This window comes from Magnolia sinica, chromosome 19 (assembly GCF_029962835.1).
Source record: "Magnolia sinica isolate HGM2019 chromosome 19, MsV1, whole genome shotgun sequence".
In the NCBI taxonomy this organism is placed as follows: domain Eukaryota; kingdom Viridiplantae; phylum Streptophyta; class Magnoliopsida; order Magnoliales; family Magnoliaceae; genus Magnolia; species Magnolia sinica.
In genome coordinates this window covers 57,193,163-57,265,251 of record NC_080591.1, presented here as the reverse complement: position 1 = coordinate 57,265,251, position 72,089 = coordinate 57,193,163, and the positions used below count along the sequence as shown (strand labels likewise).

General features: G+C 40.3%; 1 pseudogene; it reads left to right on the top strand.

Annotated features, from left to right (window-relative positions):
* Nucleotides 1-22,203: 22,203 nt before the first annotated feature.
* LOC131234971 (5'-3' exoribonuclease 3-like) lies at nt 22,204-49,332 on the top strand (annotated as a pseudogene).
* The last annotated feature ends 22,757 nt before the right edge of the window (nt 49,333-72,089 follow it).

Here is a 72,089-nt window from a genome sequence, read left to right as displayed (position 1 = left end):
CCCATATTTATTTATTTTTGTTATCTTTACTTCGCTTTGGATTTGCTAATTTAAATCGCGCTAATCTTGTTACTCGTGTGTAAAATGAATGTGAATATGAACGAAGTCACATGTGCATTTTTACTTAGTTAACACCCAGAAACTCGGGATCAGAGTTTATGTACTTGGTGCCAATTTTCAGGGCATTACATCTTCAATCATCAAAAGGTTGCTTTTTTTCTCTCTTCTCTCATTTCTGCCTTACATCATAACTCCACCATTGCTTTTCAGGCACACTCCATCCTCCTTTTATGCATTCGTCAAGCTCAGAGAAGTCACACAGAACTTGAACTTCTTTGTAGGAACCACATTGGTGAGCATGTGTGTCAAATTCACGCTACTGTGAATCTTTTCCAAAGTAACACCTCCTTCTTCAAACACTTTCCAGATAAAATGGTGATGAACATTAATGTGTTTAGTACGTGAATGATAAACAGAGTTTTTAGCCAAATCGAAAGCGCTCTCGCTGTCACAATTAACCGGCACAGCCTCCTGCTGAAGCCCCAACTGATTTATCATCTCTCAACCAAACACCTTCTTTGAATGCTTCTGTCATTATCATATACTCTACTAAAGTCATGGAAAAAGCCACCACGAACTGAAGCTTAAACATCCAACTAATTGGTCCACCCAATAATACAAATGTGTAATCCAAAGTCAACTTTTTGGAATCCACACTACTTGTGTAATCTGTATCCACATACCCAACTAACTTGGCCCTTGTCTTTTTAAAAGTCAAGGCGTAGTCCTTAGTACTTTGAATATATCAAAGTAGTCATTTCATTGCTTCCCAATGTTGTTTGCCAGGATTTGACATGTATTTGCTCACAACACCATCTGTGAAATATCCGGTCTCATATAGGCCATGTCATATATAAAATTGGCAACTGCATTTGAGTAAGGCACATGAGACATATTCTATTTTTCCTCATCTATTTTGGGACATTGTCCTGAGAAAATCTTGAAGTGAGCCGCGTGGGGAACGTTCACTACACCAAAATCCCTCTTTAATAATTGTTCCTAAACCATTTAGGAACGATTTTCAACCATGGTTAAGTAGGGCGTCGCAACAAATTAAGGATGGTTGAAAACCGTTCCAAAATTTTAGAACAAAACTACACTTACAAATTTTGAATTTCCAACCCAACTCGTATGGAGCTGTGCTCACAGAGGCTTTGCACAAGCTTTGGTTTTACTTTGAAAGTCGGGTTTGGACAAATCCATGTTGCCAGCCCTAGGCACTAGTGGCTCCCAATAAGAGTGGGCAAAGTCTCATCACCCCAAGCTCAACATCCATTTAATCTTATGCACGAACCACACTGCATTTCCACCTGTACCCATTAAGATCATGCGGATCAAAAATTGGAAGAATTCACTCATTACGTGGGCCACACAAGCACATTTTCAACATGTTCATTGATTTCAAAGGCATAGTCATTCTGATGAATGGTCAATTCTAGTTCTGGGACCATTGATTGCTATGATGCATCCTACCTCTTCAGACCAATGTGTCCCTTGTGCGTGGAGTTAAAGTTCCAGTTGGCGAGCTTTAACTTCAACAACAGGCACCTTAGCTTCTGCAGCTATCACAAGTGCTAGGGAAGCTTTCCCTATTTCCCTCTCACCTACAATAAGAACTCCCTGTAGTTTCAAGTATAAACTGCTTTAGAGATGCGTCAAACAATAAGTGCAGTGCAAATACATCCTTGAACTTCTAGTTTTCTGTAAACTATAAAGGTAAATAAATAATTGTATGACCATAACATAGAAAATCATTTAGAATTCAGTAAAACATGTAACAGGAAATGCTCTCTAGTACTTGTTTCATTGCACAGTTTCCATTTCTAAGGAGGCCATTTCCTAGTTAGGAATAGTTCCCAATTGTGCTAGCGCCTGGTAGTAGTTTTATAAACCTGTCAGGGGTAGGGTTCTGACTTCTGAGTCTTTATAAATACATGTTATGAGGTCTAACATTTGTAGTTTTGATTGATTGTAAGCATTTTGCGTTGGGCTTAGTTTTAATACAGAGAGGCAGATTCCCCCCACCTACTCTGAAAGGCCTCTAAAGGGCACCCCACAAAAGCATTATCAGCTCTAGCCCATTCCAATACAAACCATTTAGCCTTGTGAAATACCTGGTTAGATGATGAGTCCAATATAGGTGAACATTTTCAACAGAAGAAAGAATGAAGCTAAATGTGGCAAAATGAGTTCATATAATTCATAACTTATACAATACAAATATAAAAATAGATTACCCCAAAAAAAAAGGAGAAAATGGATTTTTGTGGGGGTTTTTGCATTTTTTTCTTTTTGAATTTCTAGTAGAGGAAAGTACTGGAATGTATCACCAACATATATCACAATGTATCACATATATTGACAAAAGGGGGGGATTTTATGAAAGATCTTTGGCAAAATATAGCAATGTATCGATATATCGGCAACACATTGCGATATTTTCTGTAATGCAGGGTAATTTAATAACTCCCCATGTATCTCATATTGGCAGCATGCAATTTCGATAGTATCAGCCGATATATTCACCAATACTATCAATATTTAAATCAATGTAGGCATTAAAAACTCCAGATCTCAGTACTTAAATAACAAACCAATTAATTTGGTTGGCCCAAACATGCAAAGGACAGATAGCTGAGAAATAAGGCAACATATATATAAGCAGCTTCTGAAAGCCTGACAAGACAATGCAAACCTGAAAGAGCCATATGCAGAGTACTAAATACCATATGCAACTGTACCTATTGTCATACAATGACTTTTGTTTAAGAAAGCATTTACTGATTTATAACCATGGAATGAAATATATGAAAATTTGTATCACATGAGGTATAATTAAAGAAATGTGTTCTTATTTGTACATCAACAATTATACATAACAAGCAGTAACATGCCAATTGGTATCCTTAATTTTGTACAAGCCACACAAATGCCATATGCAAAGGGTGAATATAGAAGAGACAACTTAAAAAGAAAACAGCAGTGACCACTATCAATCATAAAAGGAAAAGATAAAGAAACAGTGACTGTTAACCAGTATCATAAAATACTCACATTGTGCAATATGTAGAAAATGCATTCAGGAAGAAAATGAACATTAGTAGCTTCACCCCAGAAGAGGAAGTATACAGAAACCAAAATAAGTTTCCTGTCCCGATTGATTGCTTCTATGCTGCGAAAGGTAATCTTATCTACTGACAGTGAAGCAGAGGAATTTCAAATAGCTTTAGTACTTTGAGGATTAATTACCTGTTCCATGCAAGGCGTATGCGCAAGTATTTTCAACATTTGATGTAAGTATCCAATACCTTCAGGAAAACCTCAGTGACAGCTTTCTCATCAATCTTCTGTAGAGAAACACAAGCAGAGAAGGAATTAATAACTTTAATCAGCACAAAATTCTGCCTTGAAGCATTAAAATTCTACCTTGTTGGCCGACGACCGCATATGATCTAGAATGGGCAACAATGCATCCCCATTGAAGATTAAAAATTCAACGACGGCTGCATTAAACATCCTTTCAAGAAGAAGAAGAAGAAGAAGAAGAAGAAGAAAATTGTGATTTTGGTGTAGTGGCATATCAACCAGTAGGATATAGTATTTAAATTGAATGTAGCTTTGGCTTTTATGGCGAAGGTTTGGAAATTAAAATCTTAAATTGCAATAACTAGTATTAGGTAGAATGCAAAACGGGAATAAGTAGTGTGTACATCAAGTCGCAGCTTGACTCGGCTCGGCCACTAAAAGATCTCAGCTCGAACTTGGCTCGGCTCGGTCCTCAAGCCTGACTGGCCAGCTCGGCTCGGTTCAGTCAGTAGCTTGGGCCAGTTCGAGCTGAGTTCAAGCCAAGATCGAGTTGAGTTCACCATTGTAGCATTTTTACAAACACCTGGACTGCACCTCTCACTGTATTTGAGACAGCAGCAATGGTTTTACAGGTATTTTATCAAACACCTTCTGAGCAACATAAAAATCAAGAAAAAAAAAGGGTGTTGGTTTCAAATACATACCTTCCTTGCCATCGGCGACACTTCTTTGAGTCATTTCATCAAACACCTGGTGAGCAACATCAATATCAAAGTAACCAAGTCATCGAACTGGTTCGATCCAAGTTCGATTTGAGCTAGGTTATATCTGAGTCGAGTCGAGCTAGGGCCAGCTAGAACTCATTTTCGAGCTCAAAAAATCAGCTTGACTCAGCTCGAACTCAGCTTCGAACCGAGTCGAATTAAGCTTTTTCGAGTCGAGTCGAGCGAGCTAACCGAGCTAGCTCGGTTCATGTACACCTCTAGGAATAAGCTATCGTCAAATTGCACATGGCATCCAACTATTAGCAAGTAGATGGTTTATGGAAACCATCAAACAGACACTGCAACTCAACAGTCCATTCAACAAAAACATTTCCCTTTCCATATATTCAATAGAAGGGGGCTCTAAATGCCAATGGTGAAGGTGCCCCAAAGAAAAGCTACAAACAATTATTATAGAATAAAAAATAATAGAAATTGGAACAACCGCAATTTTGCGCTACAGAAATTGCCCACATCCCTATTAAATGCATTTAAATGCATATACATGTAATAACTAATTTTGATACAGATAAGAAAATTATAAAGGTCATGTTCTTTATTGAAAGACTTATCCTACTTCTAGACAAAATTCTGGATACATATAATTGAAATGAATAAATCTAATAATAAGCTTTGGACCAAGTCGTTAATTGATTACTTTAATTATTTCAAGATTGAATCTCCAAAATCAAAGAAAAAAAATAATTACTTGAGATCATGTTCTTCAACAGGGAAAACATGAAGGCAATAGTTCTAATAAATAATTACCAATCTTTCTGTTTGGCAAAATGTTTTGGCCAGTTTGTTATATATGAATTCATCATGCTTGGATTCTAATTCTTGTCTCATCATTCATTTTACTAATTATTTACATGTAAGATTTGTTCCTCCTGGGTGAAGGATTCTTATTAATGCTCATGTAGTTGCTGATCATGTATTTGTTTTTGTGAGAAAGTATGGCTCTCCTACCAAGTAGGGAGAAGAAGTTCAAGCTGCCCAACCTTGAATGTTTCTTAGAATGGGCACGTAATTTCATGCCCATTTGCCAATTCTCGTTTTGCAGAGGTTGGATTGTTTGGTTTTTTTCTCATAATTACCTTTTGCAATTAGTGACTTTGATTACTGTTAATATTCCATTCTACAGCATGAGGAGAATTACAACTAGCAGTAAGCATGATCTTAATCAAATTGTGGATTAGATTTTCATCACTCATTGACTCCACAATTGAGCATGTTTGCTACTGCTGTCATGGTTTTGGACATTCCCACAACTATTTTTAGTATAATGTTGTAGGACTGTTTTCAACTTTACTGGTGATTTTGTTATCAATATATTGTCATTATAACAGCCATTAAAACACGAACTTGAAGCTGCTTTCACAAAATTACAAAAAAAAATAAATAAATAAAATAAAATAAAAAATAAAAAAGCAAAACACAACTAGATCTAATATCAGAAATGAAAACTCTTTAACATTTTCGACCAGATCAGAGCTACGAAAGAAGAAAAACATGAGAATCGAACTAACTAGCAGAAGTGCCAATTGAAAACTAGAAAAATGGACTGAATAGAAGAAAAATCACATTAAAAAGTACTTGATAATAAGATCAAATGCTTTTGACACAATCTTCTCACTTTTCTTCTTAGATTGGGAAAAGGAGAAACCAAAGCTTGGAAAAACCCTCAAAAAGCCTGATTTGGGCAAAAACATCCCAAGATCCGAGCCATGATTAGGGAAAAAATATCCCAAGATCATAATACCGAAGGAGAAAACATTGCAGAGATAAAAAGAAATATAGATTTGAGATCCTTACCATCATATCACTCGATTTTCTCGGCAAGCTTCGCCATGCAGACATCGTTCTCACTCCTTCTCTGTCGATATTGTGAGACTCGGAATCCCTTTAAGGGCCTGTTTGGAAGCCTGTAAGTTGAGTAAGTGGGAAGTGACTTACAGGGAAGTCACTTACAGGTAGTGTTTGGGGTAGAAAAATCACCTGTAAGTCACTTACAAGCAAATCTACCAAAAAAGTGCAAGGGGATGGGGGAGCGAAGTCACTTCCCTGTAAGTCACTTACAAGTTCAACGGTCAGATTTTTAAAAAGAGGGGAAGAGGGAGAAACGCACCAACCCACCAACTACCATTATAGCCATGAAGCTCCAGCCAATGAAGAAGAAGCACCAGCCATTGAAAACGGCAATCCCCCTCCCTCTCTGCAATCTCTCTCCGTCTCTGCAATATCTCCCCCTGCCTTTCTGCAATCTCTCTTCGTCTCTGCAATATCTCCCCCTCCCTCTCTGCAATCTCTCTCCGTCTACAATCTCTCGCTGCAGTTACCGCCTTCCGTCTCTTCTCCTCCTAAAATGGTAGGGTTTCTGTAACGCCCTGAAATTCGAGGGTCGAGCATAACTCAGCTCCCGAGTTCCAAAACATCACTTATGCAACATATTTAATGATGGATGTATGTTAACTGTATTAGTGCATAAAACATGGAATAGATTAAGCCAAAACACAGATATAATTCAGGGATAAGTGAATAAAGCAAGCGGAAGACTTATAGAAATATATGTGTACAAGTGTAAATCCCTGAAGTACATATACAAACCAGGTCGTATGAAAGTGTTATGATACAAAATTATTAGTATCAAGTTACATCATTTAAATTCCCAAAAAATAATCCCAGCATCTCGCGCATCAGACCAAGGCTCGTTAAAACCTGTCTGAAAACTGCATATAAGAAAATGCAGCCTCATCATCATCCATCTCCCGCTCTGCCTCAGAAGTCGCATCAACATCTGCAACATCAGAACCTAAGACAGAGTCTGGTGGGTGTTTAACACTGCCCCAGAAACGTGGGAGTGAGTGATCAACTCAGTGGAACAATAAGGCACTGGTTAACATGTTATCAGTTCAATCAAATAGTAATGATAAAGCAAAACAATTAAATAAATCCTAAGTACTCTTGTTAATGCAAGGATGTATGCAATATGATACGTGCCCTCACGCGTACACCCTCAACGTCTTCATCTTACGTTACGCATGACATCGCCTCAAAGTGCGCCACATCTACAAAGCACATGCAAATGCGGTGCATGGATATAATTACCAAGTTGTTATTAGTCCATTTCACACGGCAGGATTGGGAAGTTAAGATACCTTCCTCATATCACCATCCAAACAGTGATCCATTCTAGGGTCGTCAGTCCTAGACATCTCATACGATCATATATTTGAGGTCGTAGCAAAGGGCTCGTCATCAATCAATGCACGCCTTTCATGCCTTTACTACCACAGTTTGGCTTGTCACCTCCTTGCGGTATCCAGGTATGCTCGAGGTCACTACAAAGGGCTCGTCACCAATCAATGTAGGCCGACAGCACGAATATAGTGTCTCATACCACCATAATCGGCTCACGAGTTTAGTTGCTCACTGGTCACTACGGGGAGGCTCGTCACCCCAGTGTAGGCCGACAGCTCGACCGTGGTGTCCCATACCACCATGTCCGGCTCATGAGTCTTAGCGGATCAAGTACCATAGTTAATAGGATTTCACTGGTAAGTTCGGTATCCTAGATTCAAGCAGTAGCGTCCATACATGGTGAACATACATCGGACAATCGGGTTACTTGACGAACTCGACTAGCACGAGCACACGTTGAATTGAGCGACATAGAGTGCGCAAACACTCCGCGTGGCCAAACCACTGCCAACAACTCTAATACGACTCGGGTTCATCTAATACGTCCTACGTGGCGAAAGCAACCTCAACCACGAACATAGGGTCGATTACCGATTTCCTGGACTAATGCATAGTCCCAAACACATTACACTACTACAGATGTTCATATTGAATGTAAAACAGTAAAGGAACAACAACTCAAATCATGGTACATAGACATTTGAAGAATCTCAACTTAACATAAATGTAAGCTTATGAAATGCTTGAATTTAAATAACATGGAATGTAACTTGCATAAAGGAAATCATGCACATCAATAGGAGTGTTGAGAATCACTTCTCAACGCCCGCACTTAGTGTAATAAGTTACACTTTAGATCATTCATGCATTTCTACAAACACTTAGCATACATGGAACAACATACATGACGTATGTTGAAATACATGCATTTTGACAATTCCTTTTACCAAGGAGTTGTCATACATGCATCTGGCATACATACATGACAAATAATCATGGCAAACATAAGTGCATATTTTATACATATACGGTACTTTATAAATACACATAGAATACACAAATCTCAATATAACGCATGCATATCAGGAAAGCAACGTAAACACAACATTTGGCATGTGAAATCTCATCCATAACAAGAATAAATCACTAACCGGCATTGAAAGCCTTGAAAACCATAACCTATACACTTAAAGTCCGCACCTTAAGAAAGGAAAGAAACACCGAACTGATTTAGATGAGTTGTCTTCGTCAACGGCGATAGAATACCCTAAAACAAGGATAGAAATGAGATACAACAACACCAAGACTAGTCTAAGCTCTAACACAGATTAGGGTTAGATTAACTTACCCCAAAATGAACTCAGAACCGTCAGAATAACGATTCAAAGTGAAGGTTCAAAGATGAAGAAGAACAGGAAAGAATCCAAGATGATTCACCAACTTATCTCTCTCACTATCTCTCCCCTTTTCACTCTCTTTCCAAGCTAGGGTTAGAGAAAATTCGTATGGAAAAGAGAGCTAGGGTTTAAGGACTATAAATAGGCCTCAAATTGATGAAAATAACCCCAGGGTCAAGGTATACTTAGGGTATAACCAAAACCCGACTCTCGCGATCCAACGAAGCACTTCTGGTGGGCCTATAACCACGAAAGGTCGGGCTTAAGCTCATTGACCATGGATTTAGGTCAGGCTGAGTTTTTGTACCGACCGGCTCTTCAGATTAGCCATGGCAGACCACACTCAATTCAACGGTCACGGAATCTCGATCAGGTCCACAAGCACTAGGATATGCCTAGGCCACCTTCCCTGATCAGAGGGTGAAATTGGGTCAGAATCCAACGGTCAGATAGCTTAAAATCATCGCGCAAGCGACACGACTCAGATTTCATAAAAAACTTATTAAATTCCAACCGTTCTCACACTCTTCACTCCGAGCTCAAACAAATCGACCCAGAACATCAGATGGACTTGATTTTCGAGGTGATGGTCAAGCCCAACTCAGTGACCGCAACAGCCTAAGATCATCGCTATCGGACTTTCGACGCGCGATCCAGGTCCGATCCAGATCTTCCAAAACTTCCCCAGAACAACTGGATTTAGCGATGGATCCCAGGTTTCAGAGTAACGTAGCGCTAACTAATCTACAAGTTTTGAGCCATGCAGATATAATTTAAAGTGATTGATGTAAATTTCACAAGCAATCGAGTATAGCGCTACTTACCCCAAAAACAACTACTTAAGGAAAGATTAGCACAAAATTTCCAAGGTCGTTACAATCTACCCCCCTTAAAGAAAATTTCGTCCTCGAAATTCATACTCTCATATAATCCTCAAGGATCAAAGGGTAGGTCTTTCTGACCTCAGCTTCAGATTCCCAAGTAGCCTCTTCCACACCATGATGCGTCCATAGCACCTTCACAAGAGGGATAACCTTGCTACGCGGTCGACGCCTCATATCAGCATAACTCTTCTGCCTACTCTGCGCTGTCAGAAGTCGACGTCGAATGATATCAACCTTCTCTAAAGTCACCTACACCAACTCTGTGCCAAGCAAACTACGCTCACCAATTTCTGCCCAACAATGTGGTGCTCTGCACGGGCGACCATACAACGCCTCATAGGGAGCCATGCCGATACTCGCCTGGAAACTATTATTATATGCGAACTCTGCATACTGAAGACAATCATCCCAACTGTCCTTGAAATCCAAAACACAAGCTCGCAACATATCTTCCGGGACTTGATTCACGCGCTCCGTCTGCCCATCTGTTTGCGGATGAAACGCGGTGTTGAACTTCAGTTTCACACCCATCGCTTCCTGGATACGAGTCCAGAAGATAGATGTAAAACGTGTGTCTCTATCAGACAATCTCCAGGGGAATTCTATGCAAACGCACTATCTCCTTGATATACAACCTAGCCAACTCGTCTGCAGAGTAAGTGACTCTGATCGGTAAGAAATGCGCCGACTTCGTTAATCGGTCGACGATCACCCAGATAGAGTCATATCCCTTCCTCATCCTCAGCAACCCAGAAATAAAATTCATAGAGATGAAATCTCATTTCCATTCAGCTATGGGCATAGGCTGCAACAACCCAGGAGGTCGGCGATGCTCTGCCTTGACCTGCTGGCATGTGAGACAATGAGAAACAAATTCAGCAATCTGGACCTTCATATTGTCCCACCAATAAGACCTCTTCATATCCTGATACATCTTCGTGCTACCTGGATGCATCGCAAGTTTAGAACTATGGGCTAACTCGAGAACCTCCCGTCTCAAGTCAAGGATGTCAGGAACACATAACCGGCCACGAAAATGTAGGCCCCCATCAGAACTAACACTCCAGTCGGAGTTCTCATCTGTACCAACCCGCTGCCTCATCTTCACCAAAAGCTCATCATCTGCCTGAGCTACAACAATCCTCTCGTCGATAAGGGGCTGTACACGAATGTGTGCGATAACCTCATACGGCTCAACCACCGTAAGCTTCTGTTCAAAATCGCGCACGAACTCCAACATATCCCACTTTGCTATCATCAGCGGAGCCGCAAACTCAATAGCCTTCTTGCGACTCAACGCATCTGCCACAAGGTTCGCCTTGCCCGGATGGTAAGAAACATCAAACTTGAAGTCCTTCAATGTTTCCATCCATCTGCACTGCCTCATATTCAAATCACGCTGCGTGAAACTGATTTAGACGATTTGTCTTCGTCAACGGCGATAGAATACCCTAAAACAAGGATAAAAATGAGATACAACAATACCAAGACTAATCTAAGCTCTAACACAGATTAGGGTTAGATTAACTTACCCCAAAATGAACTCAGAACCGTTAGAATAACGATTCAAAGTGAAGGTTCAAAGATGAAGAAGAACAGGAAAGAATCCAAGATGATTCACCAACTTATCTCTCTCACTATCTCTCTCTTTTCCACTCTCTTTCCAAGCTAGGGTTAGAGAAAATTCGTATGGAAAAGAGAGCTAGGGTTTAAGGACTATAAATAGGCCTCAAATTGATGAAAATAACCCCAGGGTCAAGGTATACTTAGGGTATAACCAAAACCCGACTCTCGCGATCCAACGAAGCACTTCTGGTGGGCCTATAACCACGAAAGGTCGGACTTAAGCTCATTGACCATGGATCTAGGTCAGGCTGAGTTTTCGTACCGACCGGCTCTTCAGATCAGCCGTGGCGGACCACACTCAATTCAACGGTCACGGAATCTCGATCAGGTCCACAAGCACTAGGATATGCCTGGGCCAACTATCCTGATCAGAGGGTGAAAATGGGTCAGAATCCAATGGTCAGATAGCTTAAAATCGTCACGCAAGCGACACGACTCAGATTTCATAAAAACTTATTAAATTCCAACCGTTCTCACACTCTTCACTCCGAGCTCAAACAAATCGACCCAGAACATCAGATGGACTTGATTTTCGAGGTGATGGTCAAGCCCAACTCGGTGACCGCAACAACCTAAGATCATCGCTATCGGACTTTCGACGCGCGGTCCAGGTCCGATCCAGATCTTCCAAAAATTCCCCAGAACAACTGGATTTAGCGATGGATCCCAGGTTTCAGAGTAACGTAGCGCTAACTAATCTACAAGTTTTGAGCCATGCAGATATAATTTAAAGTGATTGATGCGAATTTCACAAGCAATCGAGTATAGTGCTACTTACCCCAAAAACAACTACTTAAGGAAAGATTAGCACAAAATTTCCAAGGTCGTTACAGTTTCATCTACCTTTTTTTCTCCTTCGAAAATGGAAGGGATCGTGTGCTGAGTAATGCGTAAACTCTGTGGGATCCACCATGATATATGTGTTTGATCCACACTGTCCATCCATTTTAATACTTAATTTTAAGTCATAATCCTAAAAATTAGCTATATTCAAAGATCAAGTGGACCACAACATAGGAAATAGTGTGAATTGAGTGTATACCGTTGAAAATTTTTGGGGGGTCACAGAAGTTATGGATCAAGATGTTTTTTTTCCCCTTCATCCAGGTGTTTGTGATCTTATGAACATGTTGGATGACAAATAAAGATCTCTATGGGCACTAGAAAGGTTTCAACGATCCAAATCAGTATTTCCACTATTTCCTGCGGTATGGTCCACTTGACCTTCAGATATTCTTAAATTTATGGCTCAATGTCTATATCTAGATGAAAAAATAGATGGACGGATTGGATAAACCGTATACTTTTACAGTGGGCCCAACTGAATTTACTTAGGGCTTGTTTGATTTTTCAGCTCAAATATAATTACCATGTAAATGGGTAATAAGTCCATTGAGATTTGATTGGTGGGACGTATGCTTACAGTATAAGTTTTCATTGGCCAGCAACCACAGTTCCCTTATATGGACCAGTGGCCTGGATCAAAAAACCATGAATCCATCATGTGTCTGGGACATAAATCCTATTTATTCTTATGGCCCTTGCAACCATGGCCATTGTTCAAAAGGCCATTGTTCATCCAAACAGAAAAACTAACTTACCTGTAAGTGACTTACAACTTACATCCAAACAAGTTACCTGTAAGTAACTTTCACCTGTAAGTGACTTACAGGTAAGTCACTTACAACTTAAAAGAACTTACAGGCATCCAAACAGGCCCTAAGAGATGCAAATTCTCTAAAGACAATAAAATGAATGAGAAAATGTAAAGAGAGAGATAGAGAATCATTTTAGGAGATGGTTTTGGGGGGGGTGGGGGGGAGAGAGAGAGAGAGAGAGAGAGAGAGAGAGAAGGGGGTTACGGGAGGGAGCTAGAGGAATGAAAATGGGCTATGGGAGGGACCGTCAGCTTTGGGCGGAACGAAAAGGGGGTTTTGTCGAGAGTGTTGATTTACCAGAAAGTCCCTGCACTGCGTTGGGATGCTAGGTGGGGCCCATCATGATGTTTGGGAGAAATTCATCCCGTCCATCCATCCTGCAAGATCATTTTAGGACATGAGACTAAAATTGGGGTGGTTCCACCAAACGAGAGGTCACGGTGGGAATTTAGTAACCACCGTTGAAACATTTATGCGGCCACAAATGTTCCGTATCAAGCCAAGTTTTTCATCATTTCACTTTATCTCAGTCGGAATGACCTTATAAACAGTTAGGATAACATTTAAGCATCAAGGTGGAGCCGAGAAAGGTTCTAATGGTATGAAACACATTCTACAAAATTTCCTCTCTTATGGCCCACTCTAGTTTTGGATCGGCCTCTTTTTTGTCAAATGACCTAAAATGATCTCAAAAAAATGGATGGACAGGATGAATTTCTCACAAACATCACGGTGGGCCCCACTTCCTGCGAAAGGCTTTCACAGTAAACCCCGTCCCTTCCAAAGGAAATGAGGGGTGCACCACGGAACGGATTTGGTGAGGGAAGCAGCTTGGGTCCTACTCCGCTGGAGTGATTATCCATCCAAGCAGGGTTTTAGGGACCACCTTCATTTTTATTTACCATCCAACTTATTCATAAGGTCATGTAGACCTGAATAAAGTGAAAGCACAAACATCAGCTTAATCATTATCTTCTACAAATCCCACGAAGTTTTTAATGGTGGGCGTTCAATTCCCACTTTGTGGTTCACTTAAGGCTTGGTTTTACCTCATTTTTTTTATCATGCTATAAAATGATCTGAGAAAAGGGATGAATGGTGTGGATAAAACCTTTACATCATGGTGGGCCCCACACAAAGTGGGGGTAAGGCTTCCGTTCTATAGTTAGGCGCGGCTTAAATCTGTTCCTAAACTAAACACTACGCCATTCCTAATAAGCGATTTGGGTGTAGTGGTTGACCGATTTTGCTTTGTCCATCCCATACTTGATCAATACTTTCTCAAAGTATTCTGTTTGAGATAACCAAAGCCTACTCATTTCTTGCCTCTTAGAATATCTATGCCGAGAACCCTCTTTGCATCCCCCAGATTTTTCATCTCGAATGTCCCAGATAACTGAGTCTTCAGTAGATTAATATCAGACATGTTATTACCAGCGATCAACATATCATTAACATATAATACTAGGCTGATAAACATACCATTACTCAGTGTCATGTAATAGACATAATGATCGTATTCACTCTTAGTAAATTTCTGACACAATATGAAAGAATTAAATTTTTTGTACCATTGTCTATGCGACTGTTTTATGTCATACAATGACCTCATTAACCAAAAAACTTTGTGCTCTGCCCCTTTAACTTCGTAGCTTTCTGTTTTCTTCATGTAAATTTGCTCTTCTAATTCCCCGTGCAGGAATGCAGTCTTCACGTCCATCTGTTCTAGCTCGAGATCTATTGGGCAACCAATGCCAACATGAATCTAATGGACACTTGTTGTACAACTTGCGCGAATATCTCTGTGAAGACAATGCCTTCTCTCTAAGCATAACTCTTCACTAACAACCTTGTTTTGTATCTATCATGTTTCTTCTTGAAGATCCACTTACATCCGATCGCTTTTCGGCACACTATAAGCTCCACTAGCTCCCATCTGTTGTTCTTGTATAAAGAGTCCATCTCATCGTCCATTGTCACCTTTCACTTTTCTGTATCAGGCTTATCAAGAATCTCCTTAATAGTAGACAGGTCCCCCTTATCTATAATGAGGGCATATGTGATATTAGAGTCATACATGTATCGTGTCGGTAGCAAGTGATCCTGCGGTGGATTTCTCTTAGGTGGTTGCTCCACCTCTTCCTATACTTTTGTCTGCGCTTGTCTCAGCCTTAGTATCATTTGTGTCAATATGAACATCTACGATCAACCTTTCCAATTCTTGTTGCTCCTCTTGATCATTCTTGCGGAATAGTAAACCTTCGTCGAATTTAATGTCCCTACTAATAACAATTTTCTGTGTGACTCGATCATACAACATATATTTTCACAACATCACCATAGTCGACAAAGATGTACTTTTTGGCTATATAGTTTACCTTATCTCTCTCAACTGATAGTACATGAGAGTAAGTTTCACAACAAAAAATACGCAAATTTGAGAAGTCAACTTTATGACCACTCCATTTTTCCTCTGGAATTTTACATCAATAGCCGTAGAAGGAGACCGATTCACCAAATAGTAGGTCGTGTTAACAGCCTCAATCCATAAGTCCTCGCCTAACCCAACATTACTAATCATGCGTTAAGCTCTTTGTAAGAGAGTCCGATTAATCTGTTCGGTCACACCGTTTTGCTCAGATGTGTGGCACACTATCTTGTGCCTAATGATCTATTTATCCTTACAAAATTAATTAAATTCATATGAAGTAAACTCACCGCCATTATCTATCCTTAATACCTTTACCTTTTGCCCTGACTGCTTTTCCACTATAGCCTTCATTGTTTGAAATTGGTGAAAAACCATGATGACCCTCTAGCGGAAACCATGGGTAATGGCCCCCATACATCAGAATGCACATAGTCAAGCATACTCTTACATACATGTTTTTTAGATTTAAAAGATAACCTAGATTGCTTATCATATATATAATGCTCGTATATATTTAAATCATGACTTTTTAAACTAAGAATTAAACAACGATCAGAAATTACATTCATGCCCCGTTCGCTCATGTAGTCCAGAGTGCATGCCACATACGTGCAGACATGGAATCCGCTATAGCCGCTGCAGCTCCATCTGTTAAAGTACTCCCGATCAGCCAGTAAAGATTTCAATGCCTTTGTGCTCTCATGACTACAAGCGCCTCTTTTGAAACCTTAAGGACCCCATTAAAACCAGTGAACTTGCACCCTATTGCTTCAAGTGTATCGAGAGAAATCAAATTATTCTTTATGCTAGGAATGTGCCTCACCTCAATCAAGGTATGATCCATTTCATCAAACATCTTGATACGAACAATACTAATAGCCACAACGTTACAAACATTGCCATTGCCCATAAATACCTGTCCACCATCGCACCCCCTGTAACTGGCGAACCAACTCCGATGAGGAGTCATGTGATATGAAGCTCATGTGTTAAGAATCCACTCACCTCTATGATTATCGCATAAGTGTCCAATCATAGACACTGACAACACATCACTTCTTCTTGTCTCTTCATTAGACATGGCAGTATTGGCCTCCCTGGAAGAAGACTCTGTATTCTTTTTCTTTATTTTAGGATTTATACAATCCTTCTTCATGTGTCCTAACATCCCACAATTCCAGTACTTTAACTTTCCCTTGCTCTTGTCCTTGGATTTGGATCTTGATCTAGAGGATCATGTGTCCCGCTTAGAATTTCTAGCTCTCGTAAAAAAAGCATCGGTAGAGGCCTCCATGTTACCATTCTTCTTTCTCATTACCTTTTCCTGTAGGGTTGAGATAATAATATCAACACCAAGAGTCGTTTTACTGGTGCACAATATGTTTTTAAAAGACTCATACGAAGCAGGGAGAGAATTCAACAAGATACATGCCTGATCTTCTTCATCGACCGTTACCTCCACATCCAGCAATTTGTAGATCATCTTATTAGAATTGCTAATGTAGGTTTTAACATTTCCTCTCTCTGCCATCTTGAAGTTAAATAGCTGCAACTTCAAGTGTAGGTGATTTTCAAGGGACTTCTTAGCATAAATGTTATCTAACTTCGTCCACAAATTTAGTGAAGTTTTCTCCCTCAAAACATTATAGAGAACCTCATCTGTTAAGCACAATTAGATTGAGGATTTCGCTTTCTTATCTAATTTCTTCCATTCATCATTATGTATAGATTTGGGTTGTTTCTCAAGGACATCATCCAATACTTGCTGATTTAACAAGTTAGTTATCTTGGCCTTCCATAATTCAAAATTATTTTTCCCAGAGTATTTCTCAACATCAAACTTAGAATTGGCAGCTATTGATACTCACTTTCAGATTCAAGCCTGCACCCCAACAATAGCTTTGATACTACTTGTTGGGAGACCGTGAAAGCACACAGAGATGAATCAAGTAGGGTAATCCAATTACACCAAGAAAGAACAATGCAAACACTTTGAATTTTAAAGTGGAAAAACTCTTTCAAAAAAAAATCACAACACAAAGCAACGTATATCATAATAAAACTAGAAAATTACAAAAGTAGAGAGGTTACCTATTTAAACAAACTTAAATCAACCCAAGCTACACCCTTGAAACCCTATAACGAATTAAAAAGCCTTAGAATTTACCTCACAATCGCGATTACACCCAAATATATAGCGTTTGGAAGAATCACAATCAGAATATATATGAAACAAATCCCGAATGATTTAAGACTTTGAAAACAACAATGGATGGATCTGGGCGGTCGTGTGGGGAAGGACATGGTGCAGTAAAGTTGTATGCTTCAATGTCACTAAAGTGGCAGCTTGTTTAATGGAATAAAAGATAGCATTTTGAATGTTAATTCGGGTTATTTGATTCTCTGGCAGAGTGCAATTTTCACAAGGATAATTCAAATGAGACCGTCCAAATCTGGTCCATGGCCACAAATTCATATTGATTGGATGGTCATGAACTCTGATATGTTGAACATCTGTTTTTTGTGTTCGGACTATTGTCTTGTCCATTGAATTTTTATTAGTCAGATGGTGGGCCCCGTATCCTATAAAAACCGTTGCTCTATTTAAAGCTGCACAAGTTGTGATAATTGGGTGCATTTCAGGAAGATCTTGTCCGTCCATCAGGCGACCCACTCAATATTCTAACTTGCAATTCAGGCCTGAACAATGATCAGTTGGGTTGCACATGTTTGTTGAACGTGGACAGTTAGTTGTCCCTTTTGGCTGTACATTTCTAGTTGAATAGGCCGACCTGATTAGTGGACTGGCTGGATATTGGATTTCTATTGGGGCCCACCTGGAAAACAGCGAGGATCTATTACACATTTTCCGTGTGGCAGTAGTAGTACTTTGGGCGTGACCTATTTAGCATAAGATGAATTGTACCTTCGTCAGGTCAACTGTATGGTTAGATTGGGACTTTCTAGTACAAGTGGAGCCCTTGATCAAGTGATCCGAACCATTGGTATGATGGGCTCTAGTGTAGACGACCTGTGCGCCAAAATCTTCCACATGGAACAACTGTATCACTTAAATAAGTTGTGTGACGAATAATAAAGAAAAAAACACACTGAAATGGCCTAGATTACGATCGGGATTGTGATCTACATAGTGCATGTGCCTGGCCCACCTGGTCTGCCTGGACCCATTTCCATATGTCGTGGGCTGGACTGGGCTTGGACTTGGATTCTTCTTTTCGAGGTTGGGCTTGAAGGTCGGTCAAGTTTAATAATAGGACTTTGCTTGGGCTTTGTTTAAGAGCCCCGCCAAGCAAAGTCCAGATCACGCATGATCTGACCTGGCACATTTAGGGTTTTTAAGGGCATTTTTTCATAGATCACACATGGGCCACACTTAATGAACAATCCAGATCTTGCACAAAAGTTAGTAGCAAGGTTTACGCTTGGGCTGTGCATAATCTTCACAGGCTGGGCTCCAGCATGTGCTTTGGCCCGTCGTGGGCCTTTGTAGAATTTAGGAATGTCAATTGGCTAGGTTAGGGCCGGGCCAAGATCTGTCCAAGCCTGGCCTGAATTGTTCAGCATAGGCCCGAGTCCAACCTGGGCCATGACGGGCCAAGAGAGCCAGCCCGAAAATTTTCTGCTGGGCCAAGTTGGCCCTGTTACCCCATTTTAGGTTTGCGCATAATCAATCCATGATTCAGATGGAACACACAATTGGAAACGGTTTACTAGCCAATGCTCATCCTTCAAACTGTTTTTCCTGGTGTCACCCACCTAATCACATATGGGCCTGACTTTTACTCCATGACTAAAGTTTAGTGTGGCATCTCATCGTTAGAGTGAATTTCAGAAGATCATCACAGCGGGGGCTATAAAAATCAAGGTTGGACATCTATTTCCCAACTATTTCCTTTAGCATAGCCCACCTGAATCACAGGTCAGCCTTATCTTTTGGCTCTGAGACTAAAGTGGTATTACACTAATGGTTGGAGTGGATTTTCACATATACATCACAGTGGGTCCCTTAAAAAAGCAGGGTGGGCATCATAAAATTTAGTTTTTTTAATATTTGAATTATGAGAGTGACCCACCCTTGATTTTAGACAGACTACTGTGATGTGTCCTTGAAATCGATTCTAGGCACTGGGCGAAAACATCAGGCCTACTATTAGATGTGGCCACACAAAAGGAAATAGAGGAAATGGCTGGGAGAGTGACGTCCACCCTTCTTTTTCACAAATCCCACTATAATGATTATATAAAATCTAATTCAACTATTAGATTCACACTAAAATTTAGGTTTGGGCCCCAACAATCAGGACCACATGTGATTTAGGTGGGCTATTCCATGGGAAATAATTTGGAGGGTAAGTGTTGTCTTGTACACTATTTTCATTCCTGTCGTCCATTTGAATCACGGATGAGAGGCTGATTTTTTAACCTTATGTTTAACATGGTGTGACCCACTGGCTGTCTGAATTGATTTCCTCATAAGCATTATAATGGGCCCACCCAAGCTCTCTATCACTCGTCATAGTTAAGAAATGAAATGTAGTTTTTTTTTTTTTTATCATTATTTTTTATTTTATTTAAATTACCTTATCCTTGCGAACCCTAATGGGCTGCACTTAGCCGGACTCAAACCGGGTCAATCCAAGGTTCAAGTGAACCACACCATATGTACGCACATTGGCAACAACAACCTCTGTAGTAACATCTAGGAAGCTAGGTGGGACCCACCATAATATTTGTGAGAAATCTACCTTGTCCATCCATTTTGCTAATGGCATGGGCCAAAGGATGAGGCATATATAAAATTTGAGTGTGCCACTAGACATGAAACAATGTGGATTGAATGTCTTCCGTGAATCATTCATTCGTGGCCCACAAAAGTCTTGGATTAGGCTAATATTATCTCAGTAAGAATGACCTTATGAACGATGTGGATGGTGTTGTGGTCCTTCGATTTATAGATTCAATCACATGATAAGTGCGAGCATGCCAGAATTGAATGTACGGCTCACTTCAAACCGAACAACTATAACCCTAAACACCAAGATATATGTGACCAAGATTAAATAAGATCGATTGCCTATTTAACCACTTGCACAGTGTTTTAAATAATGATCCAACGTTAGTTAGAGGGTAGAGTCCGTCCTATAAAAGTGGGTTACACATTTAACTTTTGTATGAAATGACTTTTCGATACAAAAAAAAAAAAGAAGAAATTCTTATATTCAATCGCGAAGAATAGCTGCAAAACCTCATCATATGAGTGTAGACTCGAATTATGGTCAAAGTTTAACAATTATTTAATTACTGTTATAGATTACACTGAGGAATGTAAATAACAGGCGAAGGTAAATAATTACACTAAGGAATGTAAATGACTAATAACTAACTTTATTTGTTATTTATAGCTTCAACTTGGTCATATAGATACTTCTTATGTTTCGACGGTTGTTATAATTATTTTTGCATTTTCTTTGCTTCTAAACTTGCCATCTTTCTTTTTTTTGGGTTAGTTTGTTAATACACACTCCACTGTTAGCCACCCCCACTACGGAATCATTACCATGACCTCAGGTGTTGAAACAAGGTATCTTCTCTCAGTCTACCACTTGAGATATGGATCAGGGTGTCTAAGCCTGGCATCTATCCTGTAGCCACTTCGGCATAATCATTATTCACTTGATTGCTTAGCAGATGACATGGCATTGCCTAACAAACACTAGTTGAATTACTACAAAATTCTCTCCACATAACCAAAAATCTTCAAATACACCGTGGAAAACCCTCCAAATTATACTTGATCCGTTTCATTGGCTTTCGTATGAATATGCCAAGGTAGATATGAACAGATGGCACATAAACATCATGGTGGAGGCCAAGAGATTTCGACTGCAGGCATTTCCCCATCCACTACTTTGTCGTGCGCACCCTTGAGTTTTGGATCCGCCAGTTTTTTGCCCAGACCAAAGGAAGCAGCGCATAACAACGCCCACCGTTGAAACTTTCAAAAGGCCTACCGTGATGTTTATTTTTTTATCCAACCTATTCATCAGGTCACATATACCTGGATGAAGGGAAAACACAAATGTAAGCTTGATCCAAAATCTCTGTTGCCCCCAGAAGCTTTAATGGCGAGGGTTCAATCCCCACAGTATGGTCCACCCGAGCCTTGGATTGCCTCATTTTTTGGGTTCAACACTGTAAAAGGATATGGAAAAATGGATGAATCGGCTTGGATAAAATTCATATATCACGGTGGGCCCCACATATCCCCTGCCTTTACCGATTCCATCGAGGCCGGGGCAGCCGGGCGGGACACCATCAGCTTCCGCAGAAAGTAGCAGCTGTAGAGTCTCCCGCTTTTCATTAAAAGGAAAGTGAGAACCACTTTGGAGTCAGTGGGTCTGTGACTGTGAGGCCCACCTTGATGTATTCATTTTATATCCACACCGTGCATCCGTTTTATCAGGTCATTTCAGTGCATAAATTCAAAAAAGAAGCAGATCCAAATCTGAAGTGGACCACACCACAGGAAACAGTAGTGATTGAACACCCACTATTAAAAACATCTTTGGATGAAGCTGATAATTGTGTTGGTACTTCATCCTTGTCTGTATCACCTTAACAACAGGTCGGATAGAAAATAAACATTATGGTGGGCCCTAGGAATTTTTTTTTTCATGGAGTGACCGTTTGTAAACTACCGAACCATTTGCTCGCCTGTATATTTAAACTTGCAATGATCCTAAAAAATGGTTAAGAGATAAAGTAGCCATGAACAGTTGATCAGCTTCACTTTTGGGCCAGTGATCATTTAAGCGTTTCAGATTCGTTTCCAAATGCCACTGGCTAACACTACCTGGAATTGATACCATTTACTGAATGCGATCCCACGCACACTGGATTCTTGTTAGAGCTTGAAAATTTTGGTCGCTGGAAAGAGATAAATGGAAAAGAAAGAGAGAGAAAGCTTTCCTTCTCAACGAAGGAAATAGAGAAATACATCATCTTTATAAAGGATAGGAATAGTACATAGAAGAACTTGGTAAAGAGAGTGTGTATTAGTTGGAATTTTTCAGAGAAAGAGAATGGGAGTGCCATCATTCTACTGGTGGTTGGTGAGTAAGTATCCAAAGATAGTGATGAAAGCATGGGAAGAGAAAGTAGGAGAAGATGGTGTTGTTGACACCACTCAGCCCAACCCAAATGGAATTGAATTTGATAACCTTTATCTCGACATGAACTGCATCATCCATCCCTTCTTCCGTGGCGAATACCAGGTTCGATCTCTGTCTCCCTCCTTCATTTTTCTTGATTTCTGCAAGTGGGGCCCTGGTTATGTGATCAGAACTGTCAAATTGATGGGCCCCAGGATGTTAATGGAGAATTTTTAAAATGTTCCAGATTTAACGATGCAGTCTATTACCTGGCCTTGCTTTGATTTGTTGCACCCAGTTGATTCAAGTGGTGGCCTGGTTATGTGATCAAAATCTTCCAACTGCTGATGGGCCAGCATGATGATCAAGAATTTTAAAATTTTCCAGATTTAGTGATCTTAGCCATCCATTAGCTGTCATCACCTTAGCTATGTTTTTTTTTTTTTTTTTTTTTTTTTTTTTTTTTTTAATAATAATAATAAACGTGATTTTGCAGGCCACTTTCATATGCTTGGAATCTTTAATTTCAGGAGTGTATTTTAAAATCCACCGTTCAAAATGGTTTCCATCAGTTCAACTGTTGGTTTGACTACCTTAAAAATGACCCACTTTAACAAACTGTGTAACAGGATACCGTTAACATGTTCCACTTTATGATGTTTAGTTAAGTCTTTGTATTTTTTATTAATCAGACCATTCATCTCTGATTTCAACACAATTAGATTGTTTATCTTAAATATTGGCCAATTATATTGTTGATCCTTAATTTTGGACTAATAAAGCCATTCATCTTTGATATCATGAGTTAAATCATATCTTTGTTCATCAGTATCGTTTGAATCAAATAATTTGATGTCGTCATTGGTCCAATCAGGTTTTTGATTTTCAACATCGGCTCAGCCAGACCATTCATCTCCCATTTCAACTAAATCATATCATTCATCTTCAATAACAGTCCAACGATTTGTTGATCTTGCAATTTGGGTTGATTGCAATTTGGGTTGATTAGGTTGTTCATCTTTGATACTTGTCAAATCAAAATGTTTATTAGTAACTTTCAAATAAGATTGTTCAACTTTGGACTATTCATCTCCAATTTTAGCACAATCAAATTGGTTATCTTTAATATCAGTCCAATTGGATGGTTGATCTTCAATATTTCTTTTGGTAATCTAATCGTCTTTGAATTGATCACGTCTGACCATCATTATTGTCCAAATTGAACCGTTGTGGTTTATCACCAATCTAATTAGGCCACTGATTTTCAACATGGCCCAATCTGACTAATTGATGACAAAGATTATACCAATCATCATTTGACCAACCTATGATTAAGGAAAGGTGTCGCCAACTAATGCAAGGAAGGACGTGATAAGGTCGATCACCGTCTTCCTCAAAGATAACTACTCCGAATCCACGGAGTTTCTCTGGACTCCTCACAGAAATTCCTCGAATCCATGAGGGAAGAAAATAGAAAATAATTTCTAATAATTCAAAATAAATTGAATAATGATAAAAAAAATGAATTTAAAATCCTTTAATCAGTGATATCAAACCTAGGAAAAAATTTTATAATCAAACTCCCTAAAAAACGTGACTTACTATAAATAGTAAACTTTCTATTTATAGACGATCATGATTTCTACTAGACTTTATGGTTTTCGACCAAAACTAGTGAGTGTCTAATTTGTTCTAACCATGTTATTCTCCTAATTTTTCTAAGCCCTTTTCATTTTGAGCACGACTCCTAAAGCTCAAAGGATCAAGAGTTATAATCGAACTTAAACTTACTATTAATAGTAAAAACGAAAGTAAAAAGGACTTTCGACCGTCGATCTAATGGAATCTCAGAAATTCGGCATGGGAAACCCAGTGTAACGGGGTTGATTGGCTAAAGTAGCTTCTCCTACCCCAAAATCATATATGGTACATTGAAAAACCCAATCTAGTTTGCGAGATATGACTGCTTTACGGTTCTGACGCTCCTGATCACTTCCACCTCCGATTGGGCCTTCTTTGGTCCATCTTGGCCATGAAAGTGTCCATGACCCATTCTACATCAGTCCCGTCCACTTCAAAAGAACTCGTCCTAGAGTTCTCGTCTCGCTTCAATTCATAATACTCGGTCAGGTCTGCAACGTCGAAACTATACGAGATCCCCATGTCATTGATCTTTTAGAGGATCGTACTGGTCCAATCTTCTTATTCTTCAACTTGTTGTAGGTCCCAGTCAGAAATCTCTCCTTGCGTAGATGGACCATAACATGGTAGCTCATCTCGAACACCAATTGCCGCCGATGCTTGTCAGCTTGCTCCTTGTACTTGTCGTTCAAGGCATGAAACTTCGTTTGTACATCCACATAAATACCCATGATTCAGTTCGCTATATGTTCTGCTAATGCTCATACCCGGAAGCTTGGGCAAAGGGACCAAGTCAAGTGTGTGGCAGGACACTCGACCATAACCAATCTGAACGAAGACTTCCCCGTCGAGCGATTCATCATATTGTTGAATGCAAACTCCGCTTGAGACAGCCAAATCCCACTGCGTTGGCTTGGTACTTGAAATACACCGAAGGAGGTTTCCCAATGTGCTATTTATAACTTTAGTTTGCCCATCGGTCTGTGGGCGGTAGGCATTGCTGAATTGAAGTTGTGTACCAAATTGATTCCACAAAGTTCGCCAGAAGTGGCTAATGAACTTCGTGTCACGGTCAAAAGTGATGGTTTTGGGAACCTCTCGTGTAGCCGCATGACCTCTCTGAAGAATAGATTCGCCATGTGTGTTGCATTGAGGATCTTCTTACATGAGATAAATTGCGTCATCTTTGAAAAATGATCTATCACCACGAACACTGAATCCAAGCACGAAGTCCATTAATTAGTCCTGCCAAGGGCCATCAATCATAGGACTGCCCCTTGGAGGTTTGACAAACATGACAGTGCTACACTGCTTTACCCATGCCACATACCAATTGTGGCCAGTAATATCGCTCCTCAACAAGAGCCCACGTCTTGTCTCTTCCAAGGTGTCCACCAAGGCCACCTCCATGTAGCTCTTGAATAATCTACTCCCTTAAAGAACTTTAGGAGATGCATAGTTGATTCCCTTTGAAGAGGAAACCGTCTTACGTGTGTAAGTCATTGGAATGATCCTCATGGTACCTCATCCATATATCATTGAAGTCATCGTCTTCAGCATACAACTCCTTGAGACAGTCAAAGCCGACCACCTCATTGCTCATTATAACAAGTAGTGATGCGACGGCTAAGTACATCAGCTACCTTGTTCCGCTGCCACAACTTGTGCTTCAGAACAAACACGAATTCTTGCAAAAAAGACAACCCATCTAGCATGCACACGATTCACGTTAGCCTAACTATTAATAAACTTTAAGGCTTGATGGTCAGTGTAGAGAACAAACTCTCTCTGAATCGGATAATGTCGTCAATGTCGCAGCGCTTGAACCATTGAGTACAGCTCAAGCTCATATGTCGACCACTTCTTTCTGGCTTCACTGAGCTTCTCGTTGTAGAAGGATACGGACCTACCTTCCTATGATAAGACTCCAATTCTGACATAAGAGGCATCACACTCAACCTCAAACAACTTGTCGAAATTGGGAAGAATTGAGACTGGTGTTGTGGACAAATGATGCTTGATTTCAGCAAAGCTCTTGTCAGCCTCATCGGTCCACTGAAACGGGTCTTTTTCATGCAATTTGTAATGGGTGCGACTATAGTGCTGAAATTCTGCTTGAATCGACGATAGAAGGTCGCCAACCCGTGGAAACTCCTCGCTTTATGAGTGTTCATCGGGAGTGGTCATTCCCTAGCTTACACATTTTCATCATCCACACGAATGCCTGTGGACGTCACAAAAAATCCTAAAAACAATAGGTTGTCTTTAAAAAAACTGCACTTCTTTAAGTTGATGTACAATTTGTTAACCGCCAGGACCTGTGGCACCTACCTGAGATGTTCCATATTCTCTGTCTCACCTTGGCTATATATCAGGATGTCATCAAAGTATACTACCACAAACTGACCAATGAACGGCTTTAGCACTTGATTCATTAGATGCATAAAAGTGTTTGGTGCGTTCGATAGACCGAAGGGAATACCCAGCCACTCATACAACCCTTTATTGGTCTTGAATGATGTTTTTCACTCATCACCGGGCCGGATACGAATCTGATGATACCCGCTCCTTAGATCTAGTTTAGAGAACACCTTGGCACCTTCTAGCATATTGAGCATGTTGTCTAAATGCGGTATTGAGAACCAATATTTAATGGTAATCTTGTTAATTGCCCAATTGTCGACACACATGCGCCATCTCCCATATTTCTTAGGCGTTAACAACGCTGGCACAACACATGAGCTTATGCTCTCTCTCAAAAGACTCTTACAATTCAATTCCTCCACTTGCCCATGAAGTATCTCATACTCTTTCGGACTCATTCGATAGTGAGAGCAGTTGGGCAAGCTAGCCCCAGGGATAAGATCTATGTGATGTTAGATGTCTCGCATAGGGGCAATCCATCGAGTAAATCTTTTGGTCAGGTTTATTTGAATTTGTTTAACAATAACCTTAAACTTGGAGGAATGTCTAAAAGCTTCGATCCCTCGCCCTTTACCACCACGGCGTACACCTTGCCGGTTTCCTTAGATTCCTCCACAAAATCCCGAATGGTCAAAAGGGAGCTCCCCTCCACTTTAGAAGCTTCAAGGTGGTTCTACGGTACCATAGGGGCAAGGATCATTTTGTGACCATCCTTGACGAAGGTGTAAACGCTGTCTCGTCCTTGGTGGGTCACATCATGATCCGATTGCCATGGTTGACCGAGTAACATATGACATGCTTCCATGTCGACCACATCAAAAATTACTTGATCCTTATAATTTCTACCAATTGAAAATGAGAAAGTGCGTTGTTCGGTTACCTTGGTCTTGTTTATATTCTTTATCAAACCAATCGAGTACGGTGAAGGATGTTTTGTCGTAGGTAGTTGCAATTAGTCCGCCATCACCTTTAAGACGATGTTCTCGTTATTGCCGCTGTTTATGATTACATCACATACCTTGATGTTGACGGTACACTGCGTATAGAATATATTATGTCGCTGCAGGTTCACCTCCTTCCTTGGAGTGTACAATAATCACCTCACGACCAAGGATTCACCATGATCCTTAGCCAACCATTCGTTGTCACTAGCTCTTTTCTCGGCGGCTTGTTCATCTTCATCAAATCTATGGCCTTCTTCCACTGCATCACCTTTTGTGCCTCATTTGTAAATGGTCAAGTGGGTTGCGAGGCGTCGAGGTTAGGTGTTTGATGAGTGACCTGGTTGGCCACAACGGTAACAATCGTTTGGCCTTGGCCGACCATAAGGATTTGGAATCCTACTTGGACATGCTGTTATGGGTGCCGCGCATTGAGGCATAGATGGACCGCTCCCCGTGTCACAATTTCCTATTGTAGGAGGTTGAGGGCATCCTTTTAATGGTTCCTTTCCTTTGGCAAGCATGGAATCCTGTGTGGGACCCGTTATGTGGGGCCGAGTCAAAGGATAAGGCCAAGTAGGGACTCTTACAAGTTACGTTTCCATCCTAACTAGGTGCATCTGAACTCGGTCCTGAATTGTTGATCACAAACTACTTATGAATCGTGCTACCTTTTACAATTCGGTCTCTGACAAGTCATTTAATGTTGCCAACCATTGGAATTCTTAGGTGTAATTTATGACGGTGTGATTCCCCTGTTGGCAATTTTGGTATTGCTAGAATAATATCTGCTCGTAATCACTGGAGATTAATCATGATCAAAGAAGGCGTCTCATTCGTGGCCATGATCGGATGGACTCCTTGTTCTGTCAGGCACATGAAAGTTGTAATTGCTCCCATCACGCAGAAGCACCAGATTGAAATTTGAAAATTACTAATTTCACTTTTTTATGTTATGGCACATTCATGTAATCAAAATATCATTCTACTTCAGCTAACCAATCGAGGAAATCTTCTATAAGCAATAAGTCATTAAAACTAGGAAGCTCGGCCTTACCTCGATAGTCTCTTTCAGCACGATATAGTTGATCGCCTCCATGGACCGGTCGTGAGGAAGAGCCTTCATCGAGATCCTTGTCGCTGGAGCTCGACTCATCTAGGGTAGTCATTCGATTCACCTCCGGAAGTACTCTACGGACATCAGGGTTATGGAAAGCAGGTTGATGTTGTACAGGGATCACAGGCGGCTAAGCATTGCCTTGGGGTCAGGGCGAAATTAGCACATCTGCAATACGGTCGAGGGTTGCCTGCAACCCTTACATGATCAACTGACTCTCTCGGTGGAAAGCTTCCATTCTTCCCAATAGATAACGAATCCTTGGATCACTGTCCACTGGATTTTGATCCATTCCTTCATTATTTGCCATCGGGCCGTGGGGAATCCTCACTCTGATACCAATTGACGTAGGGAATGACATGATGAGGTCGATCACCATCTTCTTCAAGGATAACTACTCCAAATCCACGGAGTTTCTCTGGACTCCTCATAGAGATTCCTCGAATCCACGAGGGAAGAAAATAGAAAATAATTTGTAATAATTCTAAATAAATTGATTGATGATTAAAAAAAATGAATTTACAATCCTTTAAAAAGTGATATCAAACCTAGGAAGAAGTTTCACAATCAAACTCCAACTCAAACGTGACTTACTATAAATAGTAAAGTTACTATTTATAAATGGTCATGATTTCTACTAGACTTCATGGTTTTCGGCCAAAAATAGTAAGTGTACAATTTGGCCTAACCATGTTATTCTCCTAATTTTTCTAAGCCCTTTTCATGTTGGGAACGACTCCTAAAGCTCAAAGGATCAAGAGTTATGATCAAACTTAAACTTACTATAAATAGTAGAAATGAAATTAAAAAGGACTTTTGACCGTCGATCTGATGGAATCTTGCAAATTCGGCGTGGGCAACCCGACATATCAGGTTGGTTGGCTAAAGTAGCTTCTCCTACCCCAAATCATATAAGGCACGTCGAAAAACTCATTCCGGTTTGCGAGATAGGCTGTTTTACGGTTCTGACGGTCCTGATCACTTCAGCCTCCAATCAGGCCTTCTCTGGTCCATCTTGGCCATGAAAGTGTCCCCGACCTGCTCTACATCAACCATATGGGTGCCATACATTCCGGGACAAATAGTTGTAACTGTCACCTAAAATGGGAGAAAGGTGTAGATTGTTGACAGGGAATTGGTAATATTCATGTTTGTGCAGTTAGAGGTATTTGAAATATCAATATCATATTATGTATCACACCCTTGGGATACAGATACTTATCAATTATTGCATGAGATATATTGGTTGTATCGTGTAATGTACCATTGTTATTGGAAACATGGGGAAACATTAGGAAATTGGTTGAATGTTTCAATGAAACTTCAGTGATTGTTAAAAGACATCAATACACACTTATAAATCAAAACGTTATAAGAAACAAGTGCATATAATATGTTTTTTTTTTTTTTTTGCATGGAGTCCTAATATATGTGATGTCTAACTTAATTGATGCAAGTGTATTCAAAGTCTATTAATATAATTTATAAATGTAAGAAGGTGCGTGGAAACATTAGTAATACATTCGAAATAAAAAGAAGAATCACTAGATCAGGTTATATACATGTTTGATTTTATGTTTGGACACAAAGGTCGCAACCCATTTGCAAGAAATTGGGAAATTTTGACTTTTTTTCAATTTTCCACAACTCAGCCCATTTGATCCAAATCTCAAAATCGAAGCTCCGAAAACATGAAAAAAATCATGGATTTGTAACAATTTGACACTGATTTAACATGATTTATATAATAAAAAAAATATCAAAAATTGAAAATGCTCGCCGGATCAAACATGTGGGATATATTACACTCCTTGTGCATTTCATATCGGCCAATATCATCGATACTTAAAACACTAATTAGAGCCATGCAAGTTTACACCTCTACATTATGCAATTGTTAATAAGAGAAATTTGTGTATTAAGTTGTTTTTAATTTTTGGTTGTGTTGTCACAGTCATCTCCTCCTAAAACAATTGACAAGGTCTTCGATAATATTTTTGAAGAGATTGATCGGCTCTTTCGCATAGTGAGACCGAGGAAGCTATTGTATATGTCCGTTGGTGAGTTACTCCCATTGTTCTTACTCCAGCTTTGTGTTGTCACTCACTTTATAGGTTGGTAAATGCACAATGTTTTCTCTAAGGATTCTACGGAAATATGAGATTTTGCCTTGGAAATTTTCTTTTCACACTAAAATTAAGGAGTTTGGTTTTACCTCACAAATGAGGAAGAGTTGTTAGTATCTTGGTTCAAATTATCATGTTTGTGTCCATATCAATGACCAGTGATTCTTGATACGATGTGGTAAATCACTAATGCAACCGAATTTATTTGGGTGCATTGGTGTGAAATTTTCAAAGGTAAAAAGATATAGAAAACAATATTTTATATGTTGTTTTTTCCATTAAAAATACTTCTACAGATTGATAAATGAAATTAATATTTTATTTAAGGATTAAGTAAATAGCATAATTTGTATTTTGTTATTATTTTATTTTATTTCTAAGTATTTTTCTTTTGTACATGGTAATTATCGATTTATCACATTTGTTCCTGGTATTTAAAACCATGGTTAGTATTCTTAGCTTGCTATTATATAGCTGGGGGCCATGGTATTATGAATTGCTTACATTATAACGGTACTTTTGTAAATTTAACAATGCAACAAGGGGTTATTTTGGTGCCAAATAAGAGATTTTGATGAGTTGGATGCGGGTGATGAAACTATCTCATATGTTCATTTTTAGAACCGTTGAGAATGAGGTCCATCACATTGGCTTTAGGTGAGGGGCATCTCTCAAAAGGCAAAATGGCCTTTTTTTGCATGTTAGGTTAGGCATGTCATTTTAAGGGCAAAGTTCTCTTTTCACATATGTCTCTTGCTGGGTCCTGCTCTTTGTAAATGAGCAATGCAATAGATGGCTGCCATTTTAAGATTTGACAAGTTTACCATCTCAATCAAACAGTTTTTGTTTAAACAAGGCTGCAAAAAAGTGTAATATGACGGGCGGTGAAAATTTCAAAATAAATGATCTTATAAACAGGATTGTGTCGATAATGGTAGGCTTACTTGGAAGGAGGAATGCTAAGTGTGCACACCACTTTTTTTGTAGATGTTTTGGTACATGAGTCCTTATGTGCACACATGACAAACCTGCAAGAGATCTGGACCATTCATCCGTAGGCCATGGCACGAAGGGACCATCCCACAAAAGTCAGACTGATTGGATCTTCCAATCCTCATAACAGGGGCAAAAAAATGTGAGGTGTCTGTATCTTCCTCAAACTGAGCTCTTAGGCTTTTCTGTCTAATTGACTTTTGGGCATGTCTCATGTTTGTTGTGGCCCATTGGATGACTGGTTTATCTGTCCCCATAAGTACCCGTGTGGAAGAGTGCATGCTAGATGTTTTGTTGAATCAACATTCCTCCATGGGAGGTTATGAATAAACTACTTACATAGTGACAATAACTTGCAATCAAATGGAAAGGGGACATTTGAGATGAATCTGTATTTTTAACTACCCAAATAACAAAGTCGACTTCTTACTTTATTAGTAGTAAATTTGCATGTTGTGTTCATTTCTTACTAGTAAGCATAATCCTTTTCCATAATTTCTTTATTTTTCTTCAGCAGGAAGGATTCGTTCATCTTCTTCTTCTTAATTTTGTGGTTTCTACAAGAGATCGTTTATTTGTTTATGTAATTGCAGAGTTACTATAATGACAATCATCATCTTATGGTCACCAATAGACTTCTTTACATCTTTCATTATCCTATTTCTATGTTTCATACCATCTTTTCTTTGAGAAACTGCTCACAGCTTTCATTTATTTACATTGTATAGTAATAATGGTTCACCAGCCTAAATTTACATGTAGACGGTGTAGCATCAACAGCCAAAATGTGGAATCAAAGATGTGGACGCTTCTCGAGTGCAAAAGTAGCCGAACTTAAGGTGCATTTTTCATCAGTTCCCCAGTATAGCTGCATTCATCTGATGTTGTTTTTTCTTCCACAAGAAATAAGAAAAACGATCAAAAAGCGTTGCTGCATTTTTTTTTCTTCTTCTCATGTGTTCTGAATCTTGAATTAGTTTTCTTTTTGTTTAGGAAGCCAGGCGGGAAATTTTGAGAAGAGAGTTTGAAATCAAGGAAAAGGTTGTTCTTCAAAAAATATTGTCTGAGGTTTCGGATCCTAATGTTATTACAGCAGGAACTGAATTCATGGATAGATTTTCAAAGGCGCTTAAATGCTACATTCATTCGAGACTGAACAATGACCCGGGTTGGAAAGACATCAAGGTTTAATGACAAATTACATTGGAAATTATTTTTTAATCACATAGATAGTATCTGGAAGTCTGTAATTTGCTTTCTTTTTTTCTCACTAATAACTGTTAAAGCCTCGAATTTTTGAAATTATCAGGACTGTGTCGGAAAGAGGATGTTGGAATGATCCCTACTAAGGGCCCATTTGGATGCACCCTCCAAAAGGGCATTTGAGGCATAAAGCTCCTTTTGAGCCAAACCAGGGTTTTTGGTGTGCGTTTGGATGCACTTTGCAAACCCCTGTTTCATCATCCTGCTTGACAGAATAGGCGCTAAAATGCTGACTAGACAAAAACCAATCCAACTAGTGGATTGGTTTTTGTCAAGTTGATGGTAAAAGTGGGCTTTAAACCCCTTTTTTTGCACAATTGCATCCAAATGTGCCCTAAGTTTCTTGTGCTAATGTGTCTATTCTGTGATGTCTATGGGGTTCTTCCAGTGGATCTTGCCGTGTTTGTTCCATGGCTTGGAAATCTGGCCATTCAGGTAATCGGGCGGGCCACATCATGCATTTGTTTTTTTTTTTTTTTTTTATACTTGTTGCCAGAATATTGATCTGTCTTGCTATCACATTTATGCATGACAAATGCATTGATCGGCTTAGATGTGAAACATTCATTGAGATGTGGTGAGAGTAGGATTTCCAAATTGGATCCTCGTTGCTCATCTTCAAAAGTCTCCATATGCCCATTATGTCATATTTATTTATGTATTTTTCTTCAAATTGATTTTTTTTTTTTTTTCCTCAGGTTATACTGTCTGATGCAAATGTTCCTGGTGAGGGAGAGCATAAGATTATGTCATTCATACGGCTACAACGGAATCGTGATGGGTACAATCCGAATACCCGTCACTGCGTGTATAGCGTGGTATGACTGATTTTAGTGCTGCTTGAATGAGCTACAAATAGTATATTTGAGGGGCGTGCTCCAGTGGTTCTGATACCACTATAAGCTTACAACATGGTGGGTCCCCTATGCATATCAATGGTGGGAGTTTTCCCCTCTCAATGTTTTCCCTGTGTTGTGGTCCATCTGTGTTTTGGATTGGTATGATTTCTAGGCTCTAGACATTTCTGAGGTGACGTATCTTATGGCAGGTTGGATTTTGTGAAAGCATCACTTTTTGTTTTTTTAGAGGAAGCAAAGAATTTTATTGAAAAGGCCTGAAAGCAACGAATACATACACACCCAACCAACACAAACACTGCCCTGACCACTTAAGGGACCCACTCCCTAAGATACAAAAAGATATTACCAAAAGCCCCGAAATGGGACTACTTCGATTCCTAAAACAACGATTATTTCTTTCAGCCCAAATAGACTAGAGACCAACAAGCAAGGTCAATCTCCATTTCTTCTTAAGAGAAGACCCTGGGATACCTTCATGCCAAGAAGAGAACAGCAGCTAAATCGAACCTAGCATAACTCAAGGAATTTTGAAGACCTCCAAAACATTAACCCGCACTTCCTTTGCAAAAGAACAATGCATGAAGATTATCCACGGATTCCACACCATTCATATAAAGTAGACAAATATTAGGAAGCACCATTGCTCATTTTTTGAGATTATCAACCGTGAGAACTCTGCTCCCTCTGACATGCCAATAGAAAGCCACAACCTTAGGGAAGGCACCGTAAAACCACAAATGGCCAGTGTGAGAACAACAAACCGAAAAACCCTTAGAAACGATGTAATAGACCCACTTAACAAAAAATTTACCAAATTTATCTTTGCACCAAACCAAAGTTCCAGACAACCTGAAGACATAGAGACACCATGTAGAAACTAAAGAAGGCCCAACAATTCGTCCATCTCAATATCAGAGAGATTTCGCCTACATGGAGGAACCCAAATCCCATCAGAACTAGAAAAAAAAAAAAAAAAAAGAGCAATGGAGATATTTGTGTCGGGGGAAAGCACAACCAAGTTAGGGAATGCCAATCTCAGAGGGACCTCACCCAACCAGATATCTTCCTAGAGCCGAATTCTTACACCTTCCCCGACAGAAAAGCCAACCCCCTCTACCACTCTCCCAACCAATTGGGTGATCGCCTTCCACATGGAAGACGCTCTGTAAAGATAGGATGGCTTGAACCACAAGCAAAAATGAGACACACCATACTTGCTAACGATAATGGACCTCTAGAGGCTATCCTCGTCATATCTAAATCTCTAGATCCACTTTCCCAGAAGGGCATCATTGAGTCTTCCGGGCTTCTAATCCTCGCGACTCCTTCACAATAAGGCCTACAAACCTCCTTCCAATCAAGTAAATGGAATTTACCCTTGGCCGAAGCACCTTGCCAAAGAAATCCCTTCTAAGTATGTCTAGCCAGGACCGATTTTGGGCATTTTAAAAATGACATAAAATAAAAAGGGAGATTAAAAAGGGTAGCTTTGATTAGCATTATCCTTCCTCCTGATGATAATTGTCTACTTTTCCATGAAGAGAGTTTCCTCTCTCTATGCACTCAATGACCTTATCCCAGAGGTGTAAGGGCGACTTGTTGATACACAGGGGCAGACCAAGGTAAGAAGAGGGGAAGGACCCAACCCTATATCCAAACACATCAGTCGAGACAAAAACCTCAGCTGCAAAGAGGTGGATCCCAAGGATTTCACTTTTAGAGATATTGGCTTTTAACCTTGAAACAACCTCAAAACATCTCACAATTTTACACATATTGTTGACCATAGACTCAACAGCCTTGCAAAGAATAAGGGTGTCGTTGGCGAAATGGAGACGAGAAATCCTACTCAACATTCTCCACTTTGAAGCCCCAAGAAAAGACCCACCTACTACCCTTTACTCAACATTCTACTGAGAGCCTTCGGAACAATGACGAACTAGAAAGGAGAAAGGAAGTCTCCCCACCGGAGGCCCCTCGAAGCTCTAAAGAAGTCAAAGGGGGAACCATTAATAATGATGGGGAATTTTGTAGATCGGACACAGGTTTAGACCCATTTTCTCCACTGAGATCCAAAACCCAACCATAGAAGCACATAATCATGAATTTTCCAATCAACATGATCATAAGCTTTTTTCAAATCAAGCTTGGAAGCAATGCCTTTAACACCAGGCGAATGACATGAGTAAATGCACTCATGGGCTACCAAAGCGCTATCCGGAATTTGACTCCCGGATAATGAAAGCACTCTAGGAAGGCAAAATAACCTTCGAAAGCACCGTGAAGCCTCTATGCCATGATTTTAAAAATAATCTTGTAAGCGCTGCTAATGTGGATGACGGGTCTGAAGTCCTTCAGACACTCAGCCCCTTCATTGGACCACATATTTGCCTCGTACCACCATAAGCTTTCAGTGGTACTGTTACCACTGGAGTGTGCCTCATTATTTGATGGCTTATTAGTTTAGTTGCAATTACTCTCTTCATTGAAGTTCTGAAATTTTTTTGCTTGCAGGACACAGATCTGATAATGTTGGCTTTAGCCACACATGAAGTTCATTTCTCTATATTGGGGGAGGTGAGTTTATGTCTACTCTTTAAGAAACTTGCTTATGTTGAAGTGAAAACTAGTTTGTAAGCAATGTCTTGAGTAACCAAATTTTTTTCTCACTAGTTTACATTAAAGTTTGACTGGTCACATGTCCTTTTTTCCTCTTTAAGCAGGCAAAGGCTTCACATAATGTCAAAAACTTTTGTTATTTGTTAGAGGACCAAGTAGGCTAGTGATGCGAACTAATGGGTTAGGGAAATTGATTCGAAATAAACCACTAACCACAATTACACCCTTTTGATATGACTGAATGCTTGGTTTCTTTGTTAAAGGTTTGTTTAGACATTTGCTAATTTGAGGATGTGAAAGCGGGAGCATGTGTACCCAAACTATCTGATCCAATTTAATCATATTTACTAATTGGGTAGGATTCAGGCCCATGGAATCTAATCCGACCATAAATCTAATCGGGATCAGGTCAATGACTTGGCTATCTATTGGGTAATCATAAATACAATTTTATTTTATTTTATTTTATTTTTTATTTTTTATTTTTTTTTAGTTTTGCCTTTATTTCATTATAGTTTTATTTAAGTCACACATAGTTAATCGTCTAGCATGGGATTGTAATTTGGTTCTAGACCTAAATCTTTCTGTATCCAAAGCCATTTTATATCCTAATTCGTTCTTGAAATTAGACATGACAGGAGCCCGTGGGATATCCCAATCCAATTGGATTTTGATATGGCTAAATGGTACCAGTATCAAATCTGATAGTGCCAAATCCAACTCCCTTACTCATGTCTGGATATGGATGCACCATTGATTATCTAAGGTCTAAGTTTCAGAGCATGACTCACTAAAGCACAAGAATGAGTTGTATTACTGATGCTGATACGACTCATCTTGTATTGGACAAGTTGGAAAATCATTCAAAAATAAAAAGAAAAGAAAAGAAAAAAAGTATTTTAAAAAAAAAAAAAAAAGTAAAAAGATCTGGAAAAAAAATCAACAAGAGAACACGTCACAAAGTTGGATATATTTGGTACGGATTCTTAGTGATGAATTATTGATAAGCCATTTATTAAGAAGTGAGTGCTTTTTTTTTTCTTTTTCTTTTTCTTTCTTTCTTTTTTTTTTTTTAAACTATTGATGCACCAGGATGCAGTTGCCAGGAAGCAGCAAGCAAGCTGCATATCGTCCCCAAAAACATCTCCTGCTAAGCAGAATGTATATTCTGTAAGATCAAGAGAGTGGTTTATTAACCTCCATCAGTCCAATGACGGTGCTTTGTTAGCCAAGACGCCATATCAGGTCTCTCTCACTCTCTCTAAATACCATTGCTTCATTCTTCTTGTAAATACTTCTACTGTGATGTGTACCATTTGATGAGGCATCAAAGCCCTGTGATTCTGAGTCTTGTGGGCCCCAAATGTATGGGTATTTCCCTAAATGTCTCCCAGATTGGAAGCTTGTGACCTTTTGAACTCTCGCCTAATACACATATAAGAAAAATGTGTACATCAACTATCAACATCTTGGCCTCTTTGGATTAAGGGAAACTAGAAGAAAAGAAGAAGAAAGGAAGTACTTTTCCCATGATGGGACATTTCACAAAGTTTGGATAGAAAAATGGTTATGGTTTCCACATAGCAAATCATTACACTTTTTAATAGTCAATTTCCCCAATGCAAGATATGGGGTGAGCATTGTCTCACAAAAATGAGATTTCCGCTAGCCAAACAAGATCCCAAAAATGGAATCCATGTTTCAATAGTCCCATGGAATCCTTATAAATTCATCATTAGATAATCATTACAAAGTTCTTTTCCTTTATCTTTGTTTTGCCCCAATCCAAACTGTTAGACAGAAAAACACCATAGGCCAAAGCTATTGGATGCTCCAATCTGGGATTTTTTTTGTACATCCCTGCACTGCCGGCCCATTAGATAACAAGCTGGACCACCATGGCCCACTATGAGTAGGGAATTGGGAGCGTCAGAAACCTACATTCGTTTAATTTTGAATGCAAGTGTGAACTCTTTAGTATGGTTCTTTATTGACATGTTTTGTACATTTCGGCAGTTCTTGAATATTTGGACATTACGAGAATATTTAGAACTCGACATGACAATTGCTGAACCTCCCAAAGATTTCTTGATAAACTTCGAGCGAATCATAGACGATTTCATCTTCCTGAGTTTCTTCTTGGGAAACGATTTTTTACCTACGCTCGCTTTGTTGGGAACTCATGAGGTATGAATATTAGCCTGTTAGTTACATTTTTTTGGTGCTAATGCATTTTGAAGAAGAATTTGGAACATCTGTTCTTAATGGACCAAGTTCTCATATAAGGGTTTGTATAGAAGTTCCTTGAGGATTAGGTTGGGTGGGTTGCCTTTCGTGAAATGCCAAGTGCAATTGCTCGAGTGCACTTACAGCTTCTCAATTGCACTTTGTAAGTGCGCATGTGGAAATGAGCCAGATGTGTAACATAGCTGAGCTGCTCTTCAAGCAATCTCCGCTGCTTAGATTGCTTCTTTTGAAAAATCTAGTCAATACCTTCATCAAGTGGGCCAAGCATGTATGAAGTACATTAACCATTAAGAGGAAGCAAAACTAGTCCAACTGACAGAAAGAAGGCATGATTTCTCAGTTGGGGATCTCTAGATCAGCAGCTCCATGTATGGAATAAATGCGCTCAACATTTCTTATGATGTTAAAGTGAATGAAATTATGAGGTTTGCTCGAATACAGCCCGACATATTGCAATATGATATCTCGGAACTTTATGCATTGGAATTGGGGTTTTTCAATGATCCCAAATCATTTATGGGATAGGGCTCCCTTGGATTGGAATTCCCAAAAAATTATAAGAGAGAAACAGTTTCAACCCCTTGATTACACAAAGGCTATGATGGTGACTGTCCATTTGCCAAATTTCAATTGGTTGGAATAATCCAGTTTAAGATATTTTAATAGTTCTGTCCACTGTACAAATTGAGACTCATCTTATAAAGAGTTTTGATTGTTAGAAGACAATCCATATTCAAATACTAAAGTCCTGAAGTATCACATTGCAATATGTTGGAATGTAGTTGAGCAAACCTTTGAAATTATTATTTCATGGTGGAAAAGAAGAAAAATGCTAAGCAGCTTACTTAGGTCAAATGTAGAATTTTTGTCAACTTTCACTTCTTTACCTTTTTTCATGAATATTTAACAGGATGTTGTGTTGCATTATGTAGGGCGCTATGGATTTGCTAATGTCTGTTTACAAAAAGGAGTTCAAAAGCATGGGTGGATATCTCATCGATACATGCCGAGTAAAATACTGATCTGTATCTGCTTTGTAGTTATAAGGTGTTAAAGTCCCTTGATATGCATTGATTCACCGTCCTCTATACGGGAACACACTGGGCAAGGGTGGAGGGACACTCACACCATAAACAGCCCATGGGAGAATATATTAGGGAGGCATATTTGCTACTCCCGGGATTCGAAAACAAGATCTTCCTCTTTGATGCCATGTCAAACAACCGCTTTCTCTAAAAGCTCGAACCATTAGAGGATGGTGTATTAATGTATATCAAGGGAGTTTATGGCCCTCTGCGGGAAAATATACCACTGGGGCATATTTGTTGCTCCTAGGATTTGAACACTCGACCTTCCACTCTGATACCATGTCAAATCACCACTTGCTCCAAAAGCTCGAGCCTTTAGAGAAAGTGGTTGTTTGACATATTACTATATTTGTATAATCACCACATGCATGATAATTACTATATTTGCATTGAGCGGTAGGGACAGTTGCTGAAATTTCCAATCTGGTCAATTTGGCCACTTGCTGTAGTGAGCTCACTTTCTATTTTGCACCAGTTTGATGGACTTTCTCCATTCACTCAATGTTGCATTGGGTTTCTGCACTCTCCAATCCTGTTTTACGATGCTTGGTGGCACTGTTTGAATGGGCATGATTTACACCATTATGTGTTGTGCCATGGAATTTTAATGGACCATATGCAATTGATTTCAAGTAGTTGAAAACGGTGATTGATATTACTTCTGTTTATGGTCAGTTGCAAGATGAGAATGCTGCCTATATAAAATTCGAAAGAGTAGAACAGCTTGTCCTTGCCGTTGGTTCATATGAAGATAAAATTTTCAAGAAAAGATCAGAGATACGGAAGGTATACCATATATGCGGATCTTTTTGAGGGATGTGTGTTTTTGCATTTTAGCTTTGCTGATTCACGTTTGGCACTCCTGTTTCAATGCCTTGTGTTATACAATTCATCTATTTTGTTGGCACTTGGAGTTTTATGTTCTGGCACTATTACGTGTTTAAATTTTCGGTTATTGATAGCATAGTTCAAAAACTGAAAAACTCTACTTGACTCGGATGTTTAGCTAGGTCGGGTTGACTTGAAGACTCAGATGAGTCTTTATTTGACTAAACTCAATTTTTTTTAAAAAAAAAATATTAAATTTATGTTATTGGTATATATGTGTAGCTAAAATATAAAAATAATGGGTTATAGGTACATTGTGGTGTGAGTGCACAGGCGCGTGTGGGGTGTGTGAGTGCATGTGTGTGTGATAGAATATATATATATATATATATATATATATATATATATATATATAATGTTACAAAGATGCATATGTATTGCGGTTCTTGTTAGTGAGAGATGTTGCTACCTCTACTAGAGGCCTGGAGTTCAAACCTGCATTTTACATTTTGCTATAAGAAAAGAAAAGAAGGAAAAAAAAAAAAAAAAAAACTCAAATCAAGCAACTGATTTGCTTTGAGTCATATTGAGTTGAGTCAAGTCGATGGAGTCATCGGGTAGACTCGACAAGTTACAGAGAGTCAAGGCAACATAACCATTGAGTTGATTCAGTCTATTCACAGAGAGTCAAGGCCGGGTATCACCTGCAACTAATTTTCATGCGCACTTGGCTTGAAATCTCATTGAGCCGATTTGACTAAGCTGAGGTTTAGAACTATGACTGATAGAAATAATACAATGTCAATCTTAATTGGAAACTATACATTGCATTTGTATGTAATTGGGTCCACAATTTATTGGATTCCAACTGTAGCAGAACCAGCGATAATCTATTGCCATGTACATATAATGATAGTTTGATCTGGCAGAATAAACTCAGTGGAGTAATGTAATTTTCTTTTGAAAAATGTTAAAATTTACCGTCATCTTTAAAACTGGGTTTCCACATTGTTAAAATCTCCATATTGGTCATTACCCTGAAGATTAAATAGATCTCAATTTGTAATCGTCAAGGTAATTTTTCCATACTCTCACAGGCGAGCTTCTTTTAGCAAATGTCGTACATACTATTTCTCTCCTTAACAGTCTTAATAGGATAGTCAAGGGAGTCATCATTCACAAAATGCTCTTTAATAGACACATTTAAAATTCTCTTTTGGGTGTTGCAGCATAAGCTTGATCAGTTTCTGCGTGAGAGGCTTGAAGCCATGGGTGGAGAAGATTTGGATAATGTGGTAAGAATTGGATATCCTTCACCCGCCATCAATTAGACCATTCCCTTTCATTTACAGTGTCACAAAACTAATGTTGAAATACATCCTCATACAGGAAGAAGACTCAAAATACCAACCAAATGCCTGTTCATTGGAGTTTAATGGTCTTTCAGCTTTCAGATGTTCAGCAACTGATGTACGTCTGTCTCTGTCTTGATCTTACAAGTTTTGGGTTCCTGCATTTTATACCAACAGGCACATCATTGTGAAACAGTTATCAGTCTAGCTGAAGATATTCTTTTAGAGATGTGTTCTAACTTCTTAATTGTATTCACATGATTCTTTTTCTGTGTCTTCTAGTATTATAAGTGTACGAAGGAATTCATACGGAAGTTAAAGGAATTGCTTCGACAGAACTCGTACCAATTAAAAACTGGTAACCTGCTTACAAACAAGGTTAGTTTCTTTTGGTTTCAGGTGGGACGCATGCATACGAAGAAACATACAATGCTTGATGTCAGGAAAATTACAGTGCTTAATAGTCTTAGGTCAGCCCATCCCAATATATTGCAGATATGGGGCCAACCATTTGGAATGGTGGATGGTTTGGATCCCATAAATTTCTTACATTGGCTGATTCACCATTCAATTAGGCTCCCTTTTAATGTGGTGTATTGGTCGTAAAGTTAGACTTTTAATTCATGAAAGCTAGAACCATCTTCTGTTTTTCTTAATGGATCATGGGTTTGTGTACATCTTTGCTACAGGTCAATCTTCGTTCTGAAGGTTGGAAAGTTCAATATTACAAGGAGAGGTTTTCTGTGGAAAAGCCTGATGAAATTGAAAACAAACAGAAAGAAATTGTATGTTAAGCTGCCTTGATATTTGGACACTGGTACCTTGAATTATTCTAGCTGTTCGTTCACTGTGACTTTGTTAGTAGTGTCTAACTACACGTTCCATTCATTTCTGTTCTGTGCATTGGTTTTCCTTTCGATGCATTCACGTAAGAAATCGAAATAATGTTGCTCTGTTCTGTTCTGTTCTGCTTCTTTTGCCAACCTGCTGCTGTAGTTGTCTTGATTTCTCAGTCAAATGGTGATCACTTATTGTGTGCTGACCCAACATAGAACAATTCTTGTTGAACAATACAAATAGGTTTTGCATGCACTTCTGTGGGGCTGTCCCAATGTACTGTATATGTGGGTCCCAACATTTATGTAGTGCAACTTGTTCATATGGTGCTTGGAATGGTGGATGGTTGGCATCACTATTCTCATCAGTAGTTGTAAAGAACTTTTGGCATGAATTTGATTAAAATTTTATTTCATGGAGCAAGATGTTTGAGAGGCACTTGTCTTGAATTTGGTTGGTTGTCTGGATGGTAATTTGCAATCCAGATACTTCCTGATTTTCCCTGAATTCCCTTCTTCCTTTTCTTCCCTTGTTTTCTTTTGTGATCAAAGGCCAGGGTTCATTGATCTGTTGATCCCGTATGTCGACTCATCACACACCCGCTACAATTCGTGCTTCAAACCTGTACTCCCGCTTTGTGCTTCCTAGATGTTTATACTTGCTAACATTTTGAGACAGAAGCCTCCATGCTCCCGCACCTCAATCTATTGCTGCTTGAGGCTTTGTGCAACTATAGATTCAACCATTTGAAGTCTTGTCTTTTTGTTGATGACTGGCCATTCCACGAGTCCTTTAATACCATTGGGATCATTGCTAACGTCCCCACCAATGATTCAACGAATCATTTAAAAACATTGGGGATATTGCTAATGTTCCTATGCCCAATATCATGTCGATATATAGATGGATAAACAAATTACTCTTTACTCCTTATCTGAATGCTTATAATCTGTCCAAGTTGAATCAAAGCTTATGAGAAAAAAAAAAAAAAAAACCCCCATGTTTTCAAGCCTCGAAACCATCTTGAACAACATACTAGGATGAAGAGAACTTTGGAGCTTGAGAATAACAGACACCTATTGGGTTCTACTTCATAAATAAAAGACTAAAATGGTTAACATTAATAAAAATATCATATTTCGTAGTACATAAATTACTGTTGTTCAAGTATATGCATCTCGACAAGTATTCCATCTAGCAGTCAGATTGCGATGAAGTGAACTCCTTGGTGTTGAGTAGCAACCAATTTCACAAAGTGTTTGTGGCCTCCAACCATAGTTCAAAAACCCATAAACTCGATTCAGCTTGATGTTCTTCTTGAGTTGGGTTGACTCGAGACTCAATCCATATCATTTCGATATTTAGTAATCCTAAATTGAAAATATTGGGAACGTAAATAGATATTTAAATTATCCAAATTTAGTGTAAGTAAAATAAAACATAATTCAAAATACCAACAACATGGATTCCTCATTGGTTAAGGGCACTGCTTACCTTAGGTAAGGTTGGGTGTTTGAAACATTTTCCTGCCTTCTTTATTTTTAATAAAATGTCTGCTCAGGAACCGAGAGGCTTGGTTTGAGTCATGCCGAGTCGTGTTGAGTTGACTCAAGGAGTCCCTAAGTGCACTTCAAGTTTCCCAATGACTTTGCTTGAAATCTATCCAAGTGAGCTGACTCGGCTGAGTTTCGAGTTGAGTCAGGGAACTATGCTGGGCTATTATTTAGCATTGGACCTATTGACCCCCACACGGCAACCCGAACTTCGTAATCATATGGCATGTGGGTCAACCTAACTCCTAGCTTATGAAACCTAAATATAACTGTACATGTCTTATAAAGTACACTATACTATTTTTTCCCACATCTAAAACCTCCAATTTCAATAAAAGGTGTAACTGATCGTGGTCTGTTTCTTCTCAATTTAAGAGAATTTTATGGTAGACTGGCATTTATCATTGAATCATTGTCCTTGCTGCTATGTAGCTAATGTAGATATTTCCAATGCTATGTCAGCTTGTTGGATGTTGGTGGCATCCCTTGATTGACATCATCTGATTCCATTGCTTTAATTTTCTGCGTTTTGATTTATAGGTTCAAAAATATGTGGAAGGCCTATGTTAGGTCCTACACTGTTATTTCGAAGGAGTGTGCTCATGGAGCTGGTAAGATAATTTGTTGAATGGAGCTCTCCTTGACATTGATCAGATTTCTCGTCTGTTGTCCATTTTAAAGAAGTTGGATATTGGCTTTCAGGTATTACAATCACGATTTTGGTCCATTTGCTTCTGATTTCAAGGGCCTTGATGGATCTCAGATAAACTTTCAGTTGGGAACTCCATTAAAACCGTTACCTCAGCTCATGGCTGTCCTTCCTCCAAGAAGGTAAGCATCCATTTGTGGGATTATTCTATTCTTCTGTCTTTCATCAGACAAGACTTAACATCTTCTGGCGCAGTGCCCATGCAGTTCCAGAAGCATATAGGACCCTAATGACTAGTTCGGAATCAAATATCATCGATTTTTACCCCAATGGTATGAACATTTTTTATATTCTTCTTCTTCTTTTTTTTTTTTTTTTCCTTTTTAAACTCACTGAAGTTTACTATTTATCTCTACTATATATAACAACAATAGTTTTGGACAATTTTTCCCTCATATTTAGTCTTCATAACATTAGTTGAGCGAGGGTAAATTTGTCATTAAAATGTAGCTGGTTGGCAGGGAACAATTGAGAATTTACTGGCCAAAGGATGGCATACATTGCAGCACGTGTAACACTAAAGCTGTGTGGGCTCACCATGTTGCCTATGCAAATTCCACTCTGTCCATCAGGTGGTTTCCTAGATGCTAGGCCCTGCAGTTAAAACTCAGGCATTTACAACTCAGCTGTGCCTCAACATAGGGAACAATGAGGATGGAACGCCAACTATAGGTTTGTGTGTGGGTCTATCATGGTGTTTATCTTTCATCAAACCCCTTCATCAGGTGTGAATCACCAGGAAGCAGTGAAGATACAGAGATCAGCAGAAAACTCAAGCACGACACGATGTGTGAACTAGGAGGTTTTAGGCACAATTTTACACTTTTCCCATTGGTGAGGACTATTTGAGTCTTTTTATTGGGCTGATATTGTGTATGTACTGTGCAAGCATATTGCTTCTTCCCTGATGGACAGAGTTGATTTCACACACACAACATGATGAGCCCCAAAGAGATCAGGTGGTTTACGCTTTGCAATAAAACATGTGTTATAGATGGTCCCATTGTTGCACCTTTCACCTGCCTCTCTCCTTCCTCTCCAAATCTTTCCCCCTTCTCTTTTTCTATTCTTTCCTCGCTCCATGTGAATTGTAATGTCATTCAGAGTGTAATTAACATCTTGAATGTCTTGCATGGATCAGATTTTGAAATTCACACAGACGGACAGTGGGTACGTGGCATTTGACTGAAATCACATGTTTATGAATGCAATCTTTTAAGTTATTAATTCATTCGCATGGGTATCAATGATAGACATTTGGACTGAAATTTACTTCTTACAGGGTTTGTCACTGCTGAAATTTATTGATCAGAACCGCCTTCTTCTGGAGATCGAGAAACTGGAAAACAAACTAAAAGTATGACTAACGGCAATTCAGAAGTTGGTATTAGCCTACATGAACCTTTGGTTGGTACTTGATATTGACATTGTGTTTTATCTTCTCCAACCATTGTAGGATGAAGAAGTTCAAAGGAATGTTGTAGCGCACGAAATAATTTATGTTCAGGCCAGTCATGATTTAGGAAAGCAAGTTTCTTCTCTTTGTTGTCAATGTGTGCGTGCATCAGGGAATGAGCAGATCGAAAACAAAATGACCATTGACAGTGAGAAAAGGTTTTCTTTCCATCATTTTGCACATTATTATGTTTGCTTGCCAAGCATGATTATGCTTTTCTAAGGCACACACCCACTTATTGTATATTGGACATGTTATTTACATTACATTGATGTTTCCTTCTTGCAGTGGCTTGAATGGTTTTCTTATGAGATGCGACAATCAATCGTGCATGGATGGTCGCAGCTCTCTTGTGAAGGGTATGAAGAATGATGTTGTGTAAGTTTCCTCCTATCAGCTTGAGAGTACGTAATGAGTTGGTGCACACCTCTCCCACCATCCAAGGTGAAATACCAGAAGCCAAGCACATTTCTAAATGGCATTTGAAATCTCATGTATTTGGAAATACGCGCTGGATTGTCACTCAACTCTCTGTGTGCATTGACGTTGGGCCACTTGTGCAGGGAAAGAATATCTAAGGAACTTTTTTTCTTTTCTTTTCTTTTTTTGATAGAATATTTACTTTGATGCAGATGTGCAATGTTCGAGAACCCGCTGTTTGATTATCATATTCCTGAGCCACCTAAAAATGTTACAATGCCTGAAAAGGTATTCTTATGTTTTGCTATAAGTTGTCTAAAAGTCATTTTCTACCTATTTTGTACTTAATTATATTTTATAGTCAACTTCATATTAGATAGAATATTCTCCATTCTTAATTGGGAACTATGTATGGTCCACCCGTGATACATATGTAGAATCGGACCGTTCATTTGGTGTGACGCATGTTCATTGTACATCCAAGAATCATTTCGATCCAATACTCAGGTGGGAAAAAACATTGAGCAATGTACAATCACAACTAAAACCTCTACATTCACTTGTTATTGTCCCTTCTTCCTGGCAGGGCGAACCTGATTAATTGGTTGGATGACATATACACGGCATGACCGACCCCAAATTCTATCTGGAAGTTTTTATGGTGAGCATCCCCCTCCCCAATCTCCCCCATTTTTCTCTAGTACTGACGCATGGATGGGCGTGATGAGGTCGATCATCGTCTTCCTCAAGGGGATAACTACTCCGAATCCACAGAGCTTCTCTGGACTCCTCACAGAGATACCTCGAATCCACGAGGAAAAATAAGAAAATATAAATAAATTCTAGAAATTTTGAAATTTCATTGGTAGATAAGAAAAACGAATTTACAACCTGCAAACCTTGTTTAGAATCAAACTCCAACTCAAACTCCCTAAAATTCGTAACTTACTATAAATAGTAAATTTACTATTTATAGTAGTCTCCTATTTAGCTTAACCACATTATTCTCCTAATTTTTCTAAGCACTTTTTATGTTGTACACAACTCCTAAAGCTCAAAAGAAGAAGAGTTATAATCAAACTAAAAATTACTATAAATATTAAAAATGGAATTAAAATGCATTTTTGACCATCGATCTGATGGGATCTTGCAAACCCAAGGCTAAAGTAGCTTCTCCTTACATCAAGTAACTCATTCCAGTTTGCAAGATATGCCTGTTGTAAGGTTCTGACGGTCCAGATCATCTCCGCCTCCAATCAGGCCTTATCTGGTCCATCTTGGACATGAAAGTGTCCGCGACCCGCTCTACATTAGGTACCCACCTGGGTAATGGATCAAGCTATATTTTGGGAACTAGGTAACATTTGGGGGTGCATCTAATGGATGAGTCAGATAGTACTTGCACATCACCGAGGGTCCCACACAGCCTGTATTTACCATATATTCACTCAATTTAGGGATTCTGATCTGAGATATACTTTCATGTTTTTTTCTCATATCTAATTCATCGGTGTAAATTTCATTGAACTAAAATTGTCTGCTCCAGACGATCACTAAAGCAGATATAAAAGAAGGAACGCGCTGGCGTGAATATAGTGGCAGTCAATTGAGGGAAAATAGGTGAATTTTCTTTCTCAAAATGATGTTTTTGCAAGAAATAATGAAATTGGAAATTCAGTAATTACAGTTTTAACTTGTGTATAAAAAAAACTTTGCAGATTGCAAAATCGGCAAAGGTGTTCGATGGAAACAGGAAACGTTGGAAAACCCAGTTCATCTGACCCATCATCGGATCGAGAGACATGGAAAGGAGCAGGGTCGGGCAGAGGTGACAGGAGAGGAAAAGGGTCTTTGGAAACGAGTTCAGAGACTTGTGGAGGAATTGAGGCGAGAAATGGTGGTTTTGGGGAACCGAGAAATGTTATGTGGACCCAATGGAGTGGAAGCAGGCATCACAATACTCCACCCAACGTTGATTTGCATGGTCGAGTCGGAGGCAGAGGAAATGGGTCTTTTGAAGAACAGAGGTTCGGTCAGGTTAGAAATGGCGGTTTCAACGATTCAGGAAATGGCTCGAGGGCTGACAGGAGTGATAACTGGAGATCCACTTCTCAGCCTCCAGCAGCATCAACTTATCGGGGCCGAGGAAGAGGCTGCTCTGAGCCATCTTCTTCAACCCGAAGATGGTAGTTAAGACAGTTATTTTCTTTGGCGATCTTTGATAGGCTGTTTCGGGTTTTGTATTTTTTTTTTTTCCTAACGGTATGTTTGGCACCCTGTTTCATGAGATATGAAAATTTGCACCAAAATAGACTGATAAAGACTGATAAATCAAGAAATATCTCGATATTTGGTACAATCAACCGGCATTTCTTGGCTGCCCACTCTGACTGTGCCCCTGTATACCAGGGCCACCCAGATGACAATTAACCACTTGCTCTAAAAGCTCGAATTGATAGGGCATGGCAAATTAATCCCTTTATCTCACAGGTCAAGCCCACATCATGGGTTAGGTAATAGGCCGAATCTTCCTCATGGACCCCAAATCACATGGGTTTTGTCTCACACGAGCCACTTACCTAATCACATGGCCCCAAATTACATGGGTTTCGCGAGCCGCCCATCCTAAGTGTGCCCCCATCTCACATGCCACCCCACTTGAACCCGATGTGAAAATGCTACTACATTGATGTGGTAGAGTGTTTTTTCCTTGTGTTTGGTTGTGCCTATTTGACAGTGTGTTTTTTCCTTGTGTTTGGTTGCGCCCTATTTCATGAAATAGGAAAACTTGCATCAAGTTAGACTGATAAATCATGAAATATTATGATGTTTGGTTCAACCAAACACACCCCTATTTTTTTTGTTGTTATTTTTATTTTTGGAGGGAAAGCAATGAAAACTGTTAGGTGATTTTATTCTGTTTTTGATGGTGTATTTCAAGCACCTTTGACTAGAATGGGTCAATCTGGGCCGTCGGATGGTAAGGACATGTTGTTTGAAAGTTGTATGCTTCAAGAGCACTGCAAATGTACAATGTGACTACATTAGTAACTTGATTAATGAAAGGAAAGATAGCATTTTGTATGTTAATTCTAGGAGTTTTCATTCTCTGGCTGAGTGTAATGTTTCATATGGATAATTCAAATTAGACCGTCCAAATCATGGGACTTATTTTGATCCGGTCCATGATCACAACTTTATATTGATTAGATGGTCTTGATCTATCATCTGTTTGACATCAATTTTCTTGTTTGGACCATTAATCTAATATTCATTTTTTAATTGTCCATTAAATTTTCAATAGTCAGATGGTGGGCCCCGTATACTATAAAAATCCGTTTCTCTATTTAAAGTTGCATGAGTTGTGATAATTGGGTGCATTTCCGAGAGATCTTGAACGTCCATCAGGTGACCCACTGAATATCCTAACCTATAATTCAGGTCTGAACAATGATCAGTTGGGCTGCTCATGTTTGTTGAACGTGGACAGTTGGTTATCCCTTTCGCTGTACATTTCTATTTGAATAGGCAGACCTCATTAGTGAACTGGCTGGATATTGGATTTCTAGTGGGGCCCTACTGGAAAACAGCTAGGATCTATTACACATGTTCCATGTAGCATTATGGGTGCTTCCACAGGCCAAACATTTGTGCCATTAGATTGGGAATCTCTACAAGTGGAGACCTTGATCAAGTGATCCAAACCATTGGTATGATGGACCCCAGTGTAGGTGACCCATGTGCCAAAATGTCCCACACGTGTAACCCTAAATAGGTCGTGTGACGAACATTGGAGAAAGAAAATTCGAAAATGGCCTAGATTATGACCTACAATAGTGTGTCTGGCCCACCCGGGCTGGGCTGGGCCTGGCCTTGGACTTGGATCCTTCTTTTCCAGGTTGAGCTTGAGGTTTGGTCAAGTTTGTAGTAGGACTTTGGTTGGGCATTGTTTAAGAGCCTGGCTAATCAAAGTCCAGATCATGCATGATCTGGACTTTCCTGGCACATTTAGGATTTCAAGGGCATCTTTTTTCATAGTGCCACACTTAATTAACGGTCCAGATCTTGCAGAAACGTTTGGTTTGTGTATAATCATCACAGGCTGGGCTCCAGCCATTGTGTCTTGGACCGTCATGCACTATTGCACTAGTACCGAATAGTGGAGTCAACGGACTGGGTTAGGGCCCGCTAATCTCTATCTAAGCCCGGCCCATTTTCTCAACATGGGCTTGGTCCTACGGGCCCTTGATGAGCCAAACCCGAGTCCAGTCCAAAATGTTTGCGCCCGATTATCGAAGAAAGAAATGCGTACCTGGGCTCGCTGCTGCAATGGTCATATGCCATCTGGATTGGTCCGGAGCGTCCGCATGCTTGGTCCAGTTGTTCACTATTTATAAGGTGGGAATGTGATGTAGAGCAGGTCGGTTGTGGACACTTTCCTGGCGACGATGGACCAGGGAAGGCCTGATTGGAGGCGGAAGTGATCAGGACTTTTTAACCTTAAAACAATCATATTTCGCAAATTGAAACAAGTTTTTCAACATATCATCTATGATTTTGGGCAGGAGAAGTTACTTTAGTCAACTAAAACTGCGGTAAGGAGTTGCCCATGTCGGATTTGCGAGATTCCATTGTATTCATGCTTGAAAGTCTAACTTATTTTCATTTTATTGTAAATAGTAAGTTTTAATTTGATCATAAATCCTTCCAGTTTTATGGGTCGTGCCCAACATGAAAAGTACTTAGAAAAATTAAGAGAATAACAATATTAGGCAAAATCAGTCACCATTTTTGACAAAAAACCATGAAGTCTAGTAGGAATCATGACCATTTATAAATAGTAAGTTTACTATTTATAGCTTAAGTCACTTTCTTTTTAGGGAGATTGAGTTGGAGTTTGATTCTAAAATTTCATTGTAGGTTTGAGCTCATTATTAAAAGGATTGTAATTTCATTTTTTAAAATCATCAATCAATTTATTTTGAATTATTTTAAATTATTTCTATTACAGGCTAGGATACGGGTCTTACACCAGAGAAGCTCCATGGATTCGGAGTAGTTATCCTAGAGGAAGATGACGATCGATCTCATCATGTCCTTATCTACGTCAATTGGTATCAGAGCGAGGACTCCCCTCGTACTGATGGCAACTAAATGGACCAAAATCCTGTGGATGGTGATTTAGGAATTCGTTATCTATTAGGAAGAATGGAAGCTTTCTACCGGGAGAGACAGTAGACCATGAAAGCCCTGCAGGTAACCCTCGACTGTATTGCCGATGTACTAATTCCATCCCAAGCCCAATACAATGCTCAGCCACCCGTGATTGTTGTACAACACAACCCTAATTTTCGTAGAGCACTTTAGAAGGTGAATCGTAAGGCTATTACAAATGAGTTGAACTCCAGCAATGAGGACATCGGTGGCTTCGTTGCCCAACGACCAGTCAATGGAAATGATTGAGAAGATCGTGGTAAAAGAAATTATCGAGATAAGGCCAAACTTTTCAATTTTAATGGCTTATTGCATATAAAAGATTTCCTCGATTGGTTGGTCGGAGTATAACAATATTTTGATTACATGGACGTGTCAAAACATAAAAAAGTGAAATGAGTAGCATTCAAATTAAAATATGGTGATTCTATATGGTGGGAGCAATTACAACTCTTACGTTTCCGATAGAACAAGGTGCCCATCTGATCATAACCATGGATGAGATGTCTTCTTCAATCACGATTCATCCCCAATGATTACGAGTAGCTGTTGTGCCAACAATACCAAAATTACTGATAGAGGAATCAAACCGTCGCAGATTACACCGAAGAATTCTAGTTATTAGTAACATGAAATGACTTGTCGAAGACCGAATCGTAGAAGGTAGCATGGTTCATAGGCTGTTTATGATCGATAATTTAGGACCGAGTTCAGAAGCACTCAATCGGGATCGTGGATGAAGTGGTTCAAATGGCAAGTAGGGTGGAAACGTAGCTTGTAAGATTCCCTACTCGGCCTTATCCTTCAACTCCCCCCTCCTAATGACGGGCCCCACGCAGGATTTAGCGTTGCCCAAATGAAGGGAACCAATAGGAGGACGTGTTTAACCTCTTACAACCGCAAACCATAACACGGGGAGCGGTCCATCTAGATCTCAACATGAGGCACCCATAACAGTGGGTCCGAATATGATACCAAATCCTTATAGTCGGTGAAGGCCGAACAATTGTTATCATTATGGCCAACCAAGCCACTTATCAAACAGCTACCCTTAACACACGACAACCCACTTGGCCATTAATGAAGGGGGCACTAAAGGCGATGCAACGGAAGAAGGCCCTGGATTTGATGTCGGAACCGTGCTAGATCAGCCATGGTAATCTCTTTATTCTTAGAAAAGAACTGAGCATGGAACTTCTCTTCCATATCCTACCAAGTGTGTATCAAATCTGGTGGTAAGTTTGAGTACCATGTAAAGGCTATTGCGGTCAATAAATGGCCAAACAACTATAAGTTATAATAGTCATTGTTGGCCAGTTATCCACAATGCATGGTGAAAGGACAAACATGCTCAATAGTCGACTGACCAGATTCGCTCCAAAATAAAGCAAAATCCAACCGATAGTTCTTCGGCAATGGGTGTTGTCGATCCATCCACTCAGGGTACGGCTTGTGCTACATTGGAATGGCATTATGGCCAAACATTTGTCCGACAACCTCGTGTATTATTTGCACAATTTGTTCATAATCAATCCGCTGAGGCTCTAGGATTGGCGGGCGATCATGACCGAATCGATTTACATTCTCTTGGAACCTTGGGAACTGTTGGGGGTTAACTCCTCCCATTGGTCCCCGAATCCTATTTTCGGGTATGGCATTTCTAACCTTCTGATCTGGTTGCCTAGCTTCTATAGGAGGTAGTGCATTCCTCATTTCTTGGGTGAGGACTGAAGGTAGATTACATTGCGGAGGCTGTAATGGGATTACGTTGTCGATCGAGCTTCCCTCAACATTGTACTGTGTTACCGATGGTGTTCGCTTAGTCACCACGGCTATCAATCATTGCATGGCTTTGGTCTAACTAGCCATGTAACGATTGGTGTTCTTAGCTTGAATACGGAACTGCTCTGCTTGGGTTCCTCTGTATTCTTGCACAAGATGGACACTCATCTGGACATCCTTGAGCACGACAACTACCTTGTCCAGAAGCATAGTTTAGGACATGAACCGCCTCGTTGGGTCCCCAGTGGCTTGTGTCGAGCTATTATTTAGATTCGAAATTTCAAGGGCTGCGTGAACCGGCATGTCCTCAACTAGAGGTGGTGCGGTTCGCGTTGAGGGCTCAGCCACAGTGATACGAGCACTTCTTCTATGCATTATTGGCAAATCACACCGGTAATTTAGAGACAGGTTCCCACCGGGCATGCTAGAAAATTGTTTGCTGTTATTTTTTTCATTAGGTATGCGGGCTTGCCATAATTGGAATTGCGGCTCCAATTCGAATTGAACAACAATGACGCTAAGCGCCAAGATAAGAAAACACAGTATATGACTGAGATCTGTTGAGATCGATCGCCCATTTGACCACTTGCTCAATGTGTAAATTGGATCAAGCGATGGTCAGAGGGTGGGGTTCGTCCTCTGATAATTGATTACATCTTTACCTTTTGTATGAAATGACTTTTCAATATAGATAAAAATAAAATAAGAAAGAAATCCTTTAAGTCAGTTGCGAAGAGCAGTTGAAGAACACTTTTTTGTTGGATGACCTAAGTCCAACAAGTGAGCGTAAACTTGGATTACGACTACAATTGCGGATTACACTAAGGAATCCAAATTAGCAAGCTTGAAAAGTAGAGATTAGACTAGTAAATATAATTTGCTTAACAGGGAAAGTGATGGATTACACTACGGAATGTAAATTGACAAGATAATCAGAAGGATAATTGAAAGATAATCCTTGAGAATGGCCCTAGGGACTCCTATTTATAGCTATAAATAGACGATTTCCTCCTTGCTTTAATCTTCTATTTATAGCTTCAATCCAACTGTTCTGGATTCTTCCCAAGTTCAGACGATTACCATAATCGCTCTCCATTATTGCCTTTTAGATACTTCCCACGTCTTGCTTCCTCTGCTTCTTCTTTCACCACTGGTTATCTAACCGTTGAACATGATTGCTTCCCCATTGGTCACTCAATACCACTATGACATTAGAGAACTACCCCGAAGCTTTGGAAGCTCCCTCTTGACCATTCGAAATTTCATGGAGGAATACAAGGAAATCGACGAGGTGTATGTCATGGTGATAAAGGGCGAGGAATCGGAGCCCTTAGACATTCCTCTAAGTTTAAGGCCGTTACTGAACAAATTCAAAGAAATCTGGTCTGGAGAGTTACCCGATGGATTGCCCCCATGCAAGACATCTAACATCACATAGACCTCGTTCATGGGGCTGGCTTGCACAACTGCCGTCACTATCTGATGAGTCTGAAAGAGTGTAAGATACTTTAGGGGTAAGTGAAGGAATTGATCTATAAGGGTCTTCTGAGAGATAGCATGAGCTCATGTGTCATGCCACCGTTGTTAACGCCTAAGAAAGATGGGAGTTGGCGCATGTATGTCGACAACCGGGCAATTAATAAGATTAATATTAAATATTGGTTCCCAATACCATGGTTGGATGACATGCTCAAAATGTTAAAAGGTGCCAAGGTGTTCTCTAAACTAAATCTGAGGAGCGGTTACCATCAATTCGTATCCGACCCAGTGATGAGTGAAAAACGACATTCAAGACTAAGGAAATGTTATATGAGTGACTAGTCATGCCCTTCGATCTATCGAACACAATAATCACTTTTATGCATCTAATGAATCAAGTGTTGAAGCCATTCATTGGCTGGTTTGTGGTAGTATATTTTGATGACATCCCGATTTATAGCTAGGGTGAGATGGAGCACATGAAACATCTCAAGCAAGTGCTATAGGTCCTAGCAGCTAACAAGTTATACTTAAACCAGAAGAACTGCAGTTTTTTAATGGACAACCTATTTTTCTTAGGATTTTTTGTGACATCCACGTGCATCCATGCGAATGATAAAAAGGTACGGACCATCAGGGAATGACTAATCCTGACGAACATTTATGAAGTGAGGAGTTTCCACATATACACCCGTGTCGGTGGCCTACACAAGAACTTACACATGTACTCACCTGTGTCAGTGGCGATACAGTCCTACATGAGAACCTAAGTGAGTTTGGATTATAAACTTTACCCTCAATCCTACAAAAGGAAGGAATATGAGAGCTCTTATATTGATAACTTATTGGATCGAGCCTCTTTTGTAGCACCTTCTCAGGTTGCTTGATCGATGCTCTCCCATACTTCAATCGGTTCCTATTTTTCTCCTACAATTATTGATGTCGGTGCTTTATTAATGCTACAACTCTAAGATTAAAACCTTGCATGTGATGCTCCATTTGAGATGACCAAGGTGATGTGAGGGTGGTAGAATCTCCTACAACTAATGGGATAGTTGAGATCCTAAGTAATTCTTTGTAGATGGGTGTCGTAGAGGATTTAGAGAAGGATTTAACTATTGGTTCAAGTCTAATATTTAGAACAATGGTGGAGATCAAGCTCTTCTTCTTCGTTGGGTTTGGAATCCTCGTGAGAGTGATGAAGCTCAAGAAGGAGACTTGGATGTCATGGATTTAGAGGTCTAGGGTGTGTGGTATGAGTGGGAAAATACCTAGCCTTTTATTGCACAAAAATCTCATCCAAATGCCCAAGGTCCGTATGCCCTTTATAAAGGAATCAAGTTCCAATGGTAAAAAACGAGCAGAAAACAGCTTGATCAAACGCTCGAACTTCCCTTTGATGGCATCGAAGGGTTGCTCAATGGCATTGTTCGTTAACCCCAAGTGCAGGGCCGCGATGTAGTAATAACTCAGTTAAACCGAGGTCAAATCTACATGGAATGGGGAACACGGCCTAGAAGTAATTTAAGTCTAATTGTTTATCTGGGTTTTTAATCCAGCGATGAAGAAAAGATATTTTAAATAATAAAGATAAAAGATTAAGGATCCAGGAATCTACTTATAGCAATCTCAATATTAATTTACTAATTCAATGATAACTCGATTGAAATTGAAGTCCTATCCTATCCAATCGGATAATCGAGTGGTTAAAACATAATGGAATTATGAACTTTCATTGGATTAGTTCCCTCACATACACCAATGTAATGATCGCAGGGAATTCAATCATCTACCATGCCCATAGATGATGGTGGATCACGAATTTTACCAATCACATAATTACAAAACTGTTAAGAACATATCAAAAGCTTCCCGAGCATCTATTGTAATTGCAGTCACAATAAATCATAGAAAATTGGAAATATTTCTTCATTTAATCTATAAACCATGAATTGTTCAACATAAAATCCAAATAACTTGAATCAAAGTAAACTAAATATTAAAAAGAATTACAAGCTTCATCACTTGGCCTTAACTAAGAGATTAGCCTAATAAGACTAACATCTTGGAAGAAACTAAAAAGATCAACTATAACCCGTGAAGAAATTGAAGTGGAACAACATTGTAGACGCTTTACCTCGGCATTCTGTCCCTTTCCAAACCCTAGAAGATGATTTTGACCGTTCTAGGGACTCTTATTTATAATCGTGAAACTCCAACTTTCGCACCGTCTTTGTGAATTCACAAACCAACCTTGGATTTACGTACTTAAGTTACGATTCAGTGGTACCGAAGTTGCATCTAAAAAATCTGTGTAGAATCTGTCAAACTTAGGTCCCACCTAAGCTGTCTTAGGTGGGATCGAAGTTGGCTTCGGTGGGACCGAATTAAGTTTGAAATTCATAATTCTTGCTGGAATGTTTTGTGCACTTTCGGTCGGACCGAACCGACCTTAGGCGGGACCGAACAGTCTTTGTTTTCTCTTGTAGGACTTGTGATTTCCCTAGTCTTTTCTCCATCATTTGCACTTGATTTTATTAGATCTTTGGCATATGAATTCTTTAATAACCTCCAAATCTCCAATTCTTCATTATCTATTTTTGAACTCTAAATCCATCCTTTTAAGTGCATATTCATCTTAGACTTCCGAATCACCTCGCATGACAAAAACGTATATAATTAAATCGAATTAACAATTAAATGCCGGGAAACCTAATGTGATTGAAGAGTTAAATATGCAATATTTGAGTTTAAACATGCATAAAGAAAATTATGAAAATATGCATTTTATTGCTGGACATTTCTGGCCACCTTCGATCGCTCGAGCCCAATCTATCGAAGATCGCTCAATGGCATCGAGGATTGCTCGATGGGATCAAGAATCTTACGAAAACTGTTGTTTCGGGTCGAAATCTTTACATCAGTTTAACACATCTTATAATCTTACTTATCATGTTCCAATTGGTTTCTAAGGCTAAGGGATGATCAATAAGGATCTACCTATTAAGTTTGAGATCATCTAAATGTATGGATTGTTTTAGTTCAAGAGTTAGGGTCAGCAAGGCACTTCATATACTCGTTCTTTGCTCCTTTATGCCCAATATCCTCTTGTGCCTTTGTTCTTCAGCTTCTAAGGGCTCAACCGACTACATGACACATGGATTCATGTGATTGATAAATAAGATACACAAATTAATGCACGAACAATTTTAATCGATTTGTTTTGTTTACAAGTTGTTTCCACACAACTTGCATTGCAACTTTATCTTTCCGTCCTATGAGTAGATTTGGGCTTCATAATCCCAAATATATGATGATGGATCATCTTCCGATGACATATCTGTAAGTGCAAATTTTGAAAGAAAGAATATTTATTTAGGGTAAGGTAACATAAATAATTAAGAAATAAAGATAAACAAATGCAACTATCCAACCATATGAGATTTAAGCAATAATAAGTCATTTAAAAGCATAAACGAAAAGAGAAAAAATATTTAAAAAAATATTAAAACACATATGCTGATAAGCATAAAAAATATCCATCCACCTATCAGATGTTATAATTCAAGTCCACAAATAATAACTGTTAAATTGTCGTAAGTAAATGCAACGGAAATGGAATGTACTATCTCATCCTGCTTTATGCAATTGTTACAGGTACTGCCTATCTTGCTTCTCACTCTCCTCTTCCTTGAACTCCTCATCAACAAAGTTGCTATTTTGCTAGATTGGATGCAATCAATCCTGTATATAAATGAGTGCTTCAATTGATTTCAGTATAAGTAAGCTTCAATACTCGTTCATGAACCTACTCCCCATGCTAAAAGTATATTCTAATGCTATAGTTGACATTAGAATTGACAATATGTCTCGTGCCATCAACGAGAGCATAGGGTATTGTAATTCACAAGCTTTCAACTTCCACCATTCGAAAATATCAAATTCTTCGCCTTTGTACTTTACAAGTGGCTCTTTAAGATAGTGATCAAGTTCTTTTTGTGTTGTCTACGTTTGGGTCTCAATTTGTGCCATGAAAGACATGAAATCGTCGATCGTGTTTCGTTGTGTAGCAATACTAGAACTAGAACCCATTTGAGGAGTTTAATATGTTGTATTGTCTTTTACGGCCCCCAAAATTTATATATAGTAATTGTATAGATATTCGACTGCATAACAAATTGTATTAACCTCAGTGGAACTCTTTATACAATATAACTTTTTAAAAATGAATATAACCATGAATATCTTATATCGAGGATCAAGAACGACTGCAAAGGCCATTACTAAAATGCACTCAGACCAATGCTTATCAAACTCCAATTGCATACCCGTAGTCATTATTTGTAAAAAGTCTGGTCCACTACAGTTTCTTTGCAAAATATCATTTACTCACCAAAGTTCTGACAGAAATATATTTATTTTTGGATACTTGCTTCTTGATTCAAGATTTTCATTGTGTCATAAAAAATTGAACGAAACTTGTGAATTGCTTCAGCTCTTGTCCAATCATCATCAGAAGGCAACCACTGATAGGCACTATCACGCTCCACATAGTATGGAAATGCATCTCTGAAAACTATCGTTGAATCTAACATTTCATCAGTAAAATTCTAATGTGTCATGACATCCAGCTTCGGCATTCTCTGTGATGACAAATTCAATTATTTCACAATCTCATTCCATGTATTTAATCGTGAAGGTGACCGTTGTATGTACTTTACAATCTCTCTTATGGTTTTTTTTTTAAAAAAAAATTATTGGCTCAATTGTTTTAAGCTTATCTTATACAATCAAATTTAGAATGTGGGCACAACACCTTACATGAAATATTTTTACACTGAAATACAAGTCACCGATGGCCTTGAACTGGTTTCACAAATTTGTTATCATGCTATCATTTGTGAAGGCATTATTGAAAGTTATCAAGGATATTTTTTACTCAATGCTCCAAATGACCCGGGAAATTTTGTGCTAATCTTTCCTTAAGTAGTTATTTTTGGGGTAATTCCGCTATACTCGATTGATTGTGAAAATTGCATCAATCACTTTAAATTGTATCCGCATGACTCAAAACCTGTAGATTAGTTAGCGCTATGTTACTCTAAAATCGGGATCCATCGCTAAATCTAGTTGTTCTGGGGAATTTTTGAAAGATCTGGATCGGACCTGGACCGCGCGTCGAAAGTCCGATAGCGATGATCTTAGGCTGTTGCGGTCACCATGTTGGGCTTGACCATCACCTCGAAAATCAAGTCCATGTGATGTTCTGGGTTCATTTGATTGAGTTCGGAGTGGAGAGTGTGAGAACGGTTGGAAATTTATTAAGCTTTTATGAAATTTGAGTCGTGTCACTTGCGCAACGATTTTAAGTAATCTGACCGTTGGATTCTGACCCAATTTCACCCTCTGATCAGAGAAGGTGGCCCAGGCATGTCCATGTGCTTATGGACCTGATCGAGATTCTGTGATCGTTGAATTGAGTGTGGTCCACCACGGCTGATCTGAAGATCTGGTTGGTACGAAAACTCAGCTTGACCTAGATCCATGGTCAGTAAGCTTAAGTCCGACCTTTCGTGGTAATAGGCCCACCGGAAGTGCTTCGTTGGATCGAGAGAGGCTGGTTTTGGTTATACCCTAAGTATACCTTGGCCCAGGGGTTATTTTCATCAATATTAGGCCTATTTGTAGTCCTTAAAACCCTAGCTCTCTTTTCCATACAAATTTCCTAACCCTACCTAAGAAAGAGAGTGGAAAAGAGAGAGAAAGTGAAAGAGAAGTTGGTGAATCATCTTAGATTCTTTCCTGTTCTTCTTCATCCTTGAACCTTCACTTTTGAATCGTTATTCCGACGATTCTGAGTCCATCTTTAAGTAAGTTAACCTAACCCTTATCTGTGTTAGAGCTTAGAATAGTCTTGGTGTTGTTATATCTCATTTCTATTCTTGCCTTAGGTTATTTTGTCGCCGTTGACGAAGACAATTCGTCTGAAATCAGTTCGGTGTTCTTTTCTGGCTTAAGGTGCGGACTTTAAGTGTATAGGTTATGGTTTTCAAGGCTTTCAATGCCAGTGAATGATTTATTCTTGTTATGGATGAGATTTCGCATGCCAAATGTTATGTTTATGTTGCGTTCCTGATATGCATGTGTTATATTGAGATTTGTGTATTCTATGTGTATGTATAAAGTACCGTATGCGTATAAAATATGAACATGTGATTGCCATGATTATTTGTCATGTATGTATGCTAGATGTATGTGTGACAACTCCTTGGCAAAAGGAATTGTCCAAATGTGTGTATTTCAACATACGTCATGTATGTTGTATTATGTATTCTAAGTGTTTGTAGAAATGTCTGAATGATCTAAAGTGTGATATTTGAACCTAGTATGGGCGTTGAGGAGCGATTCTCAACTCTCCCACTAGTGTGTATGATTTCCTTCTTGCTCGTTACATTCCTTGTTGTTTAAATTCAAGCATTACTTATGCTTACATTCATGTTAAGTTGTTATCCTTCAAGTACTCATATGCAACATGGTTGAAGTTGTTGTTCCATTACTGTTCTACATTTAATACGAATATCTGTTGTGGTGGAATGTGTTTGGGACTATGAATTAGTCCAGGAAATCAGTAATCGGCCTTGAGTTCGTGGCTGAGGTTACTTTCGCCATGTAGGATGTGATTTGACGAACTCGAGTCGTATTAGAGTTGTCGGCAGTGGTTTGGCCACACGGAGTGTTTGCGCACTCTATGTCATTCAACCTAACGTGCGCTCGTGCTAGTCGAGTTCGTCAAGTAACCCGATTGTCCGATGTATGTTCACCATGTATGGACGCTACTGTTTGAATCTAGGGTACCGAACTTACCAATAAAATCCTATTAACCATGGTACCTTGATCCGCTAAGACTCATGAGCCGGACATGGTGGTATGGGACACCGTGGTCGAGCTGTCGGCCTACGCTGGGGTGACGAGCCTCCCCGTAGTGACCAGTGAGCAACTAAACTCGTGAGCCGATTATGGTGGTATGAGACACTATATTCGTGCTGTCGGCCTACATTGATTGGTGACGAGCCCTTTGTAGTGACCTCGAGCATGCCTAGATACCGCATTGAGGTGACGAGCCTTAGTGTAGTAACGAAGGTATGATAGGCGTGCATTGATTGGTGACGAGCCCTTTGCAATGACCTACAACCATATGATCGTATGAGATGCCTAGGACTGACGACCCTAGAATGGATCACTGTTTGGATGGTGATATGAGGAAGGTACCTTAGCTTCCCAATCTTGCTGTATGAAAAGGACTAATAACAACTTGGTAATCATGTTCATGCACCGCATTTGCATGTGCTTTGTAGACGTGGCGCACTTTGAGGCGATGTCATGCGTAACGTAAGATGAAGACGTTGAGGGTGTACGCGTGAGGGCACGCATCATTCTGCATACATCCTTGCATTAACAAGAGTACTTAGGACATGTTTAATTGTTCTGCTTTATCATTACTACTTGATTGAACTGATAACATGTTAACCTTTGCTTTATTGTTCCACTGAGTTGATCACTCACTCCCACGTTCTAGGGCGGTGTTAAACACCCACTAGACTTTGTCTTAGTTGCTGATGTTGCAGATGTTGATGCAACCTTTGAGGCAGAGCCGGAGATTGAGGATGATGAGGCTACTTTCTCTTTTATGCAGTTTTCAGACGGGTTCTAGTGAGCCTCGTTCTGATGCGCGGGATGCTGGGATTTCTTTTAGGAATTAAAATGATGTAATTTGATACTTGTAATTTTGATACCAACACTTACATTATGACCTAGTATGTGTATGTATTTCAGGGATTCGCACATGTACATACATATATTTCTTTAAGTCTTTCGCTTGCTTTCTTCACTTATCCTTGAATTATATCTGCACTTTGGCTTAATCTATTCCATGTTTTATGCACTAATACAGACAACATACATCCATCATTAAATATTTTGCATAAGTGATGTTTTGGAACTCGGGAGCTGAGTTATGCTCGACCCCCAAATTTCAGGGCGTTACAAGTTGGTATTAGAGCATGATCTGGATTAAACCGGACCTGGGTTATGGTCACACACCGCACGCGGTCACCACTTTAGTGTATTTGGGTGCGAGTTTATCGTAGATTGTGTGTTTGTGTTCCGTAGCTTCTATCGGCGAAAGTTTACTGAAAACGATCGCCGAGATCGAGTCTGTGCTCTCTCCTGATCACACACAGCGACCCGAAACCTTTCCTAGACCATCTATTAATGAGTTTAGATGGTTTATCATCCCATCTCAACCCTTAAATCTTATAGAAATCTCTGTTTGTATCAGATTTCTACCGGAATGGCCCGATAGGCGTCGAACCAAGCAAAGGGGCTGATCGGGGCATTTCCAGTGGGGCCCAGGGAGGGACCCACATCATTTTGAGCATAAGAGACAGGAGGACCTCGCCCAAACAGCGAGCCATCGCCGGTCGGTCCAGAGACCGGCGATGTCATCGCCGGTTCGGCGAGGGCTCGCCGATCAGCGGGCCGGCTCAGGCAGATGTGATTTTGGCCTAGTGTGGCCCGCCCCTCCACGGTTTGTTGCTTTAAACCCTTCCTACACCCTACTTTCTTCACAATCCTCCCTCCCAAGCTCTCCTTTTCTTGAAATCCTTCTCCAAACTCTTCCAAATCCCTTCCAAATCTTCTTCTTCTTCCATTTTCGTGCAAACCCCATCACCCCATCTCAAAACCCTCACCCCCATTGCTGTTTATCCTTTATTTCCTTCTCATTTGGGCTCTCATATCCTCTTTTGGGATCTCAAGTGTGTGGGAGCTTCCCATCTTTCCTATTTCTCTCTTTCTCTCATTTCTCATGGTCCCCTTTGAGTTTATCACTGCCATATTTTTCATTTCCTCCCTTCTTTCTTTGATGGGGAAGAAGAGAGCGCCCGTGGATGAAGCCGGGCCTAGCCGCCCAACCCGTGCACGGAGGCCGAGAGGTGCCGCCGCGAGCACGTCCGCCACTCGTGAATTCCAGACCAAGCGGGACCTCGATCCTCGAGCTCCCATTGGTAGAACCTTGTTGGTGGAGCTATCGCATGGAGTCTATGAAGGCCGTAGAGTCCTTTTTGAGGCTCATGTTGATCCGCGGCTGTATGGCGAGTTTCTGTTGTTGGAGCGCCTGGAAGGGGCTGGTTGGTGTCCCTTGTTTGAGGGCGAGTATCGCGCGAATGCAAGTACTGTTCGAGCTTTTTATGCCAATATTCGTGATCCTTCGCTGGAGCCTCTGCAGTTCAAGATTCCTTGTGGTAGTGGTCGGGAAGCTACGGTCAATGTCGCTTTGATATCCCGACTCCTGAATGTGCCACTTGGTGAGGTGCATGCCAGTGAGAAGAATTTGAACAGTATGCGCGAGAGGGATCGTCGCACCCGATTCCTGTGTGGTCGTCTGGTCGAATGGCAGCCTAATAGGAGTCTTCTGGCTACCAACATGACGGATGACTTCCGCTTGCTTCACCACATGTGTATGTTCAATGTATATCCAAGGTGGAGTAATTGCAGTGAGTGTGCGCGCCTGATGGTAGATTTTCTATATCAGGTGGGGCAAGGAGCAAAGTTGTGTGTGTTGACGTACATCTTGTATCAGATTATCCTTATCGTTCGTTCGACTAGGAGGACCGAATCGCTTCCATTTGGCTGACTCATTTGTAAGCTTACACATGAGTTTGGCTGCAGGCTTGGAGCAGAGAAGCCGTTTCCTGTTCATCACATTAATCTGACGACCCTTAAGCAGATGGAGATTAGTCCTCGTCGACAAGCCTTAGAGAGTGAGGATGAGGTAGAGAGCGATGATGAAGAGAGTTATGCTGAAGGTGGTGCTGAGTTTGAGGAAGAAACAGAGCAGGACGAGGAAGAGGTTGAGGCACAGGATACGAGTGATAGCTCTCCTCCTGTAGCACCAGAGCAGAGCGCAGATCAGGTTGCCAGGGATGCCCATCTCACACGACTTGAAGAAGGGTAGGCTGTTCTATGTCAGAATATTATTGATCTTCGAGGCCTTGTGAAGCATAAGTTCAAGAAGGTGACTCGAACTCTGAAGTCTACCCTGTGTTGCTTGCAGGATAAGGGTGCCCCGCCTCTATCTCCTGATTCCGACGAGTAGTATCGTTGTGGCCGTCCTTTGCTTTGTTGTTGTTTTCTTTCTGTGTGTAGCCGTTGTTAGCTTTTGTAGTTGGAGTTGTTTGTTGTTGCTATGGTTGTTTGAAGTGTTAGATGTTGTACTTCACATGCTTTCCTAGTTGTGATTTAGGTATTGCTGCACTACTTGTATTGCGACAATTTTGATTAATGGAATGCATGTTGTTTGTCTTTGGAGTTGTGCTGTGTTGCTGTGTGGATGGATTATGTGATGTAGAATCTGACAGGTTGCATCCTCTGTTGAATGTAGGGATGCCTCCTAAGGGTTCGAAGTCTTCGGTCCGTCTCTCCTTGATTGAGTCGCTTGATGGGGTTCCTCCCTTGAACAATAGCCAGTCAGATCCACTGGCGGGCCCGTCTCATGCCGGTGTTGGGCCGACACCTATGGATCCTCCAGTCATGCCTTCGGTTCCTGAGCCGAGCCGTGCACCTTCGTCTGCCCTGCCGATAGGTTTGAGCAGATGAGGCTGTTGATGCAGCACCAGCAGCACCACCAGGAGTTCCTCTCTTCCATGGCTGGCATTTTTGCTCAGTCAGTGGGGGCGACTCCACCTGCTTCACCTATGCCCCCATCTAGGAGCGCCAGTGCCATCGACACTTTTGAGCGATTCCAGCGCTTACGACCTCCTACATTTGCGGGTTCTCATAGACCCGAGGAGGCCGAGTATTGGATCGATCGCATCTCTAAGATGCTGAGACCGCTGCATTGTTCAGAGGTTGAGCAGGTTGAGCTTGCCTCCTTCATGTTTGAGAAGGAGGCCAGTCTGTGGTGGGACAGTGTTCTTCGCACTGTCGAGGAAGGTTTTGTGTGGTCGTGGCAGGCGTTTGAGGCACGCTTCCACGAGAAGTATTTTTCGGTTACGTACCGACATGAGAAGGAGAGTGAGTTCCTTCGCCTCCGCCAGGGAGGGCTGTCAGTGATAGAGTATGAGAACCGGTTCACTGAGCTGGGTCGGTATGTGCCCTTGATTCTAGGCGATCAGCCGATAAGGATACGACACTTTTCCGAGGGATTGAGACCTGAGATCCGATCAAAGATTTGCTGTGCCAGCATTTCTTCTTATGCGGAGTTGGTGAGCATGTCCTTGCGAGCAAAGCAGGACGGGGACAGGTCGTCTCGCATGCGAGCACCGATGGCTCCTAGGCCGCGACCGGACTTTCAGGGTGCACCTTTTCTCGGCAAGAGGCCGCGAGCAGATTCTCCTCCTAGGCGTTCAGCGCCGCCCGCTCAGCAGATGCGAGCTGATCTTCGCTGTTCGTATTGTGGGAAGATGGGGTATTTGGACCGTTTTTACTTTTCGTGTATGCGGGCCAGTGGTTTTACTCCACCGCAGAGGATTAGACGTCCGATGCCTCAGGTTATTTCTCCTCCACCTCTTCATTCAGCGCCAGCTCATCCATCCTTCAGACTTGCAGTTCCTAGCTTCAGGCCACCTCAGCGGCCCATAGTTCCTCCGCCGAATCGTCAGCAGCAGGCTCGAGTTCATGCGCTTTCAGCTGAAGCGCCTATGTCTGACTTGGTGCCGAGATCCTTCGAGGTGACAGCGCACATTGAAGGTATTCCTGTTTCTATGTTGGTGGATACAAGGTCCACTACTTCTCTTATATCATATACGGCAGTTAGGCGTTTGGGTTTGAGATCTGTTCCTATGCAAGGAGTGACGCTTACTACCGCTACGGGGATTTCCTCTGCTTTGGGCAAGCATTGTATGGATTGTTTGGTCGATCTAGGAAGTGGATCGATCCGTGTTGATTTCTTTGTCGCACCTATTTATCATTACGATGTTATTATGGGTATGGATTGGCTTACGAGAATATGAGCTGAGATTGATTGCGAAGCTAGATTAGTGACGATCCATGGACCTGAGGGCGAGATTGTTACTTTTCCAGTTGAGGTCAGTTACCCCCTTCGAATTGATTATTATTCTTCTTTGTTGGAGAGTTTGGCCGAATTGGCGTTAGTTAGGACGCCGGTAGTTCGGGAATTTGAAGATGTGTTTGAGTCGATTCCTGGATTACCTCCTCAGCGTGAGATTGATTTTGCTATCGACCTCATGCCTGGTGCGGCGCCCATTTCTTTACCCACCTATCGTATGCCTCCGAGTGAAATGGAGGAGTTGAGGAAGCAGATAGATGGTTTGCTGGATTTGGGTTTTATTCGGCCTAGTGTGTCTCCTTGGGGAGCACCTGTTTTGTTTATGAAGAAGGATGGTTCCTTGCGATTGTGTATTGATTATCGCAGGTTGAATTTGGTAACTGTGAAGAATAAGTACCCTTTGCCCAGGATTGATGATCTGTTTAATCAATTGAAGGGGGCACGGTACTTTTTGAAGGTTGATTTGCGATCGAGGTATCATCGATTCGCGTCAAGGTTGGGGGCGTGTAGAAGACCGCTTTCGAGGACTAGCTTGTCACTATGAGTTCCTTATGATGTCGTTCGGTCGACGAACGCACCGGCCGTGTTCATGGATCGATGAACAGGTGTTTCGCCATTCTTGTTCCGATTCGTCATTTTCTTTATCGATGACATCTTGATTTATTTAGCGAGTGGGAAGAACACGAGGAGCACTTAAGAGCGGTTTTGGATACTCTTAGGAAGAATCGGCTTTTCGCGTAGTTCAAGAGTGTGATTTCCGGAAAGAGGAAGTCAAGTTCCCGGGACATGTGGTGTCCAAGGAAGGGATAGTTGTCGATCTTGCCAAGGCAAGCTGCGGTGCGGGACTAGAAGCGGCTGGTTCGATTCTCGAGGTAAGGAGTTTTACGGGTCTTGCAGGTTATTATCGACGCTTCATTCAAGACTTCTCGAAGATTGCTAGATCGTTGTCGCAGATGACACGGAAGGATTTGAAGTTTGCTTGGAATGAGAGGGCGGAGTTAGCTTTTCAAGAGTGAAAGACAAGTTGACGTCCGTCCTGTGCTAGTATTGCGAGCAATGGGTTAAGTATATTATATATACCGACGCCTCTCGCGTTGGCCTAGGTTGTTCCTTATGCAGAAGGACGGGGTGATTGCTTATGCTTCGTGTCGATTGAGGAAACACGAAGAGAATTACCCTATGCACGACCTGGATTAGCAAATGTCATATTCGCATTAAAGCTCGGAGACATTACCTCTATGGTGAGGAGATCTTATTAGTGGCACAATATGAAGGTCCATATTGCTGAGTTTGTTTCTCGTTGTCTCACGTGCCAGCAGGTCAAGGCAGAGCATCGCCGACCTCCTGGGCTACTGCAGCCCATGCCCATAGCAGAATGGAAGTGGGACTTCATCTCTATGAATTTTATTTCTGGGTTACCGAGAACAAGGAAGGGATATGATTCTATTTGGGTGATCGTCGACCGATTGACGAAGTCGGCTCATTTCTTACCTATCAGAGTCACAAACTCTGCAGACGGGTTGGCTAGGTTGTATATCAAGGAGATTGTATGTCTGCGTGGAGTTCCCTTGGAGATTGTGTCTGATAGAGACACGCGTTTCACATCTATCTTCTGGACTCGTATCCAGGAAGCGATGGGTGTGAAATTGAAGTTCAGCACCGCGTTTCATCCGCAAACAAATGGGCAGACGGAACGCGTGAATCAGGTCTAGGAAGATATGTTGCGAGCTTGTGTTTTGGATTTCAAGGACAGTTGGGATGATTGTCTTCAGTATGCAGAGTTCACGTATAATAACAGTTTCCAGGCGAGTATCGGCATGGCTCCCTATGAGGCGTTGTATGGTCGCCCGTGCAGAGCACCGCATTGCTGGGCAGAAGTTGGCGAGCGTAGTTTGATTGGCCCGGAGTTGGTGCAGGCGACTTCAGAGAAAATTGACATCATTCGACGTCGACTTCTGACAACCCAGAGTAGGCAGAAGAGTTACGCTGATACGAGGCGGCGACAACTTGCGTTTGAGGTTGGAGACCATGTTTTCCTCAAGGTCTCTCCTATGAAGGGAGTTCTGCAGTTCGGCAAGAAGGGGAAGCTTTCGCCGAGATTTATTGGTCCATTTCAAGTTCTGGATCGAGTGGGAGCGGTAGCATACCGCCTTGCTTTGCCCACACCTCTTGCGGGCGTGCATAACGTATTTCATGTTTCTATGCTGAAGAAGTACGTTCCTGGTCCTTCGCATATTATCAGTTGGGAGCAGGTGCAGTTGAGTGAGGATGCCACTTATGTACTGCGACCGACGCGTATTCTCGGCAGGAAGGAGCGGTATTGCGTAGCAAGGTTATTCCTCTTGTGAAGGTATTGTGGACGCATCATAGTGTGGAAGAGGCTACTTGGGAATCAAGCCGAGGTCGGGAAGAGCTACCCTCCGATCCTTGAGGAATATGAGAAGGTATGAATTTCGAGGACGAAATTTTTTTAAGGGGGTAGATTGTAATGACTCGGGAAATTTTGTGTTAATCTTTCCTTAAGTAGTTGTTTTTGGGGTAATTAGAGCTATACTCGATTGCTTATTGCATCAATCACTTTAAATTGTATCCGCATGACTCAAAACCCGTAGATTAGTTAGCGCTATGTTACTCGAAATCTGGGATCCATCGCTAAATCCAGGTGTGTTTGGGGAATTTTTGGAAGTTTTGGATCGGACTGGACCGCGTCAAAAGTCCGATAGCAATGATCTTAGTCATTGCGGTCACCATGTTGGGCTTGATCATCACCTCGAAAATCAATTCCATGTGATGTTCTGGGTCGATTTGATTGAGTTCGGAGTGAAGAGTGTGAGAACGGTTAGAAATTTATTAAGCTTTTATGAAATCTGAGTCGTGTCGCTTGCGCGATGATTTTAAGCAATCTGACCGTTGGATTCTGACCCAATTTCACCCTCTGATCAGGGAAGGTGGCCCAGGCATGTCCTTGTGCTTGTGGACCTGATCGAGATTCAGTGACCGTTGAATTGAGTGTGGTCCGCCACGGCTGATCTGAAGAGCCGGTCGGTACGAAAACTCAGCTTGACCTAGATCCATGGTCAGTGAGCTTAAGTCCGACCTTTCGTGGTAATAGGCCCACCGGAAGTGCTTCGTTGGATCGTGAGAGGCCGGTTTTGGTTATACCCTAAGTATACCTTGGCCCTGGGGTTATTTTCATCAATATTAGGCCTATTTATAGTCCTTAAAACCCTAGCTCTCTTTTCCATACGAATTTCCTAACCCTACCTAAGAAAGAGAAAGGAAAAGAGAGAGAAAGTGAGAGAGAAGTTGGTGAATCATCTTAGATTCTTTCCTGTTCTTCTTCATCCTTAAACCTTCACTTTAAATCGTTATTCCGGCGATTCTGAGTTCATCTTTGGGTAAGTTAACCTAACCCTAATCTGTGTTAGAGCTTAGAATAGTCTTGGTGTTGTTGTATCTCATTTCTATTCTTGTCTTAGGTTATTCTGTCGCCGTTGACGAAGACATATCGTCTGAAATCAGTTCGGTGTTCTTTTCTGGCTTAAGGTGCGGACTTTAAGTGTATAGGTTATGGTTTTCAAGGCTTTCAATGCCAGTTAATGGTTTATTCTTGTTATGGATGAGATTTCACATGCCAAATGTTATGTTTATGTTGCGTTCCTGATATGCATGTGTTATATTGAGATTTATGTATTCTATGTGTATGTATAAAGTACCGTATGCGTATAAAATATGAACATGTGATTGCCATAATTATTTGTCGTGTATGTATGCTAGATGTATGTGTGACAACTCCTTGGCAAAAGGAATTGTCCAAATGCGTGTATTTCAACATACGTCATGTATGTTGTGTTATGTATTCCAAGTGTTTGTAGAAATGTCTGAATGATCTAAAGTGCGATATATTAAGCTACTATGGGCGTTGAGAAGCAATTCTCAACTCTCCCACTAGTGTGTATGATTTCCTTCATGTAAGTTACATTCCTTGTTGTTTAAGTTCAAGCATTTCATATGCTTACATTCATGTTAAGTTGATATTCTTCAAGTACTCATATGCTACATGGTTGAAGTTATTGTTCCATTACTATTCTACATTTAATATGAATATCTGTTGTAGTGTAATGTATTTGGGACTATGAATAGTCCAAGAAATCGATAATCGGCCATAAGTTCGTGGCTGAGATTGCTTTCACCACGCAGGACGTGATTAGACGAACACGAGTCGTATTAGAGTTGTCAGCAGTGGTTTGGCCACGCGGAGTGTTTGCGCACTCTATGTCGTTCAACCCAACGTGCGCTCATGCTGGTCGAGTTCGTCAAGTAACCCGATTGTCCGATGTATATTCACCATGTATGGACGCTACTGTTTGAATCTAGGGTACCAAACTTACCGATGAAATCCTATTAACCATGGTACCTTGATCTGCTAAGACTCATGAGCCAGACATGGTGGTATGGGACACCGTGGTCGAGCTGTCGGCCTACGCTGGGGTGATGAGCCTCCCCGTAGTGACCAGTGAGCAACTAAACTCGTGAGCCGATTATGGTGGTATGGGACACTATATTCGCGCTGT